The 71,906-nt window shown below is 41.8% G+C and overlaps 2 protein-coding genes and 3 pseudogenes across 2 annotated transcripts in view; 2 read left to right on the top strand and 3 right to left on the bottom strand.

Moving 5' to 3' along the window:
- Window positions 1-6,056, bottom strand: part of LOC100716059 (olfactory receptor 14C36-like) — a 9,797-nt pseudogene extending 3,741 nt beyond the window's left edge.
- A 12,993-nt stretch (window positions 6,057-19,049) lies between these two features.
- LOC100716622 (olfactory receptor 2M4-like) lies at window positions 19,050-20,317 on the top strand (annotated as a pseudogene).
- A 19,470-nt stretch (window positions 20,318-39,787) lies between these two features.
- On the bottom strand, window positions 39,788-47,332 carry LOC100716898 (iodotyrosine deiodinase 1-like). The gene is made up of 4 exons (XM_023563258.2): window positions 47,200-47,332; window positions 44,587-44,746; window positions 42,878-43,032; window positions 39,788-39,972 (listed from the first exon to the last, which is right to left on the bottom strand). The coding sequence occupies exons 1-4, from the start codon at window positions 47,330-47,332 to the stop codon at window positions 39,788-39,790; spliced, it is 633 nt and encodes a 210-aa protein (XP_023419026.2).
- A 1,890-nt stretch (window positions 47,333-49,222) lies between these two features.
- On the top strand, window positions 49,223-63,150 carry LOC100717172 (pre-rRNA-processing protein TSR1 homolog; annotated as a pseudogene).
- A 2,660-nt stretch (window positions 63,151-65,810) lies between these two features.
- LOC106027255 (transport and Golgi organization protein 1 homolog) overlaps window positions 65,811-71,906 on the bottom strand; it is a 9,443-nt gene continuing 3,347 nt past the window's right edge. Inside the window, exons 5-17 of the mRNA XM_063233300.1 lie at window positions 71,028-71,077; window positions 70,849-70,939; window positions 70,594-70,732; window positions 69,760-69,861; window positions 69,045-69,099; window positions 68,892-68,927; window positions 68,747-68,835; window positions 68,542-68,642; window positions 68,313-68,456; window positions 67,401-67,474; window positions 66,415-66,571; window positions 66,164-66,327; window positions 65,811-66,107 (exon numbers count right to left, since the gene is read on the bottom strand). Coding sequence (XP_063089370.1) covers window positions 65,811-66,107; window positions 66,164-66,327; window positions 66,415-66,571; window positions 67,401-67,474; window positions 68,313-68,456; window positions 68,542-68,642; window positions 68,747-68,835; window positions 68,892-68,927; window positions 69,045-69,099; window positions 69,760-69,861; window positions 70,594-70,732; window positions 70,849-70,939; window positions 71,028-71,077 — 1,499 coding nt within the window. The remainder of the gene's footprint in view (window positions 66,108-66,163; window positions 66,328-66,414; window positions 66,572-67,400; window positions 67,475-68,312; window positions 68,457-68,541; window positions 68,643-68,746; window positions 68,836-68,891; window positions 68,928-69,044; window positions 69,100-69,759; window positions 69,862-70,593; window positions 70,733-70,848; window positions 70,940-71,027; window positions 71,078-71,906) is intronic.

Here is a 71,906-nt window from a genome sequence, read left to right as displayed (position 1 = left end):
CTTACCAAAAAGAAAAATCACAGTTCTTGATGCTTCTTATTTTGTCTTGAGAGAAGGTTTCACTCAGTTGCCCATGTTGACCTTAAATCAGTGTCTTCTTTCCACAGTCTCTAGGATAGCTGTGGTCACAGATTTATGAAACCACACTCAGCTTCAATGTTAGTTATTTATTTTCTTTTCCCTCAAATTGCTAACATTCTTGCTTGTGTTATAACATAAATCATTCTGTGTTTGATTAATATATATTGAAGAACAAATATTAATAACTAAAATGAATTTACTGGTTACTTGTATCATTTCCTTTACTCTGACCCATTCTAAGAATTTGGTCTGATTCCACAGCTATAAGTACCAGTTCCAATTTCTATTTTTGATGCAGTGTAAGCTTACCAGAAATGGCAGACTGGTCTCTGGAACACTAGCCTCAGACCACAGGTTCCAATGCAGATCCAAGAATTCTACCTTCCCACATCCTCTGTATAACTTAGTTTCACTCAGCTTTTGAAGTATTACTAGATTATTGGATACAACATGACAATTTTTCCTTGTTTGTTTGTTATATCTGGCCTCAAAGGTCTTCCAAAATCTGAGTGACTTCTATGACCTGCAAGTTCCACCATAACCACGTGGATGATGACAAGGAAGGACCCCAGCTGAAGCCTCAGGAAGGCCTCTCTCTTTGGATTGTGCTTATAGGGGTCTCTGAGTTTCTGGGTGGTTGAAAACTGTGAGCCAAATCCTGTGGAACAAACTCTGTAAAAATACAACTCCAACAGGGTACCCTGGGGCTTTCATCTCAAAGTGAATCTTCACAGGAGTTTAGTTCTATCTTTTTACTGTCATCAGCCAGTGAAGAGTGAGATCTTGCTGAGTCCAGAGATTCCTTCTGTCATTTTTACTAGTGCTCTGATGAAATTTGTCTTATTTTTACTGCTAATGTTTTTAGGAACCATGCTTTCTATAACCCCGATTTTGAAGGTTTTCCTTTCTGTTAAATCTGCAAACTTTTCAAAATGGGATTTTCCTTTTAACTGTAAATCTGGCTGAATATAGTCAGAAGTTCGCATGCCACCAAAAGTTTCAAAGAATATCAAGTATTGTTGACTAGCTTCAAGGCAGAAACACCATGGTGGTAGATATTTTCTCATATAGATAACATGTATATATAAGCTTATGTGTCTGACTTATTTCCCCTTAACATTATAGTTTCCAGGTGCTTCCATCTTCCCATAAGTAACTCAAATATATCCTTATCTGTGGAATAGTAGTGCTTCATTGTGTGTAAGTACCACACTTTCATATCCATTTTGTTGATGATCACACAGGCTTCCTCCATAATGTAACCATTATGAACTGTGATTTTACAAACTTGAGTACACATGGATCACTGTAAAATGAGATGGGAAGAGAGTTCAGGGAAGGGGGAGGATGGAGAGGGGATAAAATTGATCATTATGCCTTCTGTATATACCCCAGTTTCCATGATGCATTCAATTACCACAACTATTAACACAAAAATAACTGGATATTTTCTGTTGGAAATTGTACCCATGATATGATAGGTAACTAACTGATGGTGTCAACTTGAATAAGAAAATTCCAACTAAATTGGATCCACATATTTCTGGTGTGGCTGATGGAATTTACAGAAGAGAGGAAGACCCTCCTTGGTTGACCCACTGGCTAAATGGTATAAAAGGAACACAGAGAAGAAGGCTCACTTGTATTCATCCAGAGGAGATCCAGTCTTCGCCTGAACGTTGGATGACTTCTCCTGGCTTCTGGCAAAGACTCTTCAGCCTGTTGATGTGGACCCACACTGGACACTACCATGTGCTCCAGGCCCTTGATGGGATCCATAAGATGGCTCAGCACATGGCCCTCTTGGATTCTTCCACACCTGACACTGTAGGCAGCCACTGTAAGTCAGTGTTGTGAATTCTTACATGAAGTATATCTTGCATTGAATCTATTTCAATTGGGATGGGGACCTATTAACATGAATAATAATGTGATCTTTATTTTTCTAATATTTTGTCACCTTCCAATAAAAACTTTATTAATTAGTTCTTTACTGAAATTTGGGAAAATCCAATTGTTCCTCAAATTGATTTATGCATTAAATATCTAATTTTTACCAGTTTCATTATATTGATTAGTAGATATTTCTTAAATTGATATTAAAAATTAGTGAATTTCTTCACAAATTAACTTTCCCATATATAGAGAAAAATATACCTTGCCATGAGTGAGATGAGTGAAGGACTCATATCAGTAAATATGACAGACAGTGAGGAGAGTGGTAGAGATGATCAGGAGAAGATTTGTAAAGCAAAAATATCAAAAGGAATCCAAATTGTGCATATTTTTAAAAAAATTATTGTAAAGAGAATAAAGCCAAGCAAAATAAAGCAGAACAAAACCAATCAAAACAAACCAGTGTGACACAGGACTTCCAAAACAATAGGAAATCAACAAAGGTGACCATAATGCCTCTTGTCTTTAAATTAGTTGCTCATACCTTCATATACTAAAAGTCTAACAAAACAGAATGGAATAGAACCAATAAAAACAAAACAATAAATGCAATAAAGGACTTCAAAACAATATAATACTGAATCCAAAATGGCTATCATGATATGTCTTGCTGTCTTTGAGACAGCTGCCAATGCCATCTGATATAATAAAATGAAACAAGACAAAACGGAATAAAACCCAACCCCACAAAACAGTGAGAATGATACAGGACATCAAAACAAGGTAATAGGCAGTTAACAATGACTACCACCTTCAGAAAGAGATCCCCCATAGATGCTACATTGCCTATTGTTATCCTCTGAATAGATGATCACCAGCTTTAGACCTACGAAGTCAGTGAAGCACTAAGGCTACAAGCATTAAATTATGTTTTACCTCAAAAGCTGTCATCTCAGCCTGTTTCTCCAGATCAGCCGGTTGCTTGGAAGGGCTAGGTCGGGTCTTCTTGTTTCCCCGCCCCCAGGCTGGAAGAGGCTGGCCTCAGTCTCTCCGCACAGCTGCAGGTGCCTGGCGCTGATTTGCAGGGAGGGCTTGCTTCTTGGTGCCTTCTTGTTCTCTTTCCCCACAGTTCAAATTGTGCCCATTTCCAACAGATTCCCCTTGATAAACTTGCACATTTCTGAATTCAAACACTCAGCTGTTAACATGAGAAACATTACCAGCCTCATGAACCTACTGTGCTGCTGGAACAGCGCCTTTACAGGGCTTCCCGAGACTCCTGTCAAGTCTTACAGTAATTGCTCCGCACACGTGCGGTGCATCCCGCGTGTTTATGGCTGAATCCGCTGCAGCTTCAGAACCTGGTTCCTCATCCTCCAGGTCGGGGAGGCACTGACGACCCTGGGCATCGCTGAGCTTTGCACTGGCAAGCGACCCTGTCATCTCCACTGGCTTTCAATCTTTTTTTTTTTTTAATGTTTAAAAGTTGTGTTTCAGCATGACTATTATTCTTCTGCAATGTTTTTGGCAACCATAGGCTGTGCAGAGAGCTTTATCCTCAGCCTGTATTTAAATTATGTGAACTAGAAATTATCATTTTTCTTCCACTATTAAAATGTTGCAGTTACTCCTACTCTGGCTTAAATTAGGGGATCAGGGCTGATTCTCAATTGCATGGTTGTTTGCTTCTAGAGAGGGGCTCAATGTGTAATCCAGTCTGTACCAAACTCAGGGTCTTCCTGTCTCAGCCTCCCTAGTGCCGGGAATACAGATGTGTACAATCATGTGCAGATGGCTGACACTATTCCAAAACAAAAATATTTTCTGCAGAACTAGGGACTGATTCCGGGCCTTGTGCAAGCCATGCAGTGCTCTACCACGTACTACACCCTCAGCCTTCAGAACAAACCTTTCATGCAGGTGGAATCGCCAAACTGACAGTGACATCATTTCACCTCTCAAAAGGCCTCAGCTATGAAGGTGAATGTGGTTATAAGTGGAAAATGGAAACATTTATCTTTTAATTAACCTAACAAAAAAACTATTAAAACATATAAAAATACATTCCTATAGGAGCAAGTGTGTTTTTAGCAAATTCTTCTCTGATAACAGAAATACTGTATGTTTTTCTTTTATCAGAAAAGGGAAGTTCTGCAAAGTGATTCCAATCACCTCAGCCAAGGCCTCCACCCCCATAAAATATTGCCTCAGTATACAGTTTATACATATTTTATCATCCTCAAAAGTACATAATTTATGTACTTTATTTAAAATGAATTTGTGACTAGATGTTTCTATTTCTTCTACAATATTAAATATGAACTATGAAAATTGAGAATATCTTACTCCTGTGTTTATTGATACTTGAAGCACATACAAATACAGAACAGAATTTTAACGTGAAATTCTTTTAAAGATGACAGTTTAGGCTTTTTAGGGCTGATATCTTTCAGCTTTGTGGATGAATCCCAGGGGCTCGAGGGTGCTGGCTCACACTCCAGCCCTGACCTACCTCACATAGACCGCAGGACTGATGTTGGTGAGAATTTAGTTGAGTTAGAAGCTTGTATTATTGTTGACCTAGCACTTTCCTCCTGCTGAGAAAGATACCCAGCATCCACAGCATAAAACAGGAGACACTTTAGGGTTTGAAGTCAGTTTAGCCCAAACCCAGCCCTGCAAGGCAGGAAAGGCTTCAGGTAGGGGCCTCGAGGACTGCGCCCTGCCCAGGACAGCAAGGAAGGAGGAACAGGAGGAGCTGGGGTCCTGAGACACTTTCCTGGGGTTTCCTGAGGCAGGCACTTGCTCAAGCAAACCCCACCTCCTGAGGTTGTATTTAGCTCTGGACTTATCAGTGGGTGAATCTACTGAGGAGAGGGAAGCTCCGTGATCAAATCACCACTCATAAACATGAGACTGCAAGGAAAATTTTAAAGTGAGATTTATAGCAATTGATTTCCATAGTACCAGCTCCTTAATGAGATATCAAAATTATACAAAACAACAGAAAATTAACCTTAAAATGTCAAGCCATCTCAGACACTAAGTGTATATAAAGGATACATCATAACTGTAATCAATTATATTAATTTATTGCCAAAAATATGACTATGACTAAGCTGAAAAGGAAAAGTTTCTTCGATTCTCATACATATCCTGAGAACATTCTTGTCATGAGATTGTTGACAGCACACTTTATCTGTTGGTTTCTGAGGCTGTAGACAATAGGATTGAAGAGGGGAGGAATTATAGAATAGAACAAAGACAGGACCATGCTGGCAGAAACAACAGAGGGGCTCAGGTAGACATAAGAGCCTGAGCCCAAGAAGACCGTGACCAGGAGGATGTGCAACACACAGGTAGAAAAGGCCTTTGTCCTGTCTGCTCCCGCTGGTAACCTGAGCACAGTAGAAAAGATGTGAACGTAAGACTTGATGATGAAAATGAAACAGCCACCAACAAACACCAGAATACAGACAAGGATGGTGATCCAGTTGCTGAAGCTGTCAGAGCAAGACAGATTCAGCAGAGAAGGGATATCACAGAAGAGCTTCTGGACAATATGCGAGTGGCAGAAGGACAGCCAGAAGGTGTTGCTGGTGTGTAGGGCTGCATAGACCAGGCCACTGAGCAGAGAAGCCAACGTGGAGAGGACACACAGGTGAGGGTTCATTTGAAGGGTAATGGAAGAGCTTGCAGATGGCTGCAAAGTGGTCCTGAGCAATGATGGTGAGAAACAGCAGCTCCACAGCACAAAGGAAACCACTAGGAAGACCTGAGCAGCACATCCTGCCTTGGAAATGGAGCTGCTGCCCAGGGGGGAGTTAATACAGAAGTTGGGGATTGACTATGACAGAAATGTAGCATGAGTCCAGCATGGGCAGGTTTCTGAGGAAGGAAGTACATGGGTGTGTGGAGGCTCTGGTCAAAAGTGGTGACCACAGCAATGATAAGGTTTCCCTTATCATTACAGTGACCAGATAAATCAGAGAGAAGAACATGGAATGGAAAACCTGTTGATTCTGCATGTTAGATAATTCCATGAGCAGGAAGTCCATCATCATGGTGGAGTTGGACATCAGTGTGTGGTGTCAGTTGTACCTGAGAAGAAAAGACATAAGTGCTGAGCCCAGGAAGATCACTGTATGGGATAAATCTTTGCTGACTGTTAACAGCCTGACTCTGCATTTCTAGCATGTTTGGTGCCTGGATCTTCTAACACTTTAGGATTATACTCTGCTACTCTGAATGATTATTTATTAACTTACTGTAATTTTTGCTATGTGCATAATTTCCACCTTCACTGAAATTTATGCAACCTCTGTCTTCTAAGATTTAGTGAGGTTCTTGACATGTACTTCATATATGCATATTTTAATATTAGACAAGTTGCAATATCATTAAAACCTTATACTTTTTTTATTTTTTAACTCTCTAATGTTCGGTACAATGATTGCATATTTTTTCAGTTATTGTAAAGGTATATCTTGAAGAGTTAAGAAAAAAATCCTGTATTTTAGGTTTTAATAGGATGAAAAAATACAATTGACATGGTTAAAACCATAGCTTATTTCATTGAAAATCCTAATTTCCACCTGAGTGTTAACCTCTCATTATCTGCCAGAAATGTTCCTGTCATGATCTCTCCATCTTTCTCTGTCACACTCTCTCATTCCTCCCGCCTCCGTCTCTGTCTGTCTCTGTCTCTGTCTCTCTGTCTCTCTCTCTCTCTCTCTCTCTCTCTCTCTCTCTCTCTCTCTCTCTGTGTGTGTGTGTGTGTCTTGTTTTTTTCTTTTTCAGCATCAAGTTAGGGTTAGAACTCATGCTGTCAATAATAAGAATATCAAAAACATTATTGACAGCTCCCATTCTCATTGTCACAAAAACTGCCATCATTCTTGCCCTTTTCCTACGTTTTAGAGCACACCCTACTGTGGCACACACTATTTCAGTAAAATTCACTCTTCCACTCTAATCTCTCAAAGGTGCCGAGAGTGGGATTTGGCCGCTGTGCATTTAGAGCACCTCTTCTTGGAGCCTCTTCTCGGAGCTCCATTCTAACCCGCTGCCCCTCCTTTGTGCTGAGGAATCTGCTGCCCTCTGCTCAATTTGGTAACTGTTTCCTGAAGAATGTCCCCATTTGTTCTCCTCCTGGATGAGTGAGTTAGAATTGCCTTCCCTTGTATTTTCATGCTGGTGATATAATTTGAATTTTATTATGTATAAACTTTTTTTTTTGAGGAAGAGTTTTGTTATATGGTTCAGGCTGGCCTTGAATTCAGTTTGTATACTAGATTGGCCTCAAACCCACAGTGATCCACCTGCCTCATCCTCCTGAGTGCTGGGATTACAGGCATACGCTACTACTCCCTGTATTGTTATGGCAGGAACATACAGCATGCACGTACTGTATTTTCAATTAAGAGTAATTTATTAGTGGGTTAGAACATAGCATCTTCTGAAGAATATGTTAGGGAGACAGGAGTTCTGGGACCTACTATTTTCATTCACAATTTGTTAACTTCATATTTTCTTCACCAAAGATAAATGCCCTTCTCTAAAAAAACTGTAAGGATTTACATTGCTGTGCTCTTTCGGTTCTTTGAATTTATCCTATTTTTTATTATAATACATCTTTACCTAATGCTGTTACAGGAGATATGAGAGAAGTAAAGGAAGTGATCATATCTAAATCTCAAGAAATTTTAATTCTACTAAGAGAGACTAACACTATAATTAAAGGCCTAACAAATAATAAGTTTAGGTGATTCCATGATTAGTAAGAAAATGTTCATGGACAAGAGAAAGGAAGGAGAACCTGGAAATTAGAAACTGGCCAATGAAATAAAGCACCATCTCTTTGTTCCAAAGCTAGTAATTTGTTTATTTATGGAGAAAACTCTAGTATTTGTCTGTTGAACATCTTTAATGAATTAATGTCAAATATTTCTATGCATTCTTTAGAGATTGCACTGTGAAGTTTAAATTCTAATCCAACAAGAATTAAGAAAACTACAATGATATTTTTTTCCTTACAGAAGTAAACTCATGGCAAAATATAACCATTCATAAGGCTTTCACTGATGTGTAGACTAAAATTTTATGACTTGATTCATTTTCTTTCTGGGCAAAAAGTCTTCATGGTTAATCTGAAAGTTGGTGTATGGGATACACATGTTTATGGAATTATGGGAAAATTCTCTGTTGTTCTGCAATTAGAATATTCTGAAGATTAAACTAACTTTAGTTTCTTAACTTTAATTAAAACACATTGTACTATAGTTGAAATCTGTTTCCCTCAAACAGGATCACCACTGGCATAGTTATGTTCAAGCACCTCTGTAAGAAAAATCTATAACTTATTCCCTGTGGTTTTAGAAATGAAATTTTCAGATTTTGTGTGAAGTTACAATGGCTTGCCATGGACTAAAAAAAGTACTGTACAGTAATGAAACCCAGTTTATGCAAAACATAAGGAGGAACATAAGCCTGGATATATAGCACTAGATCAGGTGTTACTAACGCTTGGATATAATTGACAAATATGAAAATTTAATTTTCTATTTTGAATGAATAATAATTTTATGGCATATAAATAATTTAAATATTCCTGGTTAAATCAGCATAAATGTTTTTCTCTTGAGATTAAAATACCTTGATTTTTTGCCAAAATATTGATGTTGAAAGATCTCATTTCCACAAGCAGAGCACATCAAAGCAGCTTCTGAGTTAAATGGTGACTCACCGTCGACAGTCCACTTCCATACAACTTACTGAAACAAATCACATGATTTTTTGTCAAAATACATCACTCCACCTATAAAGATAAGTGCACACTGCACTTCTCCTCCTTTACATATATTTACACATTGGAAATATTCCCAAAATAAACTGCTGCCTTGTGCAAGAGCAAAACCTCATATCTCTAGACAAATACTAAATTAATAATATCTTTAAATTTCTCTAAGTTGCTGTCAGTGAACACTTGAGACACTTGTCCCTCTCTTTCATTTTTTTAATTTTTGAAATTTACTCTTGGGAAAGCATGACTTTGAAGGTGACAAAATAATCTACTTTCTAAAGCACACCATCTTATGTTTAAAATGTTACCTATTCATTTTGTCAAATCTGCTTATGACTGCAAAAATATTATGGTCAAGTGTTCCAACCAACCCAGTGACCCTAAGATATGTCACAGGTAATTACTGTGTGTAAACATTTTCAGACTGTTAGCCAGCTAAATGGTAGACAATATATATGAAACTTTAATTAATTGATAATGTGTTAAAATATGTGTAGTCTTAGAATATGTAAGAAAATCTCTCATTTCAAAATTACCAAATTTTGTGATTAAAATAACCAATCCCTGCATGTGCCAAATGCAGCATAGTAATGTAAATCATTAAATTGGTTCTTTTAAATAATACTTCAATCTCTTTCTTTTGTTGAATTAATTAGTAAACATTTTTCTCATGTAGAATCATCAAATGAATATTCTCTTCTGGTCTCAAATGGAACCACATTTCCTTTATTATAAAATAAATATAAAATGCAGACCTTTTACAACAAAAGGAAGTTTTCCTCATTTTACTTTGGAGAGTTCAAGAAAGAAAATGTGTTAAATAAAATTTCAATTAAAACACTAACTATATCACTTATTATTGATTTATTTCTTGTTATTCATCTAATTATTATTCATGATTAACATTTCTTTGCTGAGGCTCCACTAAGAGGAACTGACTAATAAGTAAGAAATTGCAACCTCATGCTATAACCACAAGCAGCACCTTAAAAAGATTCTTGGGACTTGCCAAAAAGATGATGGGTAGATAAGAGCAGAATACAGCGGCTCCCTGAGACAGACAACTCAGATGCAGAAATAACACTTCTTGGGGAATCCTGGACATAAAGTGATGGATCATCTTGACTCAGGAAGAAACTAAAGTGAAAATAATCAGTCAAACATGCAGTCCTAGGGTTACTATTGAGGCAGTTAAGATTCTGTGCTCTTGCATGCCCAAATTCCCACTGCATCAACTCTCTGGAACTGCAGTTGCACTGAAGTACAATTGCACTGAAGTTGGAGGTCGGCAAGCCCAGTGGAGAATGGAGCGGGCAGGGGACTTGCATTGACCTTCGGGGAGTGCTAAGAAAAAATCTGTTCCATGGGAAAGGGGCAACAATGGGATGACATTTGAAATAGTGCAGGACTGGCAAGAACAAGGAACAGCAGTGACTTCAGTCAGTAGTTCTCTTCCCAGACAAGATTGGTGAGGTATGCTTGGCCTGGGTCACGCCCCTAGCTGAGACCCAATAAGTTGTTCCAAACCAATTCTGTACATGCAGCACACACTAATGCAGTGAAGGCCTCCGCAGGTTGACTGACCTAGAGGGGAGGAGCCAGCATACACCACCCCTTTTGGCACCTCAATTATACACTGGAGTGGGCAGGATCACCTAGCCAGTGTGCTTCAGAAGAAGCACAACCAACAAGGAAAAGGACTGGGACCTCCTCTATACACCTGTATGGAAGAAACAAAAAATATGAGAAGAGGAAGCAACAAGAAAAATTCCCCAGCCCCCAAACCTGAGAACATTGATCCAGGTAAATACCAAATGTAAATACAAAAGAGACTGCTGACAAAAGAGGTAAATACAAAAGATATTGAGGACAGCAAACATGCAATATCAGACACGGCATCAGTGGACATAAAGCGATATCTTCAGGACCTCATAGATGAGTTCAAAAATGAAATATTTAGCCAAGTAAAGCAAGATAGAAGTAGATTAATAAAATAATTGCTAAGCACCTCTCAAGAAGACACATATGGAGAATGGAGGAGCACACAAAAAGGAGAAAAACATTTGATGAAGTATATAATGAAAATGTAGAATACATGAAACAGGTTCAAAGAGATTACCAGTTAATTAAAAACTCCATTGAAAGCTGGCAAAGCTGCTTGAAATAAACTAAGGATAGATTATCCAAACTGACAGAAAGGTTTGCAATATGTGATCATGCAAGGAAAAATTTCTTTAAAATAACAGAGAAACAGGCAGTAACAACACAAAGGTGAGAATCAACAAGAGGATCTATAACTTAAGAATAAAGAATTTGAATGAAGAAGCAGGGATACAAACAAAGGAACTGTAAAGGTTATTCACAGAAATAATTAAGGAAAACTTCCCGAGCCTAGAAAAAGGAAATGATATTCAGATATATGAGGCATACAGAAATCCAGCCACCTACAACCAAACAGAGCTACACCCAGGAATATAATAATCAAGATCCCAGAAATTCAATATAAGAACAGAATATTAAAAGCCATCAGAGAAGAGAAACAGATCTTGTATAAAGGAAAACCCATCAAAATCACGGCAGACTTCTTGACACAGACTGTCAAATCAAGAAGAACTTGGAGCAAAGTGTTCCAAGCCCTGAAAGAAAATATCCCTCAGCCCAGACTGATGTACCCCACAAAATTGTCTCTAGAAATTAATGGAGAAACAAGATGTTTCCAAGACAAAGAGGAACTGGGGGAATTCGTGACCACCAATCCAACTCTACAGAGAATACTGAAGATTTTACACTATCTACAAAGTTTTGTTTTTATCAATATTGTTATGTACTGCTTTATTCAATTATGTCTGATGATATAGATGATTCTATCGAAGATAACAAGGGACAACATAGTAATCATTGTAGAACTCTTTGTGCAGTGGTTTTATATCTTTTTCATTTCATGTGTTTATAGGAACATGTTTGTTATGTCTTGCTTTGTTTTGTTTGTCCCTCTAATATAGAAAGGATAGAAATACATGTTAAGATTCATTCATGTGTAGAACCTATAAGCAGTTTATGAGAACTGATCTAATAATGCACGATAAAATGAAGAAATACTTTGAAGAAAAAGAGACACTACAGAACCCAGTACTGACCCAAAGTGTCATGATGTGAAATCCAGCAATACTATTATTCTTTCTTCAGAGTGATTTTAGCCTACTATGGTTTGTTTAATCTCAACATAAATCAATATATGGATAACTGCATGTATGTTTAAGTGTATAAGACTGATAACCATATTACTAAGTTTTTGTTGGATAATTGAACAGAACCATTTCCTGTCTCACTGTTTGAATCCGCACTTTGTATGTTTCACTTTTGTGTCTTGAAAAACTATTTGTAAGGGGACAATATGTTAACATCAACTAGTGATTTCTTACTGTTTATTTTTTCTTTGAAAGTATGTATTATTTCTATCCATTTTCTGTTTTGTTTATTCTTTCTTTAAATAAAATTTTAAGCAAGATTTTTTGGAAGAGTTAGAATATAATACATCCTAGTTAATGTGCTTTTCATTATAGTTTTATTCCCTCATGCTTTTCCTCCTTATTGGTAGTCTTGGATGCAGCCTCCTAATAGAACTACTTAGACATTTGTATGGAATGTATAAGAGTTTTCTGGATTTTACATTGCTCAGTTGATAGTGACTGCAAAAAGTGGTTCAATTTTGAACTCCACTGCCCACCTGCACTGTCAGACTTGTTGACATGATGGGGTTGCTGGCAGACCTTGGCTCACTCATATACTGCTTTACATTTCCAATTCATGGGAAGAATTTAAGTGTCTGTGTACTTGTGATGAACCACTCACTTTCACAGAATACTTCCTCTGAGTGACGTTTAACTGAAACATTAGACATTTGGATTTACATCAACACTTGCAGATAGCTTTGTTTTCTATTCAATTTCATTATGTCTGTTTAAATAAGTTATTAATGCATACCAGTTTCATGAGCATTCAGCATCAGATGGAAGAAAAGAGACAATTGTCATGACATCCATACAAATACCATACCTTCTCTGTGTCCACACCATCAATAGAAGGCCAGTATCTCCAGCAGCTCTTTCCCCTGTGTGCATGCCCAATTGTACATGAACTGATCTTTGAAAGTGATGTAACCTCATCAATGTTTCTTCATTTAAAGACTTAAGTAGGAATTTTATGGTCCAAGTGTAGCAATCAAGGAGTGGTTTGTTTGAGCATGTGAGACTCATTACATCATTCCAAGTACGTGGTTTAAGGAAACAGTTTAAACATTGGCAGGGCCCCAGAGACTCAGCAGGACTCCACAGAACAACGCTATTCAGTGGGAATCAAATGTGGCTTACTCGGTGCACATGTGTGGACCTCAGCTGACTTGTTCATCTGGAAATACTAACATCCATTTTGCTCTTACATAACCTGGTAAATTAAAGATAGTCAGTACTCACTGTCCTAAGAAATGATGGAAACCCTTATTGGCAGGCATAAGGTGAGAAAGCTGGATGCTGTGCTGTTGAGACTTCTCAAGTAAAATGACCTTTGCATTAAAACTTAGCAAAATGACCCTATTGCAAACTGTGTAATAAGGAAATCTCTAAACATTTTTGTCTACAATCCCTACTTACATCAAAATAATGCACTAAGATATATGTTTGAATGAGCTAGTAGCTAATTGGGGGTTATAAAGTCACTGAATGATATATGATAATAGAAAATAATAGAGTGATAATAGAAAAATCTATAATTCTCAAAATGCACATTAAAATGACTTTTACAGGTTCTATGTGTTTTTCAAGTGAGTTTTACTATGTATAGAACTTGAGTATTTTATTTTATCAGATGAGAGAGATTTTGTGGTTGAAATGGTTTAGATTAGATTTTTTTTTTGTCTTTTTCCTTTTTATCGCTACTGGGGATTGAACTCACGACTGCCTGCTTGCAAGGCAGGCCCTTATGCCGCTGAGCTAAATCCCCAGCCCCTAGATTAGATTTTTTGATAAACAAACCTCATTGTCATTAAAATGTAGTAATACAAATTCTCACTTGTCTTCTATTGTACAGGAAGAATTTGTAGACATTTTCAGGATAAAGTTCAGTAACACACTTAAAGGAAACAAGCTCTCATATGTGTTTACCAACAGTACCATTTGACACTTTTGAATAGAGCAGGTTTCATTCTGAGGCTGTGCTTATTAACTTTTGAGTCTCTTAATTCATATTTTACTGACACACAGAAATTTCCAGAATCAGAAACTTTGTAAGATAATGGTTAAAAGCTTGCTATGAGTGAACAGACTTCACCTTTTGTGGTACTATATGAAGAATCTGTTTGCCATGGCCTGGGAAAATCAGACCTTCAACTCTGACTTCACTGTGCTGGGAATCTTTGATCACAGCCCCACCCACACCTTCCTCTTCTCTTCACAATGGTCCTCACCATCTTCACAGTGGCCTGCATGGGGAACATGGCCATGATTCTGCTCATCTACCTGGATGCCTAACTGCTCATGCCCATGTACTTCTTCCTCAGCCAGCTCTCTCTCTTGGACCTCATGATCATCTGCACCATTGTCCCTAAGATGGCTGTCAACTTCCTGTCTGGCAGGAAGTCATCTATCTGTCAGGCTGTGGGACCCAGATCTTCTTTCCATGTGTCCCTGTTTGGTTCTGAGTGTTTCTTGCTGGCTATCATGGCCTATGATCGCTATGTTGCCATTTTCCAGCCTCTGACATACACTCATCCCATCAGACCCAGAATTTGTGGACTTATGATTGTATTTTCCTGGGTCTTGGGTTCTATTGATGGACTCACTGATGCCGTAGTTACATTTTCCTTCTCTTATTGTGGGTCTCAGGAAATAGCCCATTTTTTCTGTGACTTCTCATCCTTGCTAATCCACTCATGCAATGACACATCCACATTTGAAGAGATTCTTTTGTTTGTTGCATAGTGATGATTGATTTCCTCATGGCAATCATCCTTGATTCCTACACTTGGATTATTCTGGCTGTTATCAGTATGGGTGACTATGTAATGTCCTCTATATAATCAGAAAAATAATGTAAGCACTGCTCTAAAATGTGTCCTCAGTGAAGATCTAACTGAAAGCTTACTTAACTTTTTTTCCACAGAAAAGGAAAATGGAAAATTTCCCCAAACAAAATGAATTTATTTTTAAAAAGACCACTGAAACTAACCACTATTCTATCAATTTTAGCATAATGTTGTGCTAATCATCTACATCCTATTTTTTACACTATTTGATATGCTCTTATTATTCTGACAATCATTTTATAAGTCAACTTTGTAAGAATCCAAAATATTTGAAGTGCCAAGGGCTCCAAAATGAAGGACAATTAGTCCCATAAATGGAATAGGTAGAATAAAGAAGAACATGTAGTTAAATAAAATATGTGTTTCAGAACATGCTTCCTGGTGGTCTGTCCACATACACAGGACAAACATCCTGCCCAGCTGCGGTCACCAGGACAATCTCTGGGTGTGGGTTTTGAGGGATCATCCGAAGGAGAGAGAGGACAAAGGGAAAAGTAAAGTGGGTTAATCCTTAAAGGCCACAGAGCAGGGAAGAAGGCAGAGCTCTGATTTCTAAAGGGAGGCTATGGAAATCAGGAGTGAAGGAAAGAGGCCAATCGTCACAAGTCTGTAGCAGAGGTGAGAAACTTGAGTTTAATCATGGGCTTTTACTAAGGGACACTGGACACTCTTATGAAAAAAGTAGTACTGGTATTGGTATTTCTGAAATGTTCTTTTAGGAACATGGAAACTTTCAGGGTGAAGACAGATCTGGCAATAGAGTTGTTCTAAAGTTTGCATGATGAATTTATTGAAAAATGCAAAAGTTATCTTACAAAGATGGGCTCGAGAAGGTTGTGTGGAGCCTACGCAGCCATCTGAACTGTTAAGAATCAGATCACACACAGTTAGAGCTCTGTGAGTTCAACTCATGTTTATTTCAGCCTAAATATTTGATAAGGCTTCCTGGGAAGAGGTAAATATTAATTAAATGGAGAGGGCAGGTAGATGGACATTTCTCACTTTGCAATTAAGCATTCTTTTTTAATCTTAACCTTTTTAGTTGTGAACACTGAGTTTCAGAATTAACACTACTTCTTTAAAGAAAGTGCAGGCAGCCTTCATTTTGCAGCTGCAGCATGTAAAGCATGAAAATGAACATCTGTGCCCCAGTCAGGGGAACTCCTAGGAGCCTGTGAAAGAGGGCGTGGCACTGTCACCCAGGTCATGGGCGGAGCCCGCTGTGCAGGCAGAGGATTTAGGGTCTGGGACCCTGGGAAGGGCAGGGCTCTGAGTCACAGGGAGCTTCAGTCTCTAGAGTCCCCTTCCTAAGAGGAAGAGGTCAGCTTTGTGTGGCAGGAAGCCTTGCCCCAGAGAGAGGAGTGCCGCTTCCTAGGGAAGGTAGAGCAGGGGTTTCCCTGGGATCAGCTCCTTCGCCTGCACCTGTGAGTATGGCGAGTGTGGTCTCCCCTTGCACAGAGTCTGACTTTGTTGAGGACAAATGCGAAATAATACATATGAGAAAGGCATGCACAATGTAGGGTTATACAGGGAGATGCTCCCCAGCCTGGTTATTAAAACGGTGGTGGTGTTCTAGAGATTCACTATACTGTAGGTAGGCTGACGGTGTGCTGAGCTGCCTTATCCCCTGCTCGAAACCCTGTGTTCTGTCTGCAAAGGAGTGATAGAAAAAAGAGATGAGATCTCTTCAAGACTGTATTTCAGTGATTATTAAACCTTATGGTAGGGGCTGGGGATTTAGCTCAGCGGCATAAGCACCTGACTTGCAAGCAGGCAGTTGTGAGTTCGATCGCCGGTACCGATAAAAAAGAAAAAGACAAAAAAAAAAAAAAAAAAAAAAAACCCTTATGGTAGATGGTAGATGTTAATATCTTCTAGTTGGTAGATAAGCAACTCAAAGGGACTTTACAGAAACACTGACACATGAGCAGCTCTGATCCTGTCCTTTAAGCAGACACATGAAGATTTACAGTAGGAAAACTGTATAGTCCCTCTCCTGCTGTGATGGCAAACCTTTTAGAGACCAGTCCCTAAACTACATCCCAAAACTCACTCCTGTGTCTCAAAGGACCAACACTGCAGTTAAGCCAGAATAGTGAGGTTTTAGTTTAGAAAAACAATATACATATTAACATCTTTTTTCTTAAAAGAAAAACAAACAGCATGCATGCACAACTGACCTAGTGTAAAGATTTTGTATATAAATTATTAGGAATGTGATTTTTTTGCCCCATAATCATCCAGCTTCTTTATTTATGTTTGATTTGAGTCATCAAATACACTAATGAATAAAATCCCTGGGACTCCATGCCTTAAAAATGAAAGAATGATTTGGTAAAACTTGATTTAGTGCGTCACAGACCTGAAGCTTGTTGAATGCACTGGGATAGCTGCATGGAAGTTCCAGGTTCATCCAAGTTGCAAGACCCAGGCACATGGTGGACCCCAGAGGCTGAGATTCTCCAGATGCTCTGGGTTTACCCAATCTCTTCAGGATTTAGATCTCCTGCTTTTCCAGTCTCCTTTAGTATTCCAAGATCTCAGGATTGCTGCTCAGTCTTTTTTGGATTTCACTTCAGAACTCCGTTTTGGAACCTGCCTCTATTTCTGTATAGTTAATTTGTCTCGTCTCTAAATTATTCTTTCTAAATAAAAAATAGGTCAAAAGAAAATGATGCCTTTGAAGTATTATAATTTAGAAAATCTCTATCTATACCTATTTTTATATCTATAGCTATGTCTATATCTAAATATCTAAATCCATATATATAAACATGTATGTGTGCCTTGCTTTGAATGGGGCTTTACTTTGGAGTAAATTAATTAGGAAAATGACCCCATAGTATGAGGTTTTATAGATATTTTGAAATCAGTTGAGAACATTTTACCAAGGACTGACAGGTGATCTTTTTTAATCAAACCTCTCCTTCTTTCACTGTGGTTACTTGGGCTTTGTCCCACTTCCAGGGATGTGAGCATTTTCTCTCTGGTCTCCATCCAAAATGGTTTCCTGGTAACCTATCACCTCTGTCATACATTCAATAACTGAGAAGTTTTATTCATGCAACCTCATTTCATGTCATTCCATAATTTCAACCAACACTGTTCCTGTGTTTCCTTGATTAGCAGCAACAGTGAAGGGTGCACCCGTGTGCAGGTTTCTCCACACTCCTATTAAAGTGTCCTTTCTTCCTCCCACAAAAGCACATCCTGCATCCTAAGTTTCCGAGCTGGTCTTAGGGTGATTTGTACTCTCATTACTTCACTCATAGTGGCAGACACACCCCTCATTCTACAAAACTAAAGTGAAACCCTTAAGGACCACAGAATGAGCACTCTTATGTTTTCTATGTGTTTATTTCAGGGGTTTATAAGCTGTTTTGCAGCATAAATTTAAAAAATCAGTTTCTCAAAAACACAAATGCACACTAAGAAACAAAGAAGGAAAAACTCATTTCCCCTCCTCAAAGTGTAAATAAGGACCAAAATATATAAAGATACTGTGAACAGGAAGAAATTGTTCAAACAAGAAAAGTAACTGGGGGATGGGAAAGGAGCTAAAGAAAACAATGAGAAAAGAAAGATAGAATGGAAACAAATATTTTGTAAATAAGGAGGAGAAGAGGGGTGGAAGGGGAGGGAAGGGAATGGGGAAAAAGGAATTAAGATGTATCACACACAGGAACAGACTCCCTATGATGGATGACATCATTATGTAAACAAAAATTGTACCAATAAGTTTAACGAAAGAAGGATTAGGAGATATGAAATTATTCTTAAAATAAAACCTCATTCCCTCTTTTCCTTTTCATGAGTATTTTAGATATTTTCATAAAATTAGACAAGAAAAGATTTGGAAAATTAGACATGTGGAAAAGTTATAGTATAGGCTATTGATCAGGCGTGGTCATGTATATCTGTAATCCCAGCACTCAGGAGGCAGACAAGAGAATTGTGAGTTTAAGACCAGTTTGGGCTGCATAGTGAACTCAAGGCCGGCCTGACTACACAGCAAGATTCTATCTCAAAAAATAATATATACATGCCATTAATCTGTTCTCTGGATTAAAGTGGGGCTGTGTTTCCATTCAGTAAGGCCCCGGTGTATTTTCATTTGGCTGAGGTTAGGTGGTAGGAATTAAGTTAGGTGGTAGGAATAAGGATAGGGATTGTCTTGAGGAGTCCACCAAAATGAAAGTCAACAAGGGAGTTCCCAATGGTAGGAATAATTTCATACAGACAAATACATTAGCTTTCTCCTAAGCTTTCTATTTACTCTACCAGTGAGTAAATGAGTATGCTCTCATGAGCTCTGGTAGTCTTCTATGTGAACACTAAGGAAGTGTTACTGGAGATTTTCTTTGTGAACAATGAATGGAAACAGTGAAAAAGCCCTGGACCATGTCTCCCAGCATACACATCTAAAGATCACTAAGCCTTGGGAGAGAAACTCACATGTGCACTGCACACCCTGCCCAGTGGAGGCCTTGCTGCAGTTATAGCTTTGAAAATTGAACTAATATACCTGCTGGTACCTTCTCTGCAACTTTCAGATAAGGCAGCTTATCTAGGATGGGGAAACCAGACTTTCTACTCTGACTTCATCCTGCTGGGAATCTTTAGTCACAGCCCCACCCACACCTTCCTCTTCACACTGGTCCTAGCCATCTTCACAGTGGCCTGTGTAGGGAACATGGCCATGGTTCTGCTCATCACACTCATGTACTTCCTCTTCAGCTAGCTTTCCCTCAAGGACCTCATGCTCCACTGTGCCCAAGATGGCCATCAACTTCCTGTCTGAAAGGAAGTCCATCTCTCTGGCAGGCTGTGGGACCCAGATCTTCTTCTATGTGTTCCTGCTTGAAGCTGAGTGTTTCCTGCTGGCTGTGATGGCCTATGACTGCTATGCTGCCATTTGCCAGCCTCTGAGGTACCCAGTCCTCATGAGCTGGAAGCTCTGTGTGCTCCTGATTGCTGCTTGCTGGATCTTGGGCTCTCTGGATGGCATAATTGTGCTCACAGCTGCTCTGTCATTCTCCTACTGCCACTCTCTGGAAATTCATCACTTTTTCTGTGATGTAGCAGCCCTGCTAACTCTCTCATGCACAGATACATCTACATTCAAAAGGTTGCTGTTCATCTGCTGCGTGGTGATGTTCATCTTACCTGTCGCAGTCATTGTCACTTCCTATTCCTGTGTCCTTCGAGCTGTCATCCACATGGGCTCTGGGGTGAGTTGCCACCTGTTCCTCACACCTGGGAGTGGTTGCGCTCTAGTATGGGGCTGCCATGTTCATGTACATGAGACCAGCCTCCTCGCACACCCCAGAACAGGACACATGGTGTCAGCCTTCTATGCCATCCTCATGCCCATCCTAAACCTGCTCATCTATGGCCTGAGGAACAGGGAAGTCTTCAGGGGCCTTATGAAGCTGCTGGGGGGAGGAAAGATCCTATGATTCTGTACAAATTCTTTGAAAGTCCATTCTGGACAGCAAGAAGACTGGAGTCCCCTGCGTTACCCTATCCAAGCTTGCTTTCCCTATTTTTGCTCTTGTTTTTAAAGTCTTAGGAGTTAACACACACACGTATATATGTGTGTGCATATATAAATGTACATATGTATGTATATACATATTTGTTATAACTTGGGCCCCGGTATAAAATCCAAGGAGGCAAGAGACTGAAAATTTAGGTGGCAAAGGCTTTATTTCCAGGCCTGGCGACCAGTCTCCGGGAGCCAATTTGGATACTGTGTGCCAGAGACTGAAGGGAGGACTTTAAAAAGAGGCTGGAGGAAAAGGGGTGGGGGAAACAAAGAAACCTGCAGAGCCATCAAACTTGTTGACCCGAGTCTGGAAACTGTATTGCTGTCCACTTAGCTCTGACAATCTCGGGAGTTCCTGGTGTTTCTCAAATTACTCCCATCCTACAGACTGACATTATCTCAGAGTGGCAAATCTGCAGCAATATTTGGAGAAGAAAGTGGACAGTTAATTATCCCAGGACAGCTCATTTTTGCTAGTGGGTGCAAAGGGGTCAAGAGTTACAAGAAGCTGAAACTTAAGTTTTACAAAGATCTGATATCTAACTCATTTGATGCATACAGAACAAAAGGAAAGCACCGATTGGGGTTTGGGCCATAGTATTTCCCAGTAATTTCTTTGAAGCTAAACAGTTCTTAAAATTGGGGCAGGCTCATTTTATGACACATCATCACCGGGTTGGGAAGAAGTCACCAGAAACCCAAATTCTTTATGACCTAGATAGATAGGTGAGGGGAGAGGGAGGCAATAAGGCACCATACAGAACAGAAAATGGTGGTTATGGGTCAAGGTCAGGGTAAAGGGTTAAACTCATATGCAAATCTCTCTGCACACAAGCAGGTTACTTTAAACAAGTGTAAATTAGTGGGCCATTCTAATTTTCTTTAGCTCTTTAGCGGGGAATAGAGGCACCTAACAGTGATTAACAACCCTTGTTAGCTTGTTTTAGCACAACTTCTGTAGTTTGTAGAGGGCAACAATGGTTAACATATCAATTAGGTGAGATTCTTGCAATTCTTTACAGAGGAGAGTGTTGTTCAACATATCAATTTAGGTCACTTAACATATCAGTTAGGTGAAAAGGACAAAAAAAACATTTATTAAGCCACGTTTACAGGTTTACTATAATACACATATAACAAAGCTATTACATTCCCCACTGATTTTGGTCAGTGAGTCAAATCATTGACTCATTGGCATATGTTTATAACCTTGCATGTGTCTTTAAAATCATAAACTTTTAAGATCTTTGACATAGTTTATCAACTTGTTTACAATATAAGGCCCAGTAGGAGGATAAACAAAGGTCTTGCAGCTGTCATTAAAGCTGTTAACTAAAAGAAGAAAGAAAACCAACATTTAAATTTACTCTTTTATCATACAAGTAATTTTTAAGTCAGACAGAGGCCTCCTTGGGGTCTCTACAAAGGAGGAGACCACAAAATTATCAGTTATATTAGACAATCCTAAGCTTTAAAGTGTCCTTGGAAGAAATGACAGTTCACTTATCCGCAGGCTGATTGTCTTTTGAAGCCTGCTTGCAGTAGGAACAATGAATCCAGGCAGGCTTTCAGCTACTTTAACAGTCCATTGAAGCTCAAGAGATTTACGGTGAGGTCGCTTGTCCAGGTGCCTAGGCTCTTTAGCTCGCAGTGGGCAGCAGCGAAATAACCAGTAGATGGAAGTCAGAGCTAGCTGAAAAGTCTGGGGGAGACTTAATAAGATCTTGATTAGTTAAATCAGCTAATTTCTAGAAACCTTTAAGGATAAGAGGAAGATCTCTCACATAAAACCTCAAAAGAGGAAATATCTGCAACATAGGGGGTGCATCATGCACACAAAAGGGGCAAAAGGAAAAGAGACTCACCCAGTTTTTGCCAGTTTTTAAGGCCATTAGTAATTATAGTCTTTAAAATCTGACTTATCTTTTTACCTCTCCTGAACTCTGAGGCTGGTAAGCCCAATCGAGTTTTCTAATTGATCTGCAAAGCTTAGGTTAATTTGAGTTACTAGGCTATAAAATCCAGGACATTGTTGGACCCCACAGATAAAAAGGGAGACCAAATCAGGGAAACTGCTATCAGAGCTGACTCAGACTAAGTAGAAAGCGCTTTTACCCATCTAGTGAAAGTATCAACCATTATAACACTTATATCCTTGAAGTTCAGGCTTTTTATTTTTGTAAAATCTATTTTCCAGTGTTTTTAGGCATAGTCCCACTATAACCAGTGGTTTCTATTTGTTGCAGTACTTTTGGATTTACCAATTGGCACTGAGGGCATCTGAAGCTCACAGACTGGGCTAGTTTGATATTAGCCTCTGGGGATCTCTAGGAATTTGAGCTGCCAGATGTTGGTCTTTTCAAGTGCAAATGGGCTCTGACAAAGAAAGTAGGTGGGATCAGCAGTAATGTCAAGCTTATCTCAATCCCCACTGATTTTGGGGCTTTCTGACTGTCTTTTGGAAGGTGGCATTTGCCAAATTATTTTCTCCTATAACAAGATCATCTTCTGCCCAATGGCTTATACAGCAGATAGTAGCCACTCTCCTTGGCATCTAGATGGCAGCCAACAAGTCCAAATTTGGGGAGCATTTTAATCTTTTGATCCCAGAAGACAATAAACACCATTTTTGATAAAGACACCTCGAGGCCTCAGTGTGGGCAATGAGTTTAGCCCACTATGCTGATGTCTCTGGCTCTAGATTTGTTCCCATAGAACCTAAGATTTTGTGTAACAGCAGCTCCACGACCCACTTATCTTGATAGACGTAACTGCTTCCATCAGAAAAGTAGGATGGAACTCTAGAGAGTAGCTTATCCACTAGATAAGGTTGAAGTCCCGTGAGGTGATCAATGACCTCAGTACAATTGTGGTGAGGCAACGAGGGGTCATTGTCAGGCAGCAAAGTAGCTGAATTTAAAGCTGCTGTTTCCAGAAATAGTGCCTGATAATGTATGGCTCAGGAATTAGACATCCATCAGTCTGGTGGGGCCTTGATGAGAGTCTCCAGTGAATAGGAGGAAACAAGAGTTTGTGTCCAAAAGTCAATTTTTAAGCCTCCTTTATGAGGGGGCCACTGAGGAAATCACTGCAGACAGGGTAGCCATCTGGCTGCCACAGAACCAAGTCTCTTGAAAAGGTAGGCAACAGGCCTCTGCCAGGGTCCCAAACTCTGGATCAGTCCTGTGGCTCCTAGAAATTTTGCACTTGTCTTTTAGTCACAGGGACTGGAATCTGTTAGATGGCTCACAACAACCAGTGCAGTCTTTCTTTGTGTAGACTGGTTCTGACAAGGTCAGGGGGACTCGCATCAGAGCAGTTACTTTCTCGGCTGGCCCCTCTGATGTGATTGCTACTCTTTGAGCGGCCTGATCTGTCAAATTGCTTCCTCAGGTGAATAGCAGCAATCTGCTGACAGCCAGACTGCTGCCAGCAAATCTAGGGTCTGTGGAGCCCCCCCCCCCTTTTTTTAATCTTAGCTCTGGCTGAGGTTAAGAGACCTCGCTCTTAATAGATGGCTCCATGTATATGTATAGTAGCAAAAGCATATCTACTATCAGTATAGATGTTTACCCTCTTTCCCGTGGCTAGTTTTACTACCTCAGTCAAAGCAATGAGCTCCGCCTTTTGGGCAGAGATGCCAGGCTCTAACTGTTTAACCCAGAGTACCTCCTTTTTGGTGGTCACTGCTGCCCCGGCCACTCATCTGCCTCTGCCGTTCTGGATGAAGCTGCTTCCATCTGTGAAATTTCTCAGGTCGTTGTCAGGCATAAAGGTGGCTGGGTTTAAAGCTGAAGAAGTCTTGAAAACTACCAATTCTGGGTGTAGGAGCAGGGCCTGATAGTGTGAGATTCTAGCACTCACATTTTCGGGAGGGGTTTTGATAAGAGTCTCTAAACTGTGGGAGGTCACTACAGAAATCTTCTGTCCAAAAGTGAGTTTCTTAGCCTCTTTTAAGTAGCATTGCCACAGCGGCCAGAATTTTTAGGCATGGAGGCCACCCTCTTGTTACTGGATTGAGCCTTTTGGAAAGATAGGCTATTGGCCTCTTCCAAGGGCCAATGTCCTGGGTTAGGACTCCTTTGGCAATGCCCCTGAGTTCATCTATGAACAAAGTGAATGGCTTGGTAACATCAGGGAGTCCCAGGGCTGGGGCCTCTGTCAAGGCCCACTTGAGCTGCTGCAAGATCCGTTTACATTTATAAGTCCAGTTCAGTTAGTTTTTCTCTTAAGGGAGCCATATAGGGGGTGAGCTCTTTCAGTAAAATTTAGAATCCACAGCCTGGAGTATCCGACAGCTTCCAGAAATTCATGCACCTGATTCTTAATTTCTGGGAATGGGATCTGCAATATAGCCTGGGCTCCTTTTTAGACAAAGTCCCTTTTTTTTTTTTTTTTTGCAATTTGTAGCCCAGATAAGTCACAGCCTGACAGCGTGATCCGGCCTTTTTGGCTGAGACTTTATAGCCTAATTGCCCCAAAGTCCTTAACAGTTTCTCAGTTGCCTCTCGATAAGCTTACAAGCTTCGGGGGGGGGGGGGTCGAGGCTATTAACAAGTCATTCACGAACTGGAGGAGCACTATCTCAGGGTGTTTTGTTTTTTTTTTTTAAACTATAACCTTTTTACTGGCTCAAATACAGTATGACCTGGTTTTCACTTGGTAAAGTTGATATGATTCTTTAAAACCATAAATATACACATATATGTGCACATATGCTTACATTTTAACCAGAAAGAAAAATACTCCTTTTAAAAGGCATGCCGAGGTTGCAAGCAATCAATTGAAGACTTACATATTAAATAAGGTGCCACAACATTAAAGACACAAACAAAGGTTGTTTCTCGTACAGTTTGGTGAGCTAAAGGAAATAATTTTCCTATCATGAATCTTGAATCTAATAATCCATATGGATCCTGCAACAGAAATGAGCAACAAGCCCCTAAGTTAGTAACAAATTTAAACAGGCAACCAAGGAGGAAAATGACCAATACTGTAGGGAGGGCATTTTTCCCTCAGCTGTACCATCATTAATCATGTCCTTTTTAACCTGGAGAGAAAGATTGTGAGCTCTCTCTCAAACCTCGGGCCAATGGTCCAAGGTAAGGGAGAGAGGAGATCAAGTTGTCTGTCCCATCTTATCCTGGAGAAAAAGAGAGTAATAACAATGAACAGGGAAGACTCAGACAAACACAAAAAGTTTACATTTCAGAACACAACTCACAAGCCGGCATCATGCACACACATACCAAAACCACCAGGTGGAAACGAACCAGCGGAGTATTCCACCGCGAACGTAGCCATGTAATGGCTACAACTAATGGCAGGAGCGACGTGCCCAACTCAGCAGGAGTGACCTGCCTATGCGAACCGGTGAGCCACCAATGAATGTTCCTCAGGGGAACCTTGGGGCATCCCCCAAGAGAAACAAACTGCCTTTGAAATCAGAACCAAAGAAAATGAATGGTTCAGGGCAGTAAAAGAAAGGGGAGAAAATAAGCGATCGATCAAAATGAAAGTAAACAAAAACCGGCCGTACTACTTACCCCAGAGAGGGTTGGGGCCTCCCTCTTTTAATCTCAGTTTGATCTCACTGGGGCCTCCAAAATGTAAGACCGGTGTCACGTAGGAGACTCCAAGGGCCTCGCTCTCATGTAAGAACAAAGGGGTTTTTATTATTCCATGTACACGGGGTCCTCCAAACAGGTGGAAACGGAGAACCCTGAGTTGGGGCAAGGCTGGTGTTTTTAAGGGGGAAAAACTGCAATGTAAGCGTTTATTACAAAAGCCAATCATTACAGTTAGTGTGGAGCGGTGGGCATCTTATCTATCTGCTATTGGTCAGTTCATAAGGGGTGACCAGCAGGTCAGAGTTAATTAACTGTCTTTGTTCTGCACAACTTATCTTTAAGACACCTGGTTTCTGTAGGCCCGAGTCTGACACATTTTACAACCTTGATTAGCACAATGGCAGGCTCTATCTCTGAGTTCCCTGGCACAGCACATCCCGAGAACTTCACAGCCACAGATTTTTTTTTCCTTCCTTCAGGGCTGTGTTAGGACTGAGTCACAAGGCCCAGTGCTGTTTCTAGCTGAGAAACAGCATCTTGTTTTTAACCTTTAAATTTCTGGATCTTCAAGATAAGTACAATAGACCAAATACCTGATCTGTATCCTTCAAAAATGCACATGTTGAAATACTAACTCCCGAGATGATGGTATTAGGAGGTGGGCCTTTGGGGTTGGGTGGGTAACTAGGTCACGAGAATGAGGCCTTCATGAATGGAACTAGTGCCATCATTTATAACCCCAGAGAGCTCGCTTGCCCTCTTTCTGCCACTTGAGGCCACAAAGAGAAATAAGTAATCTGTAGCTCAGAAGAGTCCACTCCCAGGAACTTGACCCTGCCACATGCTAATCTCAGATTTCCAACCTCCATAACTGTGAGCAGTATATCTCTGTTATTTATGAGCCTTTCAGGATATGTACTTTGTTAAAACAGCCAGAGTGGACTAAGGTCAGTAAGTATGATTAGCCCATGTTACGCTCTAGGAAAAAGCCTAGTTCAAGAATAAGATCAAGTTCATCACTGAAATAAGAAATCCTACCTTTAGAGGTCTGACAGAACAAGAAGCTCAAACTAGGCGTGTGATCTAAAGCCCAGTGCCAACTTTGTCATGTGGATGTAACAGGTGAAGGTAATAAAGGCCAAGCAATTATTATCAACCTTACATTAAGAATGGTCAGTCATGGAATTCAAACATTACAACAATGCCATGCTCTAGGCCACATGTATCTTCACTTGAAAAACGCAGAAAACGAGAGTTGGAGAGTTTAAATTTTCCAAGGGTGCCCAGGAGAGAAACTTGAATCCATCTCTGTCTGCTGTGCTGCCTCCATTCAGAATCATTATGAGTTCCATCACCAAGGGAAGGCTAGCCATCACGCTTTTTAAATCTGTGCCTCTGTGCTTTTGTTCAGCATCTGGAAAAAGCAGGGCCAAATTCTGTATGCAGTGATCTAAAGGTGGTCAGACCTTTAGATGAGGTGTATTTTGAAGATCCTCAACTCACATAGCTGCTTTGACTTTCTCCTCTAGTGACTCTGCACTTGCTAAGGCAGCTGGGAGCCAGGTTACCTTTCTAGCCCATGCATAGTTTCCCTGTTGAGGCTGGGAGGACTTTGCAAAGGGAGCAAGATTCTGTTGCACTTCAGCTCTCCTTAATAGAGAAGACTAACATATTACCAAAGAACTTCTTGGACTTAAACAGTTTTTAGACACAAGAAATAGAAAAAATATGGAAATCCATTTTACTTTCCTTATATGATAATGCTAAAGTACGTTTATTATTTTGATATTTGGAACTTAGAGTGGTATCTTTTACATAAAACAATATCATATTGACTAGTTCAATTCCCATTCTATTCCACATAAGCTACTAAACCTACAGCATAGTTAAAACAATGTCATTTCGATAAAGTACACAGGACAAATACCATGATACTTACATTTGTTTTTCTTTTTAAAATAGAAGTAAAATGTAAGAAAGCCTATATTTATTAAAGTGTGTATGGTATAAACACTCCTGCCATTGGAAAATTCAAGCTAAATGGTTTAATAACTGGCCACTTCTAGATATTTAATGCTCAGCATTGATGACATGGTACAAGCCAGCTCTAACTCACCACTGAACAGTGCAACTTACTGTGTATCTGCTCAGATAATTGCCAACCAAACTCACATCACACAGCTTACCCTGGCCTGTTCTATGAGTGGGACATTTTGCTATTTCAGTGGTTATTTATTGGAGCCTGGATGCATATCCATCAAATTCAGTAAAAGAGTTGATGCATCTCAAGCTTCCAGAAATTGGAAACCAGAGAACCTTTCCATGAGTTTAAATTTAAGTTAAAGAATTGTCACAAAGCTGTCTTCTTGGAACTCTATTACATTTTCTTATGACTTGAATAAATTTTTGAAAAGTAAAATAAAAAAGTCACCAGCAATTTCTGGAATAGTTTAAAACTTTAAGACTGGTTATATTCTTAGTACATCATGAATGCATTGTCAAAGGGGATAAGCGACTGAAATGTGAAGATGGAGAGAAACAGCTTCTCTGAGATTTGGTGCCCAGACACTGGAATATGGCAATGTGAGGAAGAGGAGGAGCGAAGTGGATTCCCAAGCCCAAGCAAGGATGTAAAGTGAGAACTGAGATCCATAGGAAGAGGAGGGACGAAGAAGCAGATGAAGAAGAAGAAGAAGAAGAAGAAGAAGAAGAAGAAGAAGAAGAAGAAGAAGAAGAAGAAGAAGAGGAAGAGAGGGGGAGAGACAGAGAGAGGGAGAGAGAGAGAGAGGGAGAGAGAGAGAGAGAGAGAGAGAGAGAGAGAGAGAGAGAGAGAGAGAATCTTAAAGTAGAAGAAGGAAGTGGCAAGCAGCATCTTCTCCCTGAGCCCTGACTGGCAGCATGGGAGGGGTGCTCAAACCTGCAGATGCACTGTGACTACTGTGACCCCAGAGACCTCCACAGAGAAATGCACTAGTGGAACTGATTGTAGATGCAGTGGGCAGCAGTGACTGATGAGTGACTTGGGTTCAGACATCCTGTGGAAGAGGCTGATTGACCTGTTGCCATCTTAGGGAGGGGTCAACTAAGCTCAGAACTCAGACCAACTGCTAGCTGGCTCCATCTCAGGGCTCCTATGTCAGGAGCCAACTGAGTTCAAGTCAGCAGGAGGCAGAGTGCTGCAGGCTGAACAGATTGGGTTCCAGCCTCACAGCCAGAAACCAGCCTGAATTTAAGTGAAACTAAGGCACAGGCTTGCTGGAATTACCCATTACCCTGCCATGTATCTATGACTGGCTTGCTGAAATTAAGCAACACAGTTCTGGGCTCTGTTTGCCCACTTTGTCTACCAATGACAGCTGAAACATGCCCTGAAGTGGACATTTTAAAAATTATTATCCTTTAAATTTTTTGTATTTTTATTGTTCTTTTTATATGGTGTGAACATTCTGTCATATTCTTGTTTTCTTTCTTCATTCTCTCTTTCCCCCCTGTCTTTTTCACCAGTTTCTCAAAGTTCATGTACTCTTCCTTTGTTCTCCAGGCTTGCTTTTAAACTCTTCCTTTTCTTCTATTTCTTTTTCTCTCTCTCTTTTAAATTTTCTCCCCTAAGGGTAAAACTGTCACTTTGAAGATATATTCACTATATACAATTTTCTGCTTTGTTTTAGATTTTGTTGTATAACCACAAATCTAGTTTATATGCTTAAAGGTGGCAAATTAATAGCAACCACAGTTTGTCATTTTCTAATCTGGTTTGACACTATACTTATTACTGATAGTACTATTTTAGCCAAGGTGCCATAATTTTTCTAATCAGTTGTTCTTCCTAATATTCCAAAACTGAGATTGCTTGAGGCTTATTAACAATGGTATAGGCCAATGCCAAAGCACCAGGAGCAAGGCCACATAGGTAGCAACTTCCCATCCCCAATAAATTGAAGAGGCAACATCTTGCGACAGACTCAAAATTCAAAAGTCAGCTACAACTAGAAGATATCTCTGAGAAACTGTCATTTCTTAAGGGTTCTCAATAATAGCAATAAAGCTACCTGCCATAAGAAATTTATAAGAATCAACCAGGAATTTAAAAAAATAGAAAATGAGAAGACATGGAAGCAAGATGCGATTCTAGACTTCTAGCTCACCCAAGGCAAACCTGTGGGCAGTGAGGTAGAACAATTCAAAACCACCCACTGGACTCAGTGAAGTAGTAACAGCAGAAGTAGCAAAGGCAATAAGTGAGGCTGTAGAAAACTGTGAAGATTCCAGGAAGAGAAAAATAAATAGCATCTTCCCTGATCCTGCCTGTATATGGGCTGAGAATCAACCCCCCCACCCCCACCACCACACACATACCTTGCCCATAAGCAACAGGCTGGTTCAGAGGACAGGCTGAGTTGATAGCAATTAAAGTACAAAAGCAGCTAAATGCTTATATTGTTTGGTTGATTTTGCAGGCCTGGGGCCAGCAGTCTGAATATCTATTGGGAGGATGACAGTATGCAATATAGCAAATATGGGGCAATTCCTTCTGTCTTGCCTTTCAAAGCCAATATTGTTTTGTTCTGAATAATTGTTTTGCTTTATTCAACATTCTATTTTGATTGGTTTTATTCTGTTTTGTTTTGGTTTGATCTTACTATACATGATGGAATGGACAACTATTGTGAAGATAACAAGTTATGCTACTCTTGTTTTCCTAGTATCCTGCTTTGAAGTTTTGTACCAGTTTACTGCTTTGTTTTGGTTGGTCTTGTTGGCCTTGTTCTGTTTTGTGTTATTGAATTTCATTATCTTTAAAATAAAAAAATTTAAAAGTGAGCTCTAGAAAAAAATCAAATGAGGAATAATTTCTCAGATAACTACAGAGAGGGTGAGCATAATGAAGGACAGGGTTAGTGATTTCACAGCAGATATAGATAAAAAATAAAGGAGCTTAGGAAAATGATGGAAATCATAAATACCCAACATAGGAAAGAAATAGATTACATGAAATAGATTCAAGCAGCTATCCAGGAGATTAAAAATTCTCTTGAAAGTATATGCAGCATGAGCCAATGTTAGGACAGAATAGCATATATAGAATATAGTAGTGTGGTTAGCAGTCACAAAAATAAAAGATTTCGTACAAATACCAATGGTCCACAAAAAAATCAATCCAACAGTTGCTAACATCAAAGAAGAATAACTAAAAATGATCAGCCAATTAAAAAGAGGAGATAATGCAAACATAAAAAACCTGTTCAGGGAAGTAATGGCAAAAAACTTCCGAAGCATGTAAAAAGAATTTGATATACAAATAAGTAAGGCATATAAATTTCCAATTAGCCATAATCAAAAAATCTGTATCAAGGCATATATTAGTCAAAGTTCCAGAAATTCAACAGAAGAACAGCATGTTAAAGGCTGTTAGAGAAAATAAACAAATCACCTATAAAGGAAAACCTATCAGAATCACAGAAGAATTCCCAACATAAATCCTGAAATCAAGTAGAGTTTAGAGTGAAGTATGTCAAGCCCTAAAAGAAAACAATCTCTAACCTAGATTGACATACAACACAAAACTATCTTTCAAAATTGATGGAGAAATGACATCCTTCCATGATAAAAGTACCTAAAGAACTTTATGATCACTAGCCAACTACTATATAATGTTCTGAAGGACATTCTAGAGAGTGATAACAAGGACTACAACTCCAAGAACTCCAACAGAATGAATCCACCAGACAAGTCAAGTAATAAAAACAGAGGGGTAAAAAAAGGAAACCAACAACAGAAAAATAAAAGGACAAGGATAAGTCCATACATATCAGTTTTAACCACCAATGTAAATGGCCTCAGTTTACCAATCAAAAGAAACAAACTGACAGAATGGATCAAGAAGCAAGATCCAACAATATGTTACATACAAGAAACATTTAATTAAAAATTAACTTCATAGACTGAAAGTTAAAGGATGCAAAGCAATGCTTAGCACAACAGAAAGCTGGAAAAAAAAGCAAGGGTAGCTATTTTATTTGCAGAGAAAGTGGATTTCAAGTCAAGACTGATTAAAAAAGACAAAAAAGGTCACTACATCCTCGATAAGGGAACAATCCAAAAGAAAGAGATAACAATCATAAATATATATGCATAAAGAGATAACAATCATAAATATATATGCAAATACTAGTGCACCCAACTATATAAAACAAATATTAACAGACATGAAAAATCAAAAAGCACTAATACAATTATAATGGGGGGACCTCAATAACCCACTGTCACCAATAGATCAATTAGACAAAAAACTTCAATAAAAATGTCAGTACTGAACAGAACTTTTCAACAAATGGGCTTAGTAGATATCCACAGTGTTCCAACTCACAACATCAGAATATGTATTCTTCTTAACTGCATATGGGGTGTTCTCCAAAACAGACCACATACTAATTCATAGAACATGTTTAAGTAAATGCAAAAGAACTGAAACAATCCCATATATATTATCAGACCAAAAGCAATGCAACTGGAAATCAATGGCAAAATAAACCACAAAACTCCATAAACACATGAAAATTAAATAATACCCTCCTGAACAACCAATGAATCACAGAAGTTAAAAAAGAAATTAGCTCCTTCAATTAGACAATGATGCTAATACAACATTCCAGAACTTATGGTATTAATGAAAGCAGCCCTATGAGGGAAATTTACATGGTGAATTCCCAAAGCTAATATGTGGGAGGAAATAAAGATTAGAGCAGAAATTAATGCAATGGAAACTAGGAAAATAATACAAAGAATCAATGAGTCAGAGTTGGTTCTTCAAAAGATTAAATAAAATGGACAAACCTCAGCTAACCTTATCAAAAAAGAAGACTCAAATCCATGAAATTAGGAATAAAAAGGGTGAAATCACAAGTCTTGCAGAAGTCCAGAAGACCATGAATACCTACTTCAAGAACATATATTCTAATAAGATATAAACCATAAGAAAAATGGGCAGATTTATAGATACATATGAATTACCAAAGATGAATCAAGAAGACATAAACATTTTAAATAAACTAATATAAATAAGTGAAATTGAAGATACAAGTAAAATCTACAAAGAAAAGCCCAGGTCCTGACAAATTCACTGTTGAAATCTGTAAGAAATTTAGAGAAGACCTAATGTTGCTACTTTGTAAACTTTTTTAAATGGGTAGAAATAACACATACTTTCAAAGAAAGTATGAAAAATAAAGAGCAAGAAATCACCAGTTGATGATTACATATTGTCCTCTTACAAACAGTTGTTCAAGATACAAAAGTGAAACATAAAGTGGGGATTCAAACAGCGAGACCCAAACAGTTCTGTTCAACTATCCAACAAAAACCTAGCAATATGGTTATCAATCCTACACACTTAAACATACATGCAGTTATCCATATCTTCATTTCTGTTGAGATTAAACATGCCAAAGCAGGCTAAAATCACTTAAACAAAGAATAATAGTATTGCTGGATTTCACATCATGACACTACAGGATCAGCACTGGATATTATAGTGTCTCTTTTTCTTCACAATATTTGTTCATTTCACCATGCATTAGAAGATCAGTTCTCATAAGCCATTTATAGGTTCTACATATGCGTGTGTCTTAACATGTATTTCTATCCTTTCTATATTAGAGAGAGAAACAAAACAAAGCAAGACAAAACAAAACACATTCCTATAAACACATGACATGAAAAAGACATATAAACCACACACAAGGAGTTCCACAGTGATTACTGTGTTGTCTCTTGTTATCTTCAATAGAATTATCTACATCATCAGACATAGTATAATTGAATTTAGCAATACATAACAATAGTAATAAAAACAAAACTTTATAGATAGTGTAAAACTTGGGTAATAATCAAACCAGAATGGGTATTGTAGTGAATCTTGTCATGTTCAGTATAGTTGCCTATAGATTTGATACTATCAATCATAACAGGTTTTGAATAAAATCTGTTGATACTAAACAGCAATCAAACAAACCAGATTTAACTAAGATCAGTCATGATAAAACAGTATAAGTTATACAGGACTCCAGATTAAGTTAATAGGAAATTAAAGATGATTACTGTACTATATCATGTTATTTTGGGATAGCTGTCTGTGCCCTCAGATCTAGTGCAAGTAGACAAACTGGGACAGAATAAAATCTATCTAAGCAGAGTGGTGCGAGTAATGTGGGTTTTAAATCCTGATGCACTATTATCAATATCCTTGGTCATCTTTTTAAAGGCTATTCCTCCACTTTCCACTCCCCCAGGGTGCACTGTGCATTTTTGTGTCTCACCAACACCATCAGTTTTTAATTTTTTGGGGGGGAGCAACCTGCTATTTACCTAAGTGGTTCCAAACCTCCTCCATCCTGGACTTGATCTCTGGTTGTATTCCTGTACCTATTAAAAGCTGTCTTTCCAACCTATCTACAAATACTGGTTGAGTTGACCCTATTACTCTCTGGTTCCCTGTCACATACAGCATTGTTTTCTCATATTTGATTTTCAGTCTATAAGACCTTTTTTAGGTTAATTATATTTCCTATAAAGAATATCTTGGCGGACCCTACCTCCTGATCTACTCTGTCTGTGTTTCTCTTTTTTTTCATTTTCTTTTTTTTAGTATATCAAGACCATCTGTACTAGATATTATAGCCAACCTTCTCTGCCTCATTTCTGTTGTGCTCTTTTTCTGCCATTAGTTGTCTGCTTTTCTTCTTCATTCCACTTTCTGCTCCAATTCATTGAGGCCTCTCTGCCACTGTTCCTAGAATCCTGGTACTCTGTCTCTAGAATGTCCTGCAGTATTCTCTGTAGAGTTGGATTGGTGGCTGTGAATTCCTCCAGTTCCTGTTTGTCTTGGGAGCATGTTGTTTCTCCATTAATTTTTAGACAGTTTTGCAGTTATATCAATCTGGGCTGGAGATTATTTTCTTTCAGGGCCTGGAATACTTCTCTCCAAGCTCTTCTTGATTTGATGGTCTGTGTTGAGAAGCCTACCATGATTTTAATGGGTTTTCCTTTATAGGTGATCTATTTCTTTTCTCTGATGGCTTTTAATATTCTGTTCTTATATTGTATTTCTGAGATCTTGATTATTATATGTCTGAGCATGGCTCTATTTTGGTTGTAGATGGCTGGAGTTCTGTATGCTTCATACATCTGAATATTAAATACTTTTCCTATGCTTGGGAAGTTTTCCTTAATTATTTCTGTGAATAGACTTTGTAGTTCCTTTGTTTGTACCCCTGCTTCTCCATTCATATTCTTTATTCTTAAGTTATAGATCCCTCTTGTTATCTTCTAGCTTTTGTATTGTTACTGCCTGTTTCCTTGTTAATTTTAATAAATTTTTCCTTTCATGATCAGACATTGCAAGCCTGTCTTCCAGTTTGGATAATCTATCCTTAGTTGCTTTCAAGCAGTTTTGCCAGCTTTCAATAGAATTTTTTATTTTCTGGTAATCTCTTTGAACCTGCTTCATGTATTCTATATTGTTTTATATTCTTCATCAAATGTTTCTCTCCTTTTTTGTGTTCCTCCATTCTTCTGTCTGTGTCTTCTTGAGAGGTGCTTAGTATTTCTTTTATTAATCTACTTATATCTTGCTTTACATGGTTAAATATTTCACTTTTGAACTTGTCTATGAGGTCCCAAAGATATCTCTTTATGCTCACTGATGCCATGTCTAGTATTGCATGTTTGCTGTCCTCAATCTCTTTTGTATTTACCTCTCCTAGATCAATGTTCTCAGGGTTGGGGGCTGGGGACTTTTTCTTGTTGCTTCCTCTTGTCATGTTTTTTTGGTTTCTTCCATAGAGGTGTATAGAGGAGGTCCCAGTCTCTTTCCTTGTTGGTTATGGTTCTTCTGAAGCACACTGGCTAGGTATTTCAGCCCACTTCAGTGTGTTATTGAGGTGCAAACAGGGGCAGTGTATGCTGGCTCCTCCCCTCTGGGTCAGTCAACCTGCTGATTTCAGTGCATTAGTGTGCACCATGTGTAGGGAATTGGTTTGGGAAAATTCATTGGGTCTCAACCAGGGGCATGACCCAGGCCAAGCATACCCCACCAATCCTGTCTGGGAAGGCAACAACTGCCTGAAGTCACTGCTTTTCCTTGTTCTTGCCAGTACTGCCCAATTCCAAAATGTTGTCCCATTGGTGCCCCTTTCCTGTAGAAGGGTTTTATTCCCAGCACTCACTACAGGTCGTTGCAGGTCCCTTGCTGTCTCTGTACTCCGTTGGGCTCACTGACCTTTGACTTCAGTGCAACTGCATTTCTTTCTTTCTTTCTTTTCTTTTTTTTTTTTTTGTCTTTTTCCTTTTTATCGGTACCAGAGATCAAACTCATGACTGCCTGCTTGCAAGGCAGGAGCTTATGCCGCTGAGCTAAATCCCCAGCCCAGTGCAACTGCATTTCAGTGCGACTGTGGTTCTAGTAAGTCGAAGCGGCGGGAATTTGGGTGTGCAAGAGCACGGAATCTTAGCTGCCTCAGTAGTAGCCCCAGGACTGCATGTTTGACTGAGTCTTTTCATTTTAGTTTCTTCCTGGGTCGAGAGGATCCATCTCCCTCTGTCCGGGACTCCCCACAGTGTTTTATTTTGTCATCTGAGTTGCCTATTTCAGGGAGCCTCTGTATTTTGCTCTTATCTATCCACCATCTTTACCAGACACCAACTTGGCCCTTCTTCACTTTTCAAACTGTTTAATGAAATTGAAAGGAAAGCCATACTCCCAAATTCATTCCTGGAAGCAAGAATTATCCTGATATCAAAACCAGAGAAGGATCCAACCAAAAAAAAGAACTACACACCACCCTCCCTATTGAATATACAAGCAACAATCCTCAATAAGATACTAGTATACAATGCAACAAATCATCAAAAAGGGTATACACTGTAACCAACTAGGGATTATCCCAGGGATGCAGGGATAGTTCAACATATATAAATCAATAAATGTAATACACCATATTAAAAGATCCAAGGACAAAAACTATATAATCAAAAACTATTGATGTAGAGAAAGTATTTTACAATGTCCAACACTCATTCATGATAAAAGTCCTACAAAAAGTGGAATAGATTATCTTTATCTAAATCTGATGAAAGCCATATATAAGAAACCAGTGGCCAATATCATACTAAATGGACAAAAATTGAAAGCTTTCACTTTAAAAATCAGGAACAAGACAACCATGTTCACTATTATCACTCTTATTCAATATAGCTCTGGAAACACTGCCCAGAGCAATTGGACAAGAGAAAGAAATAAAAGGAATAAGGATAGGAAAGGGAAAAATTAAATTGTTACCATTTGCAGAGACCTCCAAAACTTCACCAAAAGACTTCTAGATTTAAAAATCAAATTCAATAATGTAGCTGGATACAAAGTCAACACTCAAAAATTAGTACCCTTCCTGTACACAAATAACAAACTCAATGATAAAGAAATTAGGCAAATAACACTTTCTTTTTTCTTTTTCTTTTTTTTTTTTGTCTTTTTCCTTTTTATCGGTACCAGGGATTGAACTCACGACTGCCTGCTTGTAAGGCAGGCGCTTATGCCGCTGAGCTAAATCCCCAGCCCCAATAACACTTTCATATAGCATCCAAAAAATTAAATACTTTTGAATCAATTTTACAAAGTAGGTTAAAACTTTACTTTGAAAACTATAACACTCTGATAAAAATATTGAAAATATATCAGAAAATGGAAAGATACTCCTTGTTCTTGGATAGGAAGAACCAATATAGTAAAAATAATACACTTTCAAAATTGTAATAGAGATTTAATGCAATCCCAATCAAAATACCAACAGCAAATCTCAAGGAATTAGAGAAATTAATCTGAAATCAGAAGCAATTATGGGCAACAAAAGGCAATTCATGGGTAACACAATCCCTGACTTGAAATTATACCATGAAACTACTGTGCTAAAAAAATAGTATTGTTAAACACACACACACACACACACATGCACGCACACACATGCACACACACACACACACACACACACACACACACACACACTAAAACAAAACATAACCAAAGAAACAGACTTGAGGGTCAGTGGAACAGATTAGAAGGTGCAGAAACAACTGCAAACATGAGATGCAAACACATTCAGAGTCACCTTGTGTTTGAACAAGGAGCCAAACACCTTCACTGGAAGAAAGATAGTCTCTAATAAATGGTGATAGAAAAACTGACTTTCCACATGCCAAAGATTAAAACTAAACCCATATATTTCATCATGCACTGGACTAAAATCAAAATGGATAAAAAATGTAAATATTAAAGCAGAAACACTAAATATGCTGGAAGATAGAATAGACAGAACTCATGAAAACAGTGATACAGGAAAAGGCTTTATAAACAAAACCCTGATCACATAGGAACTATCACAAAAAATCAACAACTGGAATCTCATTATATTAAAAAGCTTTTTGCACAGCAAAGAGAACCACCTATTCGAAGCAAGAAAATTCTTTTACCAGCTGTTCTTTGAACAAAGAACTAATATCTAGAATACATAAAGAACTCGAAAAAAAAATCAGATTCCCCAAATTCAAAGACTCAGTCCGAAATAAGCATCTGAAACAAAGACACATCTCAGATAAAGAAGTAGAAATAGACAATAAATACATGAAAAAAATGTTCAACATCACTGATCATTCGAGAGATGCAAATTAAAATAACACTGAGATTCCATTTTACTCCAGAGAACATGGCTATTATCAAGAAACCAACCAAAGCATAGCTATTACCAAGAAACTAAATGTACCAAAAGTGCTGGCAGAAATGTGCAGAAAAAGAAACCCTTCTTCTCTGTTGGTCGGAGTGTAGACTGGTGCAACCACTGTGGAAATCACTGTAGAGATTCCTCAAAAAACTAAAACTAGAGGTTCCATTCAACCCAGCTATTTCCCCTTCTATTTCCCTGTATTGTCCTTAAAAAGGTAAAAGCATCATACCATAGTGATATATGTACACATTTATAGTGGCCAGTTTGAGACAGCCCAAATTCCCATCAACTGATGAATGGGTAAAGAAGACACAGTTTTCTATACAACTGAATACCACTCTGTCAAAAAGAAGCATAAGCTTGAGACATCTCTAGATAAATAGATATACTTTGAGATCATACTTTTAAGTGAAATAAATCAGACACATGTTTAAATACTTCATTTTTTCCTCTGGTATGAGAAACCAAAAGTGTAAATAAGGATCAACATGTGTAATAGATATTGAGAAATAGGAAGAAAATGTTCCTATAGGAAGAACAGGGAAGGAGGGAGGGACAAAGGGAGAAAAGGACCAAAAAAAGAAAGAATAGGAGGAAAAAATGGAAACAAAGTTTTTGTAAACAAGGAGAGAAAGAGAGGTTGAAGGAAGAGGAGGCAGGGAAAGGATGAGAAAAAAGAAGCAGCAAGATATATCCTGTACTGGTACAAATTCCTTGTGATGAATGTTAGCATCATGTATATCAGAAATGTACTAATAAAATTTTTTAAAAAGACCTCAAACAGTCAAATTCCTAAATAGAAAAAAAAAGATAGAAAACAAAGAGAAATTGAAGCATGCCTGCTCTCTGATCTCCTGTCCACATGTCCTTGAGTAGGACTCTCTGGACACAAAGTCCTAGAAGGTACAGAAAGGCTTTATGGTGGACTCCCCTGTGAGCCATGGTGCAGAAGAGACTTGCACTGAGAGAGAGAAGGAGCAGCCAGTACAAATGCAAATGTCATTGGAGCATAGTCTGAGGCTCTCCAGGGAAGGCTTCTGCCTACACCGTCACCATGATCTGATCCAGAGTCTTCCGTCTGAGGTCAGGAACTGTGGTCTCTTTGCTGGGGTACCCCATGGGGAGCAGCACCAGCAGCTTTTCATGTGGGGGACGGTCCAGAAGCACCCACAGACGAGGGCCACAGTTGAGGGGAGTAGTAGTGACGGTCACTAGCCCTGCATTTTAAAATGAGAGAGGGAAAGGATGCATATTAAAGTTAGAGGCCAATCCCAGCTCTGCCTTCAGCCCAGGGACATTCTCACCCTACTTTGATGCCATCCTGCTTATCCCATTATTTCCCTGAAGTTGAGGAATCCAACCACAGCAAAGGAAATAGAACAGTTGGGAGTTCCCCTTATCCAAGAGATGAGGCTTTATCTGGAGCATGATCTAAGTGTTCCAGCCCTAACTGACTGTACTTTTCCTACTAAATACCCTTTGGTGGACGCATTATCTGACAATGGTTTGTTATCAATGTCTGTAATATTAATATCTGACTCAGAAATGTTGAAGGCACCAGAGAGACATAATATGGTCTCTTCTGAAAGTCTTTCCTGTGCATCACTGCATACTCTGATTCATCAAAAGTCTGTGCAGCCTGAGGGACTGTTCTCAGTGACATGTGCACGTGGAATAAGCTGTTGACTTCTTGTTTCACTGTGAGCTTGGACTGCCTCATTACGTTACTTCTCTCCCTTTATTATATCTTAACATATTACTTACATTTAGAATGGCTGAATCTCAAGATTTTCAATAACAAAGTGTTTAATGTGATATCATTTCACATATTAGGTGTCTTTTAAAACATAGCTTTTACTCCATACTGAATTTTGAATATCTTTGGCAGTAGAAATCTGTGACTAAATATGTTAAGCAATTCTGCTTGTTACTATAAAGCTGATTTCTGTTAGTATTTTATCTTCCATTTTCTCTTGATGTGAGCACTTTGGTCTTATTGGAAATCAAGCATTCTTTTTTTTAAAACCTCAAATCTTTAGATCCCCAAAGGGCTAAGGATTGAATTCAGCAAGTTTGTGAACTTAAAAACATAAATGCAGCTTTATATTCACTAACTTCTAACTGAAATTTAGAATTTCTTCAATTATAAACATAGACAACAAATCACAGCAGTGTTAAGTGTCTCTGATTTGTCACAAATAAAATTCACAGATATGTTCATATATCACTTTATAATTGTTATCTTTAAAATGTCATTATACTCCTTACTTTAAAATTGTAGGCTGACAGTAGGTCTTGATATTAAATGTATAAATAAAGATTTCCAGCTGGGTATTGTGGCTCATGCCTGTAATCCCAGCACTCAGGAGGCTGAGGCAGGAGGATTGTTGTGAGTTCAAGACCAGTCTAGCCTACAAAGTGAGCTCAAGGTCAGCTGAACTGTATATCAAGATTCTGTCTCAAAAAACCACACACACACACACACACACACACACACACACACGAATATTTTTATATTTTATATTTTACTCTAAACAATGGCAAGCATAGAGAATGTCTGTGACTAAGAACCAACAATGGAAGAAGTGAATCACTCCTAGGGAAGTCATGAGGTCCAATGCAAGGGTAACCAGTGGTCAAAGGAAAAATGGGGTAGAGAAACTACCTCAGGTCTGTCCTCAAGTCTCCATAGAGTAAACATCTAAATAAAACTAATGCATAGTTTTTAAGAACTTCTTTAGTTGCCTCCCGCACCACCTATGTTTTCCCAATCAGAAGACATCCCTAGCCTAGGCCAGGAAGTCAGGAGCTGCCCCCATGTATCATCCTGTGTGACAGAGTTCCTGGTCCTTCCGAATGTCCTCTCTCCTCGTTAACACTGATCACTCTCAGAATTATACCTAAAGGGCTGGGTTCAGTGACACATGCCTGTATTCTCTGCATTCAGGAGACTGAGCTCCAGGCCAGCCTGGGCTACATAGTGAGTTCAAAACCAGGTCCTGTCTCAAGACAGAGCAGGGCAGCACGGAACAGGACAAAACAGAACAGAACAGAACACAAAGCAACAAAACAGAATACAACAGGAAAGAACAACACAAAAGAATGCTAGAGGGCAGCATACTCCACAGTACTGTATAGTAGCAGAGGCTGGATTTCTGAGGCCAGAGCAAGGTGAACTGAGCTCACATCAGGCTGCCACTGCTTCTTGCTGTGGTCTGAAGGCTGCGCGGGGACCCCTTTATTTGTCTGCTACAGATTTAGAAGGGAAGACAAATGCCAGTTTCTTCAAGACAATTTTTCGAGTGATCTGAAAAATGCTTTTTTCCTTTTGTGCAACCACAACCAAATTTTTCACTGAGGTAATGTAGAAGGGTGTGTGTAAATTGTTCCTTGAAAGTAGGATCATCTTCTCTTAAAATCTTTTTTGATTTTTTTTATTGAATGCATTCACTATTTCTCTCCACCCCCTATCTAAACCCCAGACCCCATCAGAATGTACAGTTCATGAGACAGCCACCCTCCGTGCCTTCCAGGAATGTCACTTGCAAGAGGCTCAAGAAGTATTTGTGGTGTTAATGAGCTGAATGGCTTGAAAGGCATAGCACAGTTCTATTCCACTTCCTGTTGGCACTGCACTGGCTACTAGGTAGGTGGGAGGCTTTGCAAGCACATGTTTGTCTTGATTGCCATGCAAACCCAGCATCACAGGAAAGGCACTCTGCGGCAGAGTCCTCCCTCCAGCTTTTCAGTCCATCCATCAGCTCAGATAGCAGAGTACATACTGCTGTGGAGTTGTCTTTGGGATTTTCAGGCGCTAAAGTTCTGCATGTGCATCTGCCGGGCCTGTTAAACTACACTCCCTATACAATGCTGCTAAGATGGTACAATATTTCTGATCCTGAAATGAGTTACAAGTGAGGTTCCAGGAAGATTTCCAGCTCGTTGAACCATCACTCTCACCACCTCAGGTTTCCAGGGTCAGTTGGTCCGCATGTCAGCGTTTCCTCACTTAGGAATTCAACTTTAGAGAACTATGACCTATATGGGAAACTCATCTAAGTTTTCTAAGAAGCCCACCCTGGGGCCTCAAGTCTCCCTTGTATCCCTTGGGCCTGTAGGGGCAACGTACCTGCAGCGTGGTGAGCAGGATGCCACAAGCGATGGAGACGCTGATCTCATTGTAGTAGTGGATCTTTTTCTTGCCATTCGCAGCAAAGCCATGCACTTGCTTGAAAATGAGAATCAAAATGGGGGCAGTGTCCGAGTACTCTTTAATCCAATTGGTTCTGGGCAGGGGGGAGATTCAGGAGAATATTTGCTCAATGTTTTTGCTTTCTTTTACTACATTAGCTTAATGATAAAAATGAAAACATGTTAACTTGTCTTTTATGTTTATGTTGAAAAAAGGTAGTTTTTCTGGTGTGTTTATGTTATTCATCTTTTTTATCCAACTCAGTGAATTCAATAAACATGCATTTATAAGTTGCTGAAAGACAAAAAGATACACCCTATAACTCAGCACTTAGCCAATACTTACAAAAGTAAACCTGGTTAGTGCTACTAAAGAAATAGAAATCAATTGCTTTGTGAATGCTCCAGAATCTTAAATATTAATTTTTATTGAGATGATTGGGAAGAAGATCCCAAGAAATGACCTCAAGCTGGGCTTTTAGAGACCAGGCAGAATAGGAGTGTGGAGAGGGCATCTCAGGCAGAGCAGAGAGGTGAGCAAAGCCAGGGTCAGGAGGAAGGCCCAGCCAGACAGGGGTCTCCAGCACTTAATGGGCTGGAGGGCGGCTGTGTGGCAGGATATGCTGAGGTAGCAGGTTCTGGCCAGACAGGACCTGGCCCTGGTGTGTGGTGAAGTGAGAGTTATCATCACAGGCTGCAGGCAGAAGAATCACAGGATCTGGTCTGTTTTAGAAAGTAGATCCAGTGTGTCTGTGAGAGTGGTATTTCCAAGGGCAGAATTTTGAATACCAATACAAATAATCATCCCAGAGAAAGGAAAAGCTGATGGGAGATGACAACTATGTCTCAGGAAGGAGAAAGGACAAGGAAAGAGAACTCAGGAGACTGTGGAGATGAAGGGCGGGAGAGACAGAATTGGAATCCAGTACGAGAGCAGGTGAGGAGGCGATAATGATGGGGAGGGATTTCAGGGAGATGATGTTAGCCTAGTTACAAAAAAAGAAAGGAAGGTTTCAGGCAGCAAAAAGTCAGTCACAGGTAGTATAAATGTGGCCCCCAGTAGAGAGGCAGGTATTAGGTACCTTCATATTCTAAAAGGCCTCCCGGTATGGCTTTTTGAGAATCTAGTCGGTATCACCCACCTCCTCCCAGTTCTACTAAATTCCACTCTGTTCTTAGAGCCCAGAGTTTTTAATGCCCAAAAGATTTACTTGAATTAACTTGTCCTCAGACTGCTTGGTAAAGTTATTTTGCAAGACCTAATCGCCTTAAGCAAAATATGATTTGCTTCATCAAGATTTTGAAAAGTATTTTACAATCTCATGTTCCAGATGCATGAAACTGAAGTGATTCTTCAGAGTTGTATTTAAAAAATTATTAGCTGGGTCAGAACTCATAAAATAATAGATCAGAAGCAAGGCCTGACTTAATTTTCATAATTTCTTCCAGAGATAGAATCTAACTTCCTGGTAGATGGAACCAGGATCAGATTTGTTTAGTGCATGTGTTGAAAAGCCACACCGAATCATATTATGATGCACAATAAATACATACTAATCGAATATAAAATATCATTTAAAACCAATAAGCCCAACAAACTCAGTTGTTTAATTTTAGGAAGTCAAACCAAACATCCACCGCCTTTGTACCTCAGTTTCTTCAGATCTGTAACCCAGCGGGGTCCCATTCTTTTCATGTAGTTTATTTCCTCTTCCTCTTCCACGATCTGCCGGATTTGGTGCTTCACAGCTGGGTCCTTCACCACCACAAAGGTCCAGGGCTCTGTGTGGGCCCCACTTGGGGCTGTTCCTAGCACCCATTAAATTAAAATCAGACTTTAAAACTGCAGGGTAGTGTGAGATCCTTCACTCAGAGTAAACAGAATGCTTCTTCCTTGCTCAGAATGAAGTTACATAATCTGAGAAGCAAAGTGCCTGCCAGTGGACTCTTGCCTGCAGCAACCGACTCCTTTTCCTTCTGCTTTATTTTAGGTGTCTCAGAACTGTGGGAACTCATCACTGCCACTTAATTCATGGAGGACAAAACATCCCTAAGTATCTGTACCATGACCAGTAAGGAAACATCCATGACAGCCCAAATTCACCAAGCTGCCATTAGTTTGGTATTGTTGAGAAAATATACCGTCATGAAGTGAATTGGGGATGGAAAAATACCAATGGTAAAATGATTTCTAAAATATTCCTGAACAGGCAAACAAACCATGCATTATTTAGTGCCTCCAGGATTTGGCATCTTCTTGGGGAGGAAGAAGAGCAGTGTAACTTTCTGCTCCTGTGGGTATTCGAAAGCTCAGCCCACAGCTGGATCAGCTCCTGTGCCCAATGGGGCTCCCCTTAATCCAAGGAACTTGAATTTCCTGTGTGATTCTTGGGATGGGGGTGTTGGGTCAGCTTCTGATCCATGGACCATCCCTTAGTCACAGGAAGGCTTACTGTTCCCAAGGGTCAGGCACAGTGGATTGCAGAATGGATATTTTAGAAGCAATGATTTCTTCTTTCGTAGCTAGTAGTTTAGTGTAATAAACTCTACCTCTTTGGGGAGTGAGGCCTGTGGACTCTTAGTGGGGATTCTTGACTACCACCCAACACTCTCAACAGCAGAAGTCATCCTTGGTTGTGCAATAAAAGTCAAAAGCTAAGCAGGAGACCTAAATTTCTACAAAGTGATTTCAGTTAATTTTGTAGCCATTTTACTAAACATTTGTATCTCTAAACATAGTAAAAGAATCATTTCTCAGCCATTTGCGGACTCGAGGGAGAGAGAGAGCAAGGCCACACCAGCAGGCAAATCCAGTCTGGGAAGCAGTGCCATGCGTGGGTGGCCGCCAAAGTAGGAACAGTCAGACCCCAGCTCCTTCTGGCATGCAGACTGGCCAACAAGAAGTACCAACACACACATATACCCCACCCCCCGTCCCCATCCCCATAAGCAACCTGCATCTGGATAAACTCAGGCTGTGATGATAGGTGAAATGCAATTGGATGCCTGTGGTGCTTTGGTGTTTCACTGACCTTGCAGGTCTAGGGTCAGTGGTCTGATCATTGATTCAGAGGATAGCAGTACATGGTGTGACATCTAGCGGGGAGTTCCTTCTCATGGTTGCAGCCATTGTTGGTTCCCTATGGCCTTGTTTTGGAAGTCCTATATCATTTCCAATGTTTTATTGGGTTTTATTCTCTTTATTTTGTTTGATTGTGTTAAATCTGATGGCAGGAGCAACTATTTCAAAGATAGCGAGATATATTATGGTAGCCATTTTGGACTTACTTAAAGCTTTATTTGAAATGCTTTATTGCATTTTTTTTTGTTTTTATTGTTCCTGTTTTGGTCTGTTCTGTTTGATTTTCACTATGTCCAAAGTTGTCTGTAGCTATTTTGAAGACATCAAAAGGCCTTATGGTAACTATCATTGATATTGTAATGTTTTGAAGTCCTGTGTCTTTTATACTGGTTTGTTGTGATTGGTTTTATTCTGTTTTATCCTCTTTAAAATAAAATGAAAAAATGAAAAAATGGAATTGTCTGTCTAATAAATTAGGCAAATTTACCTTAATACCACATGTTCATACACAAATATAAAGATAAACAAGAAATTTCATGAATGTTGCTATTTAAAGCACTCAACAAGGGCTGAGGGGTTAGCATAGTGGTAGAGTGCTTGCCTAGCATGCACAAGGCCCTGAGTTTAATCCTCAGTACAAAAAAAAAAAAAGAAAGAAAAAGTGAAATCACTCAAAAATTTAATACTGTTATATTCTTAACCAGGACAAAAAATATTTTATATTCATTTTAAGTTAGACAATAGAGTCACAATGACTATACAATAATTTCAACAAATGAGCCTAAATTTAGATTTAGATAAGAGTACGATTGACTAGAGGGAATACTCAGGACTCTTATTCTTTTAACTTCTCTCCCGTTTCTGTATCCTCACCTCCTGCCCCAATTAATTTTCACTGAAAATGAGTTGGTCTTGCTTTGGTTTACTTTGCAAATTCACACAGATTAACTTTGCTAGTTCATTACTGTTCTATAGCAAAGTAAACTTCTAGCACAGTAAGCTTTATAGGTAAATTTATCACTCTCACCTGCACTCACATGTTTGAATTTCAATATTATTCCAGTAGTGTCACTCCAGGAGGGCAGCTGAAATCCTCAAAGACCCAACATGTGTTCACTAACCTGCTGTTTTGATGACACTGTCAATGACCTCCATTGGAACTTGCTCATTGCTTATGAACCGGACTGAGCGTCTCTTATTGAGAAGTTCATAAAATTCCTGAGCTCTCTTAACCATTTCCTCCTCAGGGTACCGGGTGTGGGAGAATGGGATGTGTTCAACGTGTTCCTCTGACTCCTGCCACTCATCAGCATCTGCAGATAAGAATCAGATGAGTCACAAGTTCAGCAGTCAATCCATTATAAGGTGGTCACCAGGCAAAGGAAAGTTCCTGAAAATGTCTGTAAGCTTATATAAGCTCAAAAAAGATCAATAGCACAAAGAAAAAGAGAAGAGAGGAGAAAGGAAGGCAGGAGGAGAGAACAGGGACAGAGATAAAGAAGAGGAGGAGGAGGACGAAGGGGAAGAAGGAAACAAAAATGAAGTAGATCTACAGAATCCTGACCACTGATCTTGACTATTCTTTAACTCTAGACTTGTTATAAATCCAGAAAAAACAATCTTTACCTACAAAAAGATGAGGCTTTCAAATTTCCCCTAATGGTGGATTAGGTTATTTGAGACAATTCTCTACCTGATGAAAGTCACTCAGATCACCAAATGTGTTTTTGGAAGCTTTCTTTTTTAAACAGTTGAACTGACAAACTAGTAAAAAAATTAACAGACTCAAATTGAAGGGAAAATATAAACCTACAGAGGTAAGCATAGAAGTTACATTTTCCCTGATTGTTTCTGCTAATCCTTATAATTTGAATTTCCATTTTTGTATTTTCAGTGATCAAGGGAAACCAAAATCATAATTCAGGCCTACACACAATGGGAAAGCTAACAATTTGGAGCCTGAGACTCTATCCTTCAGAAAAGTAAGAATTATTAAAATGCAAGCCCTCAATGGCCTATATCATTTTGGTATGTCCTGCCTCAAATTTGAACTTAGAGTAAAGTGGTCTTGGTTGAAAATGCCCCAACTGGTTAGCAGAATAAAATGCAAATATACAAATAAACTCAAGTATACTTACTAGCACCAAATGTAATCAGGCACCTAAAGAAACAAAAAATTTTGAACAAGAAGTAGCAGAATCAATAAAAAATATAAAATCAGATGGCTAAAGATTCCAAATACTAGAATTGTTAGGTTCAGAAGATAAAACAATTATGTTATTGTATTCAGAGTGGGAGGAGAAGACAAACACAAATCTATAAGGTACATGAAAGAATAAAATGTGATGAGGAAATAAGAAAAAATAGGATATGTAGAACTGACCAATAACAGAATTAAGAGCTTAATGGATAAATTTATTAGCAGTAAATTACTTAAAAGAAAAATTAATGAACTGGAAAATAAAAAGAAAATATGAATAAGTTGAAAGATGAAATAGAAAACAGGAAAAAAGGAGCATGGTAAGGATGTCTAATATAATTTTTTCATAATCAAGAGGTGAAAAGGAGAATGTAGCAGAGGCAGTATTTGAATTCACAGTGGACAGCACCAAAATCCAGATCATTAGTAACTACCATGAAAGATTGTACTTGGACAATCTATCCACTGCAGTAGTGGATAGATTCCTAAACACATATGAATTACCAAAACTGAACCAAGAAGACAAAAAAAATCTGAACAATACAATAACAGACAAAAATGAAATTGAAGCAAATTAAACAACAAAACCCTATTAAGAAAAGCCCAGGATCTACAGGATTCACTGCTGAATTCTACAAGACCTTCAGGGACAGTGTAACACCAGTATGCCTAAACTCATCAGTGAAACTGAAAGGGAAAAAATAACTCCATCTCATCCACAGAGGCAAGAATTACTGTAATTCCAAAATCAAATGTGGACCCAACTAAAAAAGCTAAAGGACAATCCCTTTAATGATCGTAAAGGTAAAAAGGAAATCCTTAAGGTACTAGCAAATGGAATGCAGCAAATCATCAAAAAAGACGATGCAGCATGACCAAGTAGGTTTTATCCCAAGGATGAAAAGATGGTTCAACATCCACAAATCAGTAAACGTAATATATCATATAAATAGAAGCAAGAACAACAATTGTATGAATGGACTTGGTGCACATGAGCCGCAGCATGGCAGCGCACCCATCTGACCGCCACAAGCAACATAGTAAAGCTCATAAAGGCATGCGGCATGGGATGGGGGTGAGGGTGGCTATGGGGAGTCCAGGATCTGCAGAGGGGGATGGCAAAGACCATGTAGAACTGCAAGTCCTGTGAAGGTGAGAAAAGAACTCAGCAGAGTAGAACAGAAGCATTGTGCCAGCCAGCTCTGAAACCATAACAAGGAGGCAGTTCTGGCAGAGAAGAGACAGCTAGCGGCAACTCATCAGGTGCTGGTGGTGCCTTCGTATAACAGAATTTCTTTGTCTGAAGCCCCTCACTTGCTTCAGCATAGGAACATGAGAACAGTGCTCCTGCAGAAATGGGAGAACACTCAGTGCTTTATGCTGCTGTGCATAATTGAAACATTGGTGTTTTTTTTTTTTTTCACATCTGCAAAGCCAGGGCATCTACATACTGTGTTAGACGTGGCTAAAGTGGTTGATACCATCTTATTCCTCTTTGACCCACTAGAAGACTGGGACAGCACTTGGGATTATCTCTTTTCTGCCTCTGCTCAGGGCCTCCCTACCTATACACTAGCTGTTCAAGGGGTTTCTGACCTCCCACCTAAGAGGCTGGTAGATTCCAGAAAGAAGCTAAGTAAAGTAGTGGAGAAGTATTTTCCTGATGATAAACTCTTCCTGTTAGACATTCAGCAAGAGGCAGGGATGCTGCTTAGGCAGCTGGCTAACCAAAAGCAAAGACATCTTGCTTTTGGAGATTGGCAAGCCTACTTGTTTGCCTATGCTGCGGATTTTGTACCTAATGAAGAGAATAACTTGGTGGGCACCTTGAAAATCTCAGGCTATGTGCACAGGCAGACTTTGAATATAAATAGCTTGCTGCATATCGCTGGAGATGGTGATTTTAAAAAGAAACAGATTGATACCCCTGTGGACCCTTTCCTTTTAAATCCTAGAGTGATTAACTCTCAGAAGGATCCAGGCATGACAAAGGAGGTTTGTGCTACAGATGCTGTAGTTGATATGAAACACCTTAAGGTCATGACAAAGGCAGACTCTGACATTCAAGAGTCTTTGCAAACAGAAGTTATCCCAGAACCAGTGGAAGGGGAGCAATCCTGGCCCACTGAGGAGGAGCTGAATGAGGCAAATGACTTGTTGAAGGAAAGTTTCAAGGTGGTAAAGAAGGTTCCCAAAGGAACATCCAGTTACCAAGTTTAGTGGATTTTGGATGAAGGCGGTAAAAGTGGTGGGGAAGGAGATGACTGATGATATAGAACATGAGGATTTTAAGGAAGAGGAATCTCAGTATGAAAGTAGGGAAGAAGAAGAAGTGGAGAAATGTGAAACTATGATGATCTGTATGATGAGAAAATGGATGAAAAGGCTGAGGAAAAAATGTTGGAGAAATATAAGTAAGAAAGGGAGGGTCACAAAGAGGGTGGAACAGTAAGCAGCAGAGTACACAGCATCTCTGAGAGAAATAGTCCAGACACTGGAATATAGCATTCTGGAGAAGACAAGAAGGAAGGAAACGGGTCTCCTCAACCTGTTGTGTTAATTCTCACTTAAGAAACTTAAGTGAGAATTAAAACCCACAGAGAGAATAGAAAAACAAAGAAAGAAAAACATAAACAGAAGAAGGCAGGAGTTGGCAGCACTTTCACCAGAGCTGGAACCACCATGCCAGAAGCACTGCTGGAACTTGGAGACACACAGTCATAGTGAAGCTGGTGGCTGGCAAGCCCAAAGGCCTCTCTGGGGTGACGTGGTAGCAGAGGGGAGCAGCAGACCAGAGAACTTCACCGGCTGGTGGTGAGTGCCTGTTCCACCCCTGCTTACACTCCAGGAGCTGCTGGGAAAAGCAGTAATCAGCAGAAATCCCTAGCCAGTATGCTTCAGAGTAATTATAACCAATACAGGAAGGTCTGGGGACTCTACCACCCACTTGTCTGGGAGAAGACAGGAATATGACAAGAGGAAGAAGCAAAATGCAGTCTCTGGTCTCCAACCCAAGCAGTACTGGTCCAGGAGATGTAAACCTGGAAGACATTGGGAGCCACACTCCTGCAATTTCTGAAGCAACAGCAACTGAAATAAAGAAACAACTTCAAGAAGCTATTAAAAAACTTAGAATAGAAATACTATTATAGGTTAAAGAAAAAATGAGAAACATAATCAAAGAATTGCTAAGCACCTCTATAGAAGACACAGATGGAAGAATAGAGGAGCATAGAAAAAGGAGGGAAACCTTCAATGAAGAATATAAAAAATTTAGAGTACATGAAGCAGATTCAAAGAGATTTTCAGGATATTAAAAATTTTATTGAAAGCTGGCAAAACTTCTTGAAACAAACTAAAGATAGACTACCAAATCTTGAAGACAGGTTTTCAGCTTGCGATCATGAAAGGAAAGATCTCTTAAAAATAACAAGGAATCAGGAAGTAACAATACGAAGGCTAGAAGATGACTAAAGGAACTATAAATTAAGAATAAAAAATGTGAGTGAAGAAGCAAGGGTAAATACAAATGAAATACACAGGCTATTTACAGAAATAATTAAAGAAAACTTCCCAAGCATAGGAAAAGGAAATAATATTCAGATAAATGAGACATGCAGAACTTCAGCCAGCTATAACCAAAATAGATCTACACCCAGACATATAATAATCAAGATCCCAGAAATTCATCACAAGAACAGAACATTAAAAGCTGTCAGAGAAGAGAAACAGATGATCTCTAAAGGAAAACCCATCAGAATCACGACAGACTTCTCAACACAAACCTTCAAATCAAGAAGAGCTTGGAGTGAAGTATTCCAAGTTCTGAAAGAAAATAACCTCCAACCCAGATTGATGTACCCTGAAAAACCATCTCTCAAAATTAATGGGGAAACAAGATACTTCCATGACAAAGAGGAACTAGAGGAGTTCATGACCCCCAAACCAACCCTACAAAAAATATGGAAGGACATGAGAGAGAGGGAGAGAGAGAGAGAGAGAGAGAGAGAGAGAGAGAGAGAGAGAGAGAGAGAGAGAAAGACCATGGTTTCAGCAACAGTGGCAGAGGAGGCTCATTGAATGAAGCACAGTGGAATGAAGGGGAAAAGTACACAACCAATGGCAGAAAAATAGCATGGCAGAGATGAAGCAGAGAAGGTTAGCCATAATCACTAATATAGATGGCCTTGATTCATTCATAAAAGGAAACAAAGGCAAAGTGAGTCAGGAGATAGGGTCTATCAATATGCTTTATATAAGAAATACATTTAACCCAAAAGGGGGTTTATAGCCTGAAAGTCAAAGATGAGAAAACAATGCTCTATGTGACAAAAAAAACAAAACAAAGCGACGGTAGCTTGCCCATCAGCTGCAGACTGGCTAGAAATCCATGACATTTTTATACAGTGGGAAACTACTCAGCTATAAAGAAAGAAAACCTTGAGGCACTTGTAGACAAGTGAATACAGCTTGAGATCATGCTCAGGGGTAAAAATGTTCAGAATCACTTAGGTGAATAGTGGGTTGCCTCCCTAATATAAAACTAAAGGAGTTAGTGGGATCCAAAGTGTACAGTACATCCCATGAAAGTGAAAGGGGAGGAACTGTCTAAAAAGGGAAGGCAGTGGCCATTGTTAATTTATTATCTTAATTTGAAACCCATGCTGTTTTCATTGTTCTGTTTAGTTTGGTTTTATCCTGTTTCAATTTGTCTACTTGTATTAGATTTGATGGCATGGACAGCTATTCCAAAGATGGCAGAATGTATTATGATAACCATTTTTTATTTCCTATTGGATTGATATGGATCCCTGTATTTATTTCACTATTTTGTTTTGACTGATTTTATTCTATTCTGTTTTGTTTGCTAGTATCAGATCTGGTGATAAAGGCAACTACTTTGAAGACAATAAGATACACTGCAATACCCATTCTGGTTGGACTATTATCTTCTTTTGAAGTCCTATAATGTCTCCAATGTTTTATTTTTATTGGTTTTGTTCTGTACTGTTTTGTTCAATTTTATAATGCCTGATGCCAGGCAACTCTTTTGATGATAACAAGAGGCATTATGGTAGCCATTATTGATTTCCTTATATTTGTTTTTAAGTCATGTACTATGTTGATCCTTTTGTGATTGACTCTATTTTGTTTTGTCTCATTTGGTGCTATTATCTTCAAAATAAAAAAAGTGTGGAAAAAAAAGAAAGGGTGGAAGAGATGTTTCCAGAAGAAATAGACACACCCCAGGATGTGCCTGCTAGACTTAGTAAGTCAACAAGTTTAAGTTCAAACAAACATTCATTGCAAACTTCTGTGAGTCAGAACTCTGTCAGTGTGATGGAAAAGAAGAAAAGCACATTGTCCTTGCTCCTAAAGGCTAACATATTACATGGGAAAGTGACATGCTTATGGGAAATGCATACATAATCATGATCTAGACTGGTATAATGTTACAGGACTCTAATGAAAGAGAACTACTAAGGTTAATTTAGCAAATAATTCTTAAAGGAGCTAACATTCAGTTAAGTGTAATCTTTGAAGACTTTGGGGGAATTTGGGCAGAGGAGCAAAAACAAAAGTATGAAGATATAAAAATAGATCATATTAGTAGATACATAAAAACTTTTGATAAAATTCACATTCACTCATGATAAAAAGCACTAAAGAATGTAAGCATAGAAGGACCTTATTTCAATCTAATAAAAGCTATTCATGACAAACCAATGGCCAATATCATATTGAATAAAGAATGGTCAAAAGCTTTCCCTCTAAAATCAGAAACAAAACAAAGATGTCCACTATCACAACTCCTGTTCAATATAGTATTCATACCATTAGTTAGAGCAATCATTCAAGGGAGAAATAAAATGGATATGTAGAAGAAAGAATGAAAGAATTCAAATTATCATTATTTTTGGATTCCATAATTTTTTACATAGAAGATTCAAAAATTTCCACCAAAAAACTCTTAGAACTAATAGTAAAATTCAGCAATATAGCAGGATACAAAAACACACAAAAATCAATAGCATTTCTGTAACCAATAAAGAATCCATTAATAAAGAAATTGGGAGAATAATACCATTTACAATAGCACTAAGAAAAAATAAATACTTAGAAATTAACCTAACCAAGGATGTGAACGACCTCTACAATGAAAACTACAGTATCCAAAAAGGAGATCAAAGAAGGTATTGCAAAATGAAAGGACATTCTCAGATCCTAAATAGGCAGGACCATCATTATCAAAATGGTCATACTTCAAAAACTGGATTGAGAAAGCTACTTTTTTTTTGTCTTTTGGTACAGGGGATCAAACTCACAACCTCACACTTGCCAGACAGGTGCTTATGCCACTGAGCTAAATCCTGGATTGAATGCAATCCCATAGATTTAATGAAATCCTAACAATGTTCTTTACAGAATGAGAAAATAATCTAAAAATTCATAGGGAACTGGAAGAGACCTAGAATACTAAAAGAAATCAAGAGCAAAGCAGGAAGCATCACAATCCCAGACTTCAAGTTATATTACAAACCTACAGTGATAAGAAACAACATGATACCAACACAAATCAGACATGTGAATCTATGGAACAGAATAAAGGATACTGAAACAACCCCAGACACATTCAGCCATCTGATGTTTGACAAAGGGTCCAATAATATTTGCTGGAAAAAAGATAGCCTCTTTGGCAAATGGTACTGGGAAACTGGCCATCACACACAGCAGCTATTTCTCATCATATACTAAATTAAAATTAAAATAACTCAAATATCTAAATGCTAAAACAGAAACATTTAACCTGCTAGAAGATAAATAAAAATTCTTGACATCATAGGCTTAGGCCAAATGAACAAGAAATAACATGAAGAATCAACATTTTTTTTCAAAAAAGGATTAACAAATGGAATTATGTCAAATTTTAAAACCTTTGCACTGCTAATGAAACAACAGAGTGAAGAAACAACCTACATGACGAGGAAAAAATTTTGCTAGCTACACTACTGACAGTATTAATAAGAATATGTAAAGAACTTAAAAATGTTAGATTTCCCCAAATAAAAACCCAGCTCAAAAATGAGCCTCTAAAATAATCATTTCTCAGAAGAAATACAAATGCATGAAAGAAGTTCAACATTAAAGAAATGCAAATTAAAATAATATCAAGATTCTCTCTTACTGCAGAAGGCTATCATCAGGAAATCAAATGGTAAGTGCTGGTGAGGCCGCAGGGGAAAAGGAACCCTACATTGTGGTGGGATGTAAGCTAGGATACTACTATGTGCACTAAAACTAGAGATTCCATTTAACTCAGCTATTCCCCTACTAGGCATCTGTCCATAAGAGTTAAAGACATCAGTGATAATGATATATGTATACTCATGTTTATATAAGCACAATTCATAATAACTACATCTTCATAATAACTACATCTTGGAAAGCACCCTTTAGGTTCATCAATAGAGGAATGAAAAGACAATATGGTCTTGAAACCACAGTTGAGTACAGTGTCACTCAGCTGTAAGAAGGCATACATTTGAGTCATTTGCAGAAAAATGGATTCACTTTGAATACACAATGTCAAATGAACTAAATAGGATATACAAGATTAAATATTGCATGGTTTATTTTGAATGAGACATTCTAAGTATAAATAAATGAAAAAGCAAATTAAAAGATATATAATGGTTAAGAGGGAGATATATCCTTTGCAAATGGAAAGGGTGTCAAAATATGGAAGGAGTCAGGAGGAGAAGAGGATGTAAAAAGAATTAGTATCTGTCATGTACACGTACCAACTATTCACAATGAATGCATTCATTATATATTGCAAAGATTTACTAAGAAAAAAGAAAAAAGGAAAAAATAACATCTGGAATTTTCCCAGAACCTACAGATTTAAGAGGCCAGGAAATTCTAAGCAACATTAAAAAAAAAAGATATACACCTTTTAATAATGAAATATCAAACATTAAAACAACAAGGAAAAATTTACTCTGAAAAAACAAAAATAACTGAATTCTTAACAGCAAGCAAGAATAATTATACTTAATACAAATGGACCAAATACTCCTATTACTAATGAGATACATCTAAAAAATACAAAGAATGAAAATTAGTTCATGCACCACATGAATATATTAATATCAGATGAAAGAGAAATTAAAGTATTCTTGATAATAAGTCATTTTATAATAAAAACATAGTAGAAATACTGAAATTGCACTTATAATAAAGGACCTCAACATAGGCTTCCAAGAAGAAAGCTATAGTTACAAGGGATGATTTTAACACATCAATGACAGAATAACTTGGAGAAAAAAGCCCCGCAGAATACAGAGGTTATGGTTTATATCTAGATGCCCCCCTAAACACTCATGTGTTCATAGGATAGGTTTTGGGGAAGTGACTGGATCATAGGGACATGATACTTAAAAATGGCAAAAATGTGCAGGAACATAGTGAATCCACAGGCAGGCACTGCAGAAGATAAAAAGGAATACCTGTTTAGCACACTCATCAAGGACAGGCTCAATTATCTTATAGTGGGAGAATCCCACCAAATAACATTGTAAACTTCCTGAGAGGCTTTACAAACTCAGGAGACCTTACTGTTAACTCCCCAGATGTCTCTTCCCAATATTTTCAGAATTGTTGGCTATGTATCCAAACTTGGGCAACTCTTCCTCTGACAATGTTTTTCAAATCCCTGGATAGACACAGTTTTGAACCACACTACAAAGATTTCAGCAGAAATGATGCTGACTTCAATCAATTAAAATGATTGAAAAGAGAAAAGTACTTGGATGGAGTAACACACACACACACACACACACACACACACACACACATGCACACACACACCTTACTTGCCTTAATTTGACCTTGGGCTTCTGTTTGTTGTTGGACTTTATCAACTCCTAGAATCTAGAAGGCAAATGGTACCAAAAGGAGACCATTGCAAAAAACATACTTTATATCAGAATGAATTGATATGAGTTGGATTTTTTTCAGGGAACTTTGAATAAGACAAAGAAAGCTTCATTGTGAAGGCTGCCCAGACAGTACAGACTGAAAATGTCATCAGGATCCAATCAGTAGATGGTTAGTTTACATAATTCTACCAAATCTGCCCTTAATTTTTTTTTTTCAGTCTAATGGAAATCTGTGCGGAGGACCACATCACCATAGAAAGCAACACCTACTTAAGTAAATATAATAATATAATATAAACTGATAATATTATTATCAGAATCTTTCATGAAAATGCTCAGCAATTGCCATCTTAAAGAAACAAATAGGAAACTGTCAAACCACTACATTTTGTGTGTGTGAGTGGATATGTGTTGGCGGAATCGTTATTATATTAACAAACTGTTTCTTTGGAAAAATGCATCTAGTGTTGTGTGTATGGTCCTTATTGACAACTTTCCTAGAACCCAATGTATGACTGCCCAATATGACGTATGTGTCCCCCACCCCCTGATTTGTGGGATACAAGACGAGTATTTGCCACTCTCTTCTTTGAGTAGGATCAATTGACTCTGATCCCTCTGATTAGCTGATGTTATGGTTGTAACATCATTTATTGGAGAATTTCAACTTTCAGAAATGGTTAATTTGGGAATTTGTAGCAAAATCTTTCAGTTGAAGAAACTAAAATTCTTGGAGAGATATATTTTGCAATATTTTCTTCTATGCATGAAAGAGCTAATAACAGCTGAAATCTAGGTGAAGGTTAACACTCATAGAGATACACAAGCACTCAAGTGTTTACAGAATATTTTCCAATTACTAAGAAAAAAGTGAGGCTGAGCCTATATAAAGGATGGTGACGAAAGTCAGACCGGCAATTCACCCCACGCTGGGAGTCTGACACTTCCCATGCTTTAAGATGGGACTCTGAAGGTCTATATTTCCATAGTAACAAATAATTTTGAGTAAAGCAGCCTTGATATGTATTTGCAGCCTAACACAATAATCTCTGAGTGATCTAGGGAACCGCAGGACTTGACCCTAGGTTAAAGTCATTCCAGAGTGTTAGTGTCAATTGCTGATAGCACAAAAGTGATTTCCCTGGAAATAAATAACAAATTCTTGTCACCTGTGGGTAGGTTTGTCCTGAGTAGGTCCCCAATGCCTACACAGTAGAGCTACCATTCCTTTAGCCTCTCAGAGGGCAGAAAGTCTCCCTGTTCCTGAGGAGTGGAGAATCACAGAGAGCAGGTGGCCTGGATGCCAGGCTGGAAGCCCAGTGAGCTCTGGCAGTAAGACAGAATCAGACGAGCTGAAGGAAACAGAAACTGCAGGGCACTGGGTGAAAACTAAAGGTAGCACTCCTCCCCATCAGCTCTTGAACTCCTGACTTGCCCCAAGACTGCAGCCCAGAGTGGAAAGAAAACAGCTGTTTAAACTCCTGTTTTTCTACCTACACACTACAGCAATCAAGAGTGCCGATGACAAATTTATTCAAGCTCCAAGAAGTCCAGGTTCCAAAGCAACTGGGTGCCATCATGACCTGCTTGTCAGAAGAAATCCTTTGCTGGCACATTTGAGGTTCATTATTGCTGCCAACAGCAATTCATCTTGTTCCATTACTTTAACACACCAAGGGGCCTCTAAATTGCTAATTAAGGTTAGGTGGCTGAGAAATTCTAGGTCATTTCTACCTTTCCCAGCTAATGTGGAGATGTTTTTCCATCTACACTTCTAAATAAATCACATTGGTGTTTTTACAAATCTTTGCAAAGAAATTAAATATTTTCTAATAATGAATAAGGGCAGTTTGGGTCACATCACCCTTGCTCCCTTCCTGCAATTGAGGATGCAGGTGACACAGCTGTCTCCACAACCAGATGCCAAAAGTGGTGGGGAGCAACTTCAGGGTTCACCCAGCCCTCAGAGATCCTCTTTGCCAGCTGCCTCAGCACAGAGCTGCTTCTGGCTTGGCCTCTTGCCATTGAGTCCCTAACTGGGTATTGTGTGATTATTTCGCTAGCAGCACCAATGTGGGCGGGCCTGAGGAGGCTGGGTTTGCCCTGATGGTCAGGTCTTGAATAGAACAAGGCTATTCTAAAGCTGGTGGGGTTCATCCTTGGCATGATGGAGAATGGTAGGAGCAGCAACAGTTCTGATTTCCCCACTCCCATTCTTCCCTGAGACGGGTCATAAAATCTACAAATACTTCAATCTTCCCCAAAAGTAGATCATCAGCTCCCCATTCAACAGATGGCCTCCTGATACCCAGAGAAAAGAATATTCTCATGTCTGCAGCAAAAGTGACGCACAGAAGAGTCTCAACAAACAGGCCCGGCAAAGTCTCCCCTGGCTTGTTCATTAGATTATGTCTTCATTTTTCTATCATGTGTCCCAACAGCTGTCCACTGTCTGACAGATCTAGCCAAAAAACACACAAGTGGAAGCATTTCTTTGACCTTCTTTGAATTAAAAAAGCTGCTGTGCTGTGTTACATTGACATGAAATAAATGTGTGCTTTTCTCCTATTAATCTGCCTTTATTAATGGGTCTTGGCCACAAACTGGGGTGGGTAGAGAAAAAGATACTAGTCTGCCCCTCCAAACAATGAAGTGAAGCTGACAGAGTTTGTCCTCAAACCCCTTCCGTTCTCTGTGTTTATCTTCAGTCTCCCTTCTCAGGAGCCCAGGCAGGCTGGATCTCAAGGACAATATCTTCCTTCAAGTTCTTTCCCTTTCCTAGTCCCTCAGCTATGCTTACTTTATGCTGAAACTTCAAGGTCTTTGGGTGGGGGTGGGGCCTTTGCTTGCCAACCTTTTATTTTTTTGTCTTTTTCATTTTTATCGGTACCGGGGATTGAACTCACGACCGCCTGCTTGCAAGGCAGGTGCTTATCCCACTGAGCTAGATTCCCAGCCCCTTTGCCAACCTTTTAAATCAGCCACATAAAAGCACTAGTGGGTAGGTATGTCAAAGCATGGGGAAACGCTAAGACAGAGTTGAGCGTCTTGCTCCTGATAATAAAGAACCGTGCTGGTCAAGCTCAGAGCCTCAGCAGGGCAGAACCTGATCTTGAAATTTTTTGGCAGTGGTGGGCTGGCAAATCAGCGCTTTGGGGGAGGAAGAGCACTTACCAATATCCATGAGAAGAAATATTGAATCCCATCATGGCCTAACTGCAAGCTACTGAAGATTTAACAAACGGCCCAATGACTCCTAAATATTTAATGAATGTTCCTTGTCAGCCCTAGAGACCAGCTCTCATACACTATTTTTTCAGAACCCTGAGGCTAAGGGACTGAGGGACTCTCAGAGGTGCAAGTGATTAACATCATTGGTAGGAGCAGTGTCAGTTGAGACAGCTGTGGATCGGCTGGCAGTCAGAGGAGGAGGTATTGCAGTGAGTGTATCCTTGGTTGGCTGATTTCCAGAAGGAAGAGAATGACACTGATTAGTTCGTTAAACTCCCACTAAACTGAGTTGTCAATAAGACACTGAATAGGCTTGCAACTAGTTTTGATGGGTATTTGTTAGCAGGATACATACATGGAAATTTCTCTTCTCCCAAGTTTTCAGAAACACTTTAATTCTCAGGTAGTACACTAGATAAAAATTTTAACACAGGCCTTTTTATCAAAGACTGGATAATATAAGATAATCAGAATTCCATTTATAATTATAGTATTTGAATGGCCAATAGAAAAAATCCCGCACCAACAATAAAATGAACACAGCCTTATAAGCTATGTCTCCTATATCTAAGTAAAGAATTTTTGTGTAAGATTTTCAGTTCATTTTAGAGCGATAACCTCAGGTTTTTCCTTTAAGATAAACTTCAGCTACTTCTTAGACCTCTGTTCCAGATACACGAGGAACTGAGAGTCTTAAAAGGACATTGTGTTTGGCTTATCATCAGAAGGTCCTCATCCTTTATCTTACAAGCTTGTCCACACCATGCTCTTCTACCTTCCATCCTCAGCACACGCTATACACAGCCTGAATCCTCACCTATGAACACAGTGGGGATTCTTTGAGAATCGGAGCTAGAGCAGTTTGTATTGATACTCGTGTCTTCCTTAACTTGCACTACGATGTCCTAGAATACTTATTTTACTGTTTGTAGCTCATTGTTTTATTCAAAATGGTTTGAACCTGCTATTTGTATTCATCAAAACCATCTCCATGCTTCCTCAGTACCGGAATCTTTTTTCTTCTCTGAATATCCCTGTGCTCAAAACTCTCTGAACACAAACTTAGATTGTATCCAAAGCTGTGGTCAAGAACAGGTAGACAGGCAGCTGGTTTTAAGAATGGTCCTTACTGATCTGTGTGACTTTATCATTTACTGCTTATGTAAACAATAAAAATTGAAAGAAGAGTCCTGTGTACATTACTTTTGGGCCAGATTTTCTTTGACTTTTAAGCAGGCCACTAATGTGGTTAACATGGTTAACTTCATTTCTCTAAAGGATCAAAGATAGAAGGAAACAGAGAATAAAAAGGCAGAAGATTTTGCAAAATTGAGTGATCAGGTAGAAAATCAATCGAAGGCTACACAATATGGCTCTGTGTTCCCAACCAGACTCTGGCCCAGTCCCTGCCTTCTTCCAGCCTCATCAAGCCCTCCAGTATTCTCCAGCCTCATGGACCTGCAGACCCTCCACGCATACCACCTCTAGAGGTTTGTAGCCTTGCCTCTTCTCCTGCCTACTCCATTTGGCTCACTGTCCTGCAGGAGAGGCTATTTTGCAAACAAGCATGTGCCTGGACCCCAGAGCCAGACTACCTGATTCCTGCTTCTCCTGTCTTGGCCAGGTAACTTACCCTATTTGAGCCTCAGTTTCCTTATACGGGATAATAATAATGCTGACCTCATTGTATTATCATGAAATTTAAATGATATTGCACAAAATGTGACCCTAACTGGCTTCAGTCAGTGTTGTGTAAGGACTTATTATTATTATCCCTGGGCCTCTCTGCTCATGGCTTCTCCTTTCTACAGCACATCCCTCCATCACATGCCTTTTGTCCACAGGGGCCTCCAGGTTCTCTCCTCAGCTTTCTCTCTCACATTACCCACTTCATGGAAATTTTCTTTCACTTTTTATTGTTTACATAAGCAGTAAATGATAAAGTCACACAGATCAGTAAGGACCATTTTTAAAACCAGGATCTCTGCTGCCTGTGTACCTGTTCTTGACCACAGCTTTGGATGCAATCTAAGTCCATGTTCAGAGGGTTTTGAGCACAGGGTTATTCAGAGAAGAAAAAAGATTACAGTACTGAGGAAGCATGGAGATGGTTTTGATGAATACAAATAGCAGATTCAAACCATTTTGAATACAAACAATGAGCTACAAACAGTAAAATAGTATTCTAGGACATCCTAGTGCAAGTTAGCTTTCCAAATATTACTAGTTGTCCTCTGAGCTTGCCTCTTCTGTCAGTGCTTATGGCCAGAACCTTCACCTCCTGTCACGCTCATGGCAAATGTAACACCTCTTTGATGAAATTCAACTCCCTCTCTGGAAGGGATCCTAGGGCCTGGCAGGTGGTGGTGGTTAGTCTTCGGCCCCGGCAGGTGGCAGTGGGTTGTCCTGGGGCCCAGCAGTTGGTGGTGGGTAGTGCTGGGGTCCAGCATGGGGCAGTGGGTAGGCCTGGAGCCCGGCAGAAGGCGGTGGGTATTCCTGGGGCCCAGCAGGCAGCGGTGGGTAGTCCTGGGGCCGGGAGGCGGTTGTGGACAGTCCTGGGGCCTGGCAGGTGCCTGTGGCTAGTCCTGGGGCCCTGCAGGTGGCAGTGGCAGGCGGCGGTGGCATTCCTGGTGCCCGGCAGGAGGGGGTGGGTAGTCCAGTGGCCCAGCAGGCGGTGGTGGGTAGTCTTGTGGCCTGGCAGGTGGCAGTGAGTAGTCCTGGGGCCCTGCAGGTAGCGGTGGCAGTTGGCAGTCGCTAGTCCTGGGTCCTGCAGGTGTCAGTGGGTAGTCCTGGATCAGCCAGGTGGCGGTTGGTACTCCTGAGCCCGGCATGTGGTGGTGGGTAGTGCTGGGTCCCGGAAGGTTTTGTTGCATAGTCCTGGGGCCTGGCAGGCGACGGTTGGTAGTCCTTTGGTCCGGCAGATGACATTGGTTAGTCCTGGGCCCCAGCAGGCAGCAGTGGGTGGTCCTGCAACCTGGCAGGTTGGGGTGGGTTGTCCTGGGGCCCGGCAGTTGGCGGTGGGTAGTGCTGGGGTCCAGCATGGGGCAGTGGGTAGGCCTGGAGCCCGGCAGAAGGCGGTGGGTAGTCCTGGAGCCCGGCAGGCGGTGGTGGGTAGTCCTGGGGCCCGGCAGCCGGTGGTTGGTAGTCCTGGGGCCGGGCAGGTGCCTGTGGCTAGTCCTGGGGCCCTGCAGGTGGCAGTGGCAGGTGGCGGTGGCTAGTCTTGGGGCCTGGCAGGCGGCGGTGTGTTGTCCTGGGGCCGGCAGTTCGCTGTGGGTAGTCCTGGGCCCGACACGTGGTGTTGGGTAGGCCAGGGACATGGCAGGTGGGGGTGGGTAGTCTGGGTCCCCATAGGGGGTAATGGATAATCCTGGGGCCCAGCAGGCTGGGTTGGTTAGTGCTGGGGCCCATCATGCGGCAGTGGGTATTCCTGGTGCCCGGCAGGCAGTGGTGGGCAGTCTTGGGGCCTGGCAGGCGGCGGTGGGTAATCCTGGGTCCCATAACATGGTGGTGAGTAGTTTGGGGCCTTGCAGGCAGCGGTGGGTGGTCCTTGGGTCCCTCCCAGGGTGATGGGGAGTCCTGGGGCTTGGCACGCGGCAGCGGGTAATCCTGGGGCGCGGCAGGTTGCTGTGGCTAGTCCTAGCGCCTGGCAGGCGGCGGTGGTTAGTCTTCGGCCCCAGCAGGTAGCGGTGGGTAGTCCTGGGGTCTGGCACATGGTGGTGGTTAGTCTAGGGTCTGGCAGTTGGTGGTGGGTAGTCTTCGGCCCTGGCAGGTGTTGGTGGGTTGTGCTGGGCCCCGGGAGGTGGTGGAGGGTAGTCCTGGGGCTTGGCAGGGGGCGGTGGGTAGTCCTGGGGCCTGGCACATGGATCTGCCTTGTCCTGGTCCCAGCAGGGGGCAGTGGGTAGTCCTGGGTCCCGGCAGGCGGTAATGGGTAGTCCTGGGGCCCAGCAGGCGATAATGGGTAGGCCTGGGGCCCAGAACATGGTGGTGGGTGGCATGGGAACTGGCAGGCAGCGGTGGGTAGTCCTGGGGCCCAGCAGGCAGTGGTGGGCAGTCTTGGGGCCCAGCATCGGTGGTGGGCAGTCCTAGGCCCCAGCAGGCGGAGGTGGGTTATCCTGCAGCCCGGCAGGCGGTGGTGGGTAGTCTTCTGCCTCGGCAGGTGGTGGTAGGTTGTGCTGGGCCCCAGGAAGCAGTGGAGGGTAGTCCTGGGGCTTGGCACGTGGTTCTGCCTAGTCCTGGTCCCGGCACACGGCAGTGGGTAGTCATTGGGCCTGGCACGTGGTGGTGACTAATACTGGGGCCCGGCAGGTGGCGGAGGTAACTTGGGTTCCGGCAATCAGGGGTGGGTAGTCCTGGGGCCTGGCAGTTGGCAGTGGGTAGTGTTGGGGCCCAGCATGCAGCAGTGGGTAGTCCTGGAGCCCGGCAGATGGCGGTGGGTATTCCTGGGGCCCAGCATGCGGTGGTGGGTAGTCCTGGGGCCGGGCAGGCCGTGGTGGCTAGTCTTCGGCCCCGGCAGGTGGCAGTGGGTTGTCTTGGGCCCGGCAGATGGTTGTGGGTAGCCCTTGGGTCCGGCAGGTGGTGGTGGGTCGTCCTGGGGCCCAGCAGTTGGCGGTGGGCAGTCCTGGGGCCCGGCCGGTGTCGGTGGGTAGTTTGGGGCCCAGCAGGCGGTGGTGGGTAGTCCTGGGGCCTGGCAGGCGGCGGTGGTTAATGTTGGGGCCTGGTAGGAGGCGGCAGGTAGTCCTGGGGCCCGGCACATGGTAGTTGGCATTCCTGCGGCCAAGCTGGTGGTGATGGGTAGTCCTGGGGCCCAGCACGTGGTGGTTGGTAGTCCTGGGGCCCAGCACGTGTTGCTCGGTAGTCCTGGGGCCAGGCATGTGTTGGTGGGTAGTCCTGGGGCCCGGCACATGTTAGTGGGTAGTCCTGGGGCCTGGCATGTAGTGGTGGGTATTGTTGGGGCCCGGCACGGGGTTGTGGGTTGTCCTGGGGCCCAACTCGTGGCAGTTGGTACTCCTGGGACCTGGCAGGTGGCGGTGCATAGTCCTGAGGCCCGGCAGGTGGTGGTGGGTAGTCCTGGGCCCTGGCAGGCGGCGGTGGGTAGTCCTGGGGCCCGGCACGTGGTGCTGGGTAGTCCTGGGACCTGGCAGGCAGCGGAGGATAGTCCTGTGGCCCGGCACGTGGTGCTGGGTAGTCCTGGTACCTGGCAGGCGGAGGTGGGTAGTCCTCGGGCCTGGCAGGCAGCAGTGGGTAGTCCTGGGGCCTGGCAGGCAGCGGTGGGTAGTCCTGGGGCCTGGCAGGCGGCGGTGGATAGTCCTGGGGCCTGGCAGTCGGCGGTGGGTAGTCCTGGGGCCCTGCACGTGGTGGTGGGTAGGTCTGGGGCCCGGCAGGTGGTGGTGGGTTGTCCTGGGGCCCAGCAGGCGGTGGTCAGTAGTCTTGGAGCCCAGCGGGTGGTGGTGGCATTCGCGGATCCGAAATGAAATATGCTCGGGCGCCGAGCGGGCCTGGAGGCCTGAATGGCACAGGTTCCGGCAAGAACTCTCGGGGATGTAGTGTCAGGTCGTGGCGTCTGGGCAGCATGCCGGGCGCATAGTCTCTTAAGCCCAGTGGTGGGCCCATGCGTGCGACTGGAAAGCAAGAGGGACATGCATACACGTCCTGAGGAGCAGCCCAGGTCTGCTGCAAGGGTTTCCCTTCCCCTGCACCAGGAAGTCGAGTGATGCACTGGACTTCACAGATAAGGAAAACTGAGGCTCAGTAAGGCTCAACCACAGCCTGACCCTCCCTTCTCCCAGTGCCAGCCGCCTGGTGGTGTCCCGGGTGACCACCCCGGTGAGACTGGCACTTCGGCTCTGTCGGAAGGGCCCTTCTGGTCCAAGCAGCTGTGGAGGCTGCACTGGGCTCAGAGTGCTGGGCCTCGTGCTTCGAGTCTGGCGGGCTGCAGCTGCCGATCAGGACAGGAGAGGAGAGAGGACAGGGTAGGCGAGAGGACAGGGTAGGCGGTGGTGCTGGCCCAAGTGTCCTACCGTACCGAATGGTGGCGGTGGCCTAGGAGGCATCGGCCGAGGCCCGAAGGGCCTGCAGAGCAGTGGTGACAGCGGTGACCCATAGCCCACGTGGGGCGGCATGGGGCCTCCCAGGAACAGGGGCCCTGGATGGGCTGGGGGCCCCTTCACGGCCATGCTCACCTGCGAACAGAAGCAGGCCCAGTTTCGATCTTGGCAGTGACACCGGGTGCCCGTCCCGAGAGGAGTCAAGGGATCCCCAGACCCTTCCAGCCCCTCTTGAGCAGCACACCACGCAGCGAGCATGGTCACCACACTGTCCCCACTTGCATGTGGTGGACTCTTGCCAGCTTGAGCGTGGCCCTGGGCCCGACAGGGACGACACAAGGGCTCCCAGGGACCCGGGGTCGCTGGGGAGAACAGAAAGCTGCCTCGGCCAGTTGACACTGCACAGGGAGGGGCTGGTGGAGGAACCTGGGCCTGGGCTGCTTGGAAGGCAGTCCATGGAGCTCTGACCATTGCAGGCGGCCCCATGCGGTGTGAAGGCTGCCAAGGCAGCAGCCTTGGCCGCCCGGGGTCGGATTCAAGGGGCCCTGGAACCGGCTTCCCACTTCCACAAGAGCCCACACCCACCTCATCCCGATCATTGCAAGGGGTCTGCCTAGCACAGACCCTGAGGACCCCAACAGCTGCTCCCAAAAATCAAGAGCACGCGAGTGTGGCTATGCACACCGGTCATCCTGCACTCGGGAGGCTGAGGTGGGAGGACTGCTAGGGAACTGCAGGTGGGCTCTGGGTACTGTGAGGTCAAGTCCAGCTTGACCAAACACTCAAGGCAGGGGCGTGAGGTGTGCTGTGCCCCAGCACTCAGCACGCGGCCCGAGCCTCAGTGAAGGCCCAGTCAGATGGTGACCTAGTCAGCGGGGTCGTCACGCCCAGGCCAGCTGGAGAACAGAGGGGAAACCGAGGGCCCATGGAGCAGCTCGGGCCCAGGCACGGGCTCCAGGCTCACCTTGGCGTTGTCCATGTCCTTCGCTGGGGAGGAACCGCGGGAGCTGCTGTTGGCCACGGGGCCAGGGCCGGGATCTGGGGGCAGAGAAGGCATTCAGAGGACTTTCCCAGGACGAGGATGAGGACGGGGACAAGGATGAGGATGAGGACGAAGATCGGAAGAGGCCACGGGCACGCCCTCGGAAGTGCCCTTGGGAACACTACAGAGCCCCACGGACAGTCCCTGGAGGGAGCAGAGGCATGGCTGCCTCTGACAGGCAGCTGCAAGGCCCGTGGGAGGCAGGAGGCCAGGGAGCCCTCGAGTGGAGCCAGAGGTACCAGGCTCACTCAGCAGGCATCAAGTGGGGGTGGCAGTGGGGGTGGGGGGGTCGAAGGAGGCCTCTGAGCCTGCATGGGCTCCACCTGGTCAGCACTTCTCAGACCTGGAGAGCTGGGAAAGCTGTGCTGTGGCAGCCCAAGCCAGAGGAGGAGGCTGCTTTAGGTCTCAGGCTATGGAGGAGGAAAACAGGGCCGCGGAAGACTGAGCCCGCACACAGCGGCCACGTGCTTTGGGAGCAGCACACAGAACCAGTAACATGCGGACCTGCCTAGCTCAGGAGCCATCCCTGGTGGCCTGGAGGTGAGTGGTGACGAAAGTGCGCCCACTCATTGAACACTGTGCAGAGAGGGAGAGGGCGACACTGCGGCCTCTGCCATGCCACAGCCAGAGAGGGTTGGGAGTGACGGGGTGGGCGACTGCTCCCAGGACCCTGCTCCTGCACTGCAATCGAGGTGGGCCTGCACAGGGCCCAGGGCTAAGTGGAAACCCGAGCCGGGAGTACCCGGGCTCTGTACCAGAGCTCAGGGAACCATGCCCGGGGCAAGGCAGCATGGTGTCCCGGAGTCCGGGACTCGAGGCCCCGGAGAGGCTCACCGAAGTCTGCTCTGGCAATGTCGCAGCATGCGAAGTTCAGGCTCCCAGAGGGCAGCCATCCAGGAGGCTCTGCGCCTGGGGGCAGGGAGCACTCACCGCCACTCTCAGGGGACTGGCTAAAGCAGCCCTTCTGGCTCAGGGGACCTGAGGAGACAACACACGCGCTGGTTACCCGTTCTCTGCAGTGGCTAAGTTCCCCGAGTCCCACTCAGAAGGACAGAGTGCCCACCTCTGTGGGGCGCGTTCTGCACTCCAGGACAGTCCGGCATCCGCTTGATGATCCCAGGCTCCTCTTTAAGCATATCCAGCTTCTGGGTAATTTCCACCAGCCTGCACACAGACACAGTAGGGCTGGGGGTGACCATAGCCACCCTGAGTGGGCTGAAACGTGGGCGCCACGCATCACGCCACGCATCGCGCCACGCGCTGCTAACCTCTGCCGCAGGTTGGCAGCCTGCCGCTTCTCATCTGCCACCAGGCGCTCTGCATTTCGGGCTCTGAGTTGTGGAGACAGAGAGGCCAGCTCAGCACAGTGGCTGAGTGAAGCTGGAGAGGTCGAGGCGAGGCGGAGGCTCTTACCCAGTTCTCATGGGCTTTTTTCTTCTCAGTAGCAAGCTGAAAGAGAACAGGCAAGACGCAGGTTGAGGGACCAGTCACCTGGGCTGCAGCCCTCCATGACTCCTGTGTGGGGGATTAATGGATGCTGTCACCACAGCGCACGCTATTCCTTGCCTGGTTTTTAAATGAATGCTCTGTTTTCTCTAATTCTGCTTCCATTTCACCGATTCACCACCTAAAAATAATACTTAGCAGTTAGAATTGAATAAATTCTGAAACAATCTGACCATGTCTGACCTTTAAAGACTTCATCATACAGAAACATTTCATAACGTGATGAGTGCAGTGTGAACCTCAGTTTCCTGATTTTTCATTTAATGCCTAGAAGAGATTATGAGTTGACAACTTGTCAATTTCCTTAACTGTCCTTGAATAACATTCTCAAAATAATCTGGCTAAGGCTACCTTCCCCATAAAGGTTTTCCCCTCAGGGGCTGGGGATTTAGCTCAGCGGCATAAGCACCTGCCTTGCAAAGCAGGCGGGCAGTCGTAAGTTTGATCCCCGGTACTGATAAAAAAAAAAAAAGGTTTTCCCCTCAAATTATAGCCACAAGAAATGACTCAAAATGCTGCCCCCGGTCTGTCGGAGCACTGAGACTCTGGTGGGTGTGGACGTGTGACAGAAGCAGGCCGATTTCCTAAAAATGGGCACAGGACACATCTGCAAAGGAGCTTCGCTGTTAACAAGCTTCTGTCTGTTAACGTAGAACCCCTCCCCGTGTGAGTTAAATACATTCCATTCTTGGGCTTCTCATGTGCTTCTGTGCCCATCTCTTCTATGTAACAAAGCAACTCAGCCCAGTTCCTCTGTCTCGGACGCCACACTCACTTGTAGATTTTCACCTCCTCTGTGGCCGGCACCACCTTCTCATCCACAGCCAACAACGCCTGCTCTCGCTGCTGCTGTGCACAATCCGCCTGACTCAATATTCTAGGAGAAAGGCAGCTGCCAGGGCTGAACTCGGCCCACAGGCCACTTCCCCACCCAGCAGCAGGCACGGGGTTTCAGGAGGGTAGTCAAGCTCCAGGCTCTGGGCCATTTGCTTGTGTTCTTATATTCTCTCACCTCTCCTTGTAATTGTCTAATCGGCAAACAGAACAAGCTAAGATCACAGCATGCGCCAGGCTCTAGCTGCCCGTGTGGGAGATGAGTGTACCCCGAGGGAAGCCAGGATTGTCCAGCAGAGCTGCTGGGAAAGCAATAGGTGGAGTCTACCCTCCCCTCCCCACATACTGTCTGGGAAGAGCTGTTTCTCTAGACCTAGGCCATGATAAGCACACAAGATAGGCCAAATGGGTGGATGGGAGACTTGGCCCCAGCCAGAAAGTGAAATGTGGGCCCCAGAGGCCAGTGCTGCCCTCCTTCAATCCACACATGCAGGACAATGCCAAAGATGCTGAACTGAGCCCTCGACAAATCCCTAGGCTTTAAGAAACAAGCAGTGGAGCTGAGGCTACAGAGGCAGGGACGCTTGGCCCAACTGCTAGCTGGATGATGGTGACGGTGGACAGGCAGGAGCAGCCTCAGGTCGCCATCACAGGAAGCCAGCATCACCCTGGGCCCCAAGTTTCCTCTATGATCACTGCATGTCGAAGCTGCTAGACAATCAGAAGTGACAGGAATGGCCAGCATGAGACACTGGGCAAAATCTCTGGGACTCACTTCTGCAGCTCCAGCTCCTTCTGGTGGGACAGCTCCTTCAGGATCTCCACCTTCTGCTGCAGCATGCTAAACTCCTCCTCCAGCCAGGCCTTGTCTGCCTGCAGCGTGCCGCAGTCCTCACCTAGCTCCATGATCTGGTCTGGGAGGTGAGACACGTCACCAAGGGCACCGCCAAAGACACAGAACCAGGCTCCCAGCACCCCTGCCTCATTCATGCCGGCACTCAGCCTGACCACCATGCGGTCAGGGACCTACCTTCCAGATCACATTTGGCAGACAGGGAGGCTCTCAGCTTCAACTGCAGGAGTTGGAGATCTTTCTGAAATATGGATATTGTGGGATGTGTCTGAAAATTGTGAGGGAGGGGCACAGGCTTGAAAGTAAGGCTCAGTCAGGACTCATGGGCCCCTGGGGGGCTCTGTGAAGGGACTCACCCGGGAGACATCCATCAGCTGCTGCATGTGAGCCTTTTTATTTTCCCCACCTACAAAGAGAACAAGTGTGGCTGTGTCTTCCTGTGCCGTTTCTAACACTGTTGTCTTGACTTCCACAAACTAAATTAATGCTCATGAAACACTGTAAAGAAAAACAATTCACCAACAGAACTGACACACTGACTTTCATGACAACTGCACCCTTAGATTTTGTGAGCTCCTGCCAAGACAGCATGCCACCTGGCCTGTGGCTGAGCAAGCCTAGCTCTGCCACATGATGGTCTAGGGGGAGCTGGCCGGCGTGGGTCCAGACTTGCACTCTGAGCACCCTCTGCAGCTGGGGCAGCACCCTGACCACTTTCCTCATCTCAGACCCTGCTGCTCTCCAGCCTCTGCCCTCACAGCCTGGGCTGTGGCTCCCCATCCCCACACTCTAGGTGACCCTGGCCAAGTGCCTGAGAACCACAGAACAGCAGAGGCCATGAGTACGGACCCGTGTGTCATCTCCAGAAAGCTGAGTGAGTTTCTTCTCTGGCACAGAGGCTGACACAAAGGCAAAGGCTCCAGCGTACACATCCAGTTCTCAAGGGGTGGAAAAGCAGCTTTCCCTGCTTGCCTGCTGCTACTGCACCCCAGTGACCCAGACATAAGTACGAATTATTCAGATGTTGGGAGCCATTGAAGCTGCAAACCGACCACACGTGCAGGGCCAGGGCATGGCTGGCCCAAGAACAAAGAGTCCCTGGGGTTGCCATGTGAAGAAGCTGCCTCAGCCCAGAGATCACCAAACCCCAAGACAATCTGAACAGTGGGCTGCTAGGACAACAGGGTGTCACATGACATTAAGTTGGATCACTTCATATGAATGTCATTTGCTAT

The sequence above is a fragment of the Cavia porcellus genome, unplaced genomic scaffold, assembly GCF_034190915.1.
Source record: "Cavia porcellus strain 051 isolate PalLab524CR breed Dunkin Hartley unplaced genomic scaffold, mCavPor4.1 scaffold_22, whole genome shotgun sequence".
In the NCBI taxonomy this organism is placed as follows: domain Eukaryota; kingdom Metazoa; phylum Chordata; class Mammalia; order Rodentia; family Caviidae; genus Cavia; species Cavia porcellus.
The sequence above is the reverse complement of the archived record's forward strand: the minus strand, read 5'-3'. Positions and strand labels throughout refer to the sequence as shown.

What these genes read in the sequence shown, in the direction of transcription:
- LOC100716898 (XM_023563258.2), bottom strand. Translation starts at nt 47,332, where the DNA reads ATGCTGATGAGTGGCAGGAGTCAGAGGAACACGTTGAACACATCCCAT. An exon ending in ACAGATCTGAAGAAACTGAG is followed by an intron (nt 43,033 to 44,586) that starts GTACAAAGGCGG and finishes CCCCCTGCCCAG; the next exon opens with AACCAATTGGATTAAAGAGT. An exon ending in CATCCTGCTCACCACGCTGC is followed by an intron (nt 39,973 to 42,877) that starts AGGTACGTTGCC and finishes CTCTCTCATTTT; the next exon opens with AAAATGCAGGGCTAGTGACC.